Source organism: Tachysurus fulvidraco, chromosome 4 (assembly GCF_022655615.1).
Source record: "Tachysurus fulvidraco isolate hzauxx_2018 chromosome 4, HZAU_PFXX_2.0, whole genome shotgun sequence".
NCBI classification, from domain to species: Eukaryota; Metazoa; Chordata; class Actinopteri; order Siluriformes; family Bagridae; genus Tachysurus; species Tachysurus fulvidraco.
The window spans coordinates 30,482,282-30,553,815 of record NC_062521.1 but is presented as its reverse complement, the minus strand read 5'-3'; the positions used below and the strand labels follow the sequence as shown (position 1 = coordinate 30,553,815).

Sequence of the window (71,534 nt, the reverse complement as noted above, 5' to 3'; positions counted from 1 at the left end):
GTAAGCTGATCACACAGAATGGAGCTCATTGTAGAATTTTTACTTTATAAGCATTCAAGTCAATTTGACCTAGAAAAAACAGGTTTTATTATTTACTGACATTATAAATGGTCAAAATGGTTTCAAAACAATCTCCTGGCTTTCAAAGAGACAATGCCAAGAGATAGATTCATTTCAATCGCAACCAAGCCATACAAATTTGGGATAAAGTTCTGGATGGCCACGGATTTGGAGACCAAATATGTCTGCAATGCATCTCCTTACTTGGGAAAGTACCCCAGTCGCCCAGGGTCCAGCTTGTGCCGTGAAGCACAAGTGATTTGCTACTGCACTGGGCATTCCAATGTCCTCCTCTACTCACACATTGCCACCTTTTGTCGTCTGGCTCTGACAGGGCTTCCCAGTACCACAGTGCATCTTCTGTGGAGGCATGTTGGGTTCTTGTTCCGTCTCAAAATTCACTTTTGGTGTTATAATTCATTGATGGCCAATGAAAATTAAATTACATCATTATATTCTGTATGTGTAAGAACATGTAAAAAGCCATGGTCCATAACTTCACTCAGCTTATGACATTTGTCTACAAACATACGTTGGAGACTGAAGTGTTAGCAAGTTTTCATTTTATTCATGTATTAGCAACTTTTCATTCTTTCCCAAGTAAGGGATGTCTCATACACACTCCTCTTCATGTATCATACACACTCTTACTGTTCCAAGCACACTCCTCATGTCTCATACACACTCCTCTACTAGGCAAAGGCATATCAAAGTGTATCAAAAGGCATAATGAAATGCAATGCCCAATTTGTGTGTGTGTGTGTGTGTGTGTGTGTGTGTGTGTGTGTGTGTGTGTGTGTGTGTGTGCATGTGTGCGTGTGTGTCTGTGGTGTGTGAGTGTGTGTTTTGGGTGCGTGTGTTAGTGGACATTTTATGTGTGCATTTTTGTGTCTGTATGTATGTTCATTGCGCTGAAAAGGGTAAAAATGTGACCTATTGCCCCACTAAATGTGTGTATGAGGACAAGATTAATTTTAATTGCAAAGTTCATAATTTGGAACAATCCTCGTAAATTTCAGGCAAATATGTGGAAGGAAACCCAAGTTATAACACATTAAACTTTCCAGATGAGTCAAATAGACCCCAGGTCTGCACAAGGGTTGTATAAATATGATATGTACTATGGCAATGACAAACCTTAGCACACAATTTTTTAATATAAATTAAACAAACTATTTTGTATAGATAGGCCTTGAAGTTTTCCGTCACAGACAAAGGTTTGGCCTTCCTCGGATCTGAGCTACTCTGAGTGAACAAATGCAAATGAGCCAGAGCTCACAGGTGATGGGGCCGTTTGCACAACAAAAGCAGGGCTGAAGAACTGAAAATCTCAACATGAGGGAATCACACCTTGGGACCTGCACCAGAAAATAAAAAATCCAGTATTTCTAGTGCTAAGCAGGGATGCCCAGACTTCCCTCTCCCCAGACACTTCCTCCAGCTCTTTCGGGGGAATACCGAGGCGTTCTCAGGCCAGCCGAGAGTCCCTCCAGCGTGTCATAGGTCTTCCCCGGGGCCTCCTCCCGGTTGGACATGCCCGGAACACCTCCCCAGGGAGGCGCCCGAGCCACCTCAGCTGACTCCTCTCGATGTGGAGGAGCAGCGGCTCTACTCTGAGCTCAGTACCACTACTCTACTCTAAGCTCCTCCCGAGTGACTGAGCTCCTCACCCTATCTCAGCCACCCTGCGGAGGAAACTAATTTCGGCCGCCTGTATCCGGGATCTCGTCCTTTCGGTCATGAGACAAAGCTCATGACCATAGGTGAGGGTAGGAACGTAGATCGACCGGTAAATAGAGAGCTTCACCTTGTGGCTCAGCTCTTTCTTCAGCACAACAAATCGGTATATCAACCGCATTACTGCAGAAGATACACCAATCCGCCTGTCGATCTCCCGCTCCATCCTTCCCTCACTTGTAAACGAGACCCCAAGATACTTAAACTCCTCCACTTGAGGCAGGAGCTCTCCACAAACCTGAAGAGGGCAAGCCACCCTTTTCCGACTGAGAACCATGGCCTCGACTTGGAGGTGCTGATTCTTATCCCCGCCGCTTCACACTCGGCTGCAAACCGTCCCAGTGCACGCTGAAGGTCCTGATTTGAGGAAGCCAGCAGGACAACATCATCCGGTCTCCAAACCGGACTCCCTCCGGCCCCATACTGCACCTATAAATCCTGTCCATATAAGTAATGAACAGGACCGGTGACAAAGGGCAGCCCTGCCAGAGTCCAACATGCACTGGGAACAAGTCTGATTTACTGCCGGCAACGCGAACCAAACTCCTGCTCCGGTCATATAGAAACCGGACAGCCCTTAACAGAGGGCCCCGGACCCCATACTCCCAGAGCACCCAACCACAGGTCACCACGAGGGACACAGTCAAAAGCCTTCTCCAGATCCACAAAGCACATGTGAACTGGTTGGGCAAACTTCCATGAACCCTCCAGCAACCTGGCGAGGGTATAGAGATGGTCCAGTGTTCCACGACCGGGACGAAAATTCCTCCTGAATCCGAGGTTCGACTATCGGCCGAATTCTCCTCTCCAGTACCCTGGCATAGACCGGGGAGGCTGAGGAGTGTGATCCCCCTATAGTTGGAACACACCCTCCGGTCCCCCTTCTTAAACAGAGGGACCACCACCCCAGTCTGCCAGTCCAGAGGCACTGTCCCCAACCTCCACGTGATGTTGCAGAGGCGTGTCAACCAAGAGAGCCCCACAACATCCAGAGACTTGAGGTACTCAGGGCAGATCTCATCCACCCCCGGTGCCTTGCCTCTGAGGAGCTTCTCAACTACCTCAGTAACCTCAGCTTGGGGAATCGACGAGGGAATCAAGCTTCCCCCTCCTGAGGCGCCGGACGGTCTGCCACAATTTCTTCAAAGCCAACCGATAGTCCTTCTCCATGGTCTCACCAAATTCCCCGTGTTTTTGCCTCTGTAACCCCCCGGGCTGAAGCTCGCTTGGCCCTTCGGTACCTATCAGCTGCCTCTGGAGTCCCCCGAGCCAACCAGGCTTGATAGGACTCCTTCTTCAGCTTGACAGCATCCCTTACTTTAGGGGTCCACCACCGGGTTTGGGATTTCCACCACGACAGGCACCGGAGACCTTACGGCCACAGCTCCGAGCGGCCGCGTCGACAATGGAGGTGGAGAACATGGTCCACTCGGACTCAATGTCTCCAACCTTCCTCGGGATCTGGTTGAAGCTCTGCCGGAGGTGGGAGTTGAAGATCTCTCTGACCGGAGACTCTGTCAAACGTTCCCAGCAGACCCTCACAGTACATTTGGGTCTGCCAAGTCTGTCCAAATTCCTCCCCCTGCCATCGGATCCAACTCACCACCAAGTGGTGATCAGTTGACAGCTCCGCCCCTTTCTTTACCCGAGTGTCCAAGACATACGGCCGGAGGTCAGATGAAACAACCACAAAGTTGATCATCGACTTCCAACCTAGGGTGTCCTGGTGCCATGTGTACTGATGGACACCCTTATGCTTGAACATGGTGTTCGTTATGTACAAACTGTGACTAGCACAGAAGTCCAATAACAGAACACCACTCGGGTTCAGGTCGGGGGGGCGTTCCTCCCAATCACGCCCCTCCAGGTGTCACTGTCACTGCCCACGTGAGCGTTGAAGTCCCCCAGTAGAACGACGGAGTCCCCGGTCGGAGCACTTTCTAGCACCCCTTCCAGACACGCCAAGAAGGTCAGGTACTCTACACTGCCATTTGGCCCGTAAGCACAAATAACCATGAGAGACCTATCCCCAACCCGAAGGCGCAGGGAACCGACCCTCTCGTTCACCGGGGTGAACTCCAACACATGGTTGCTGAGCTGGGGGGCTATGAGCAAGCCCACACCAGCCTGCCGCCTCTCACCATGAGCAACTCCAGAGTAGTAGAGAGTCCAGCCTCACTCAAGGAGTTGTATTCCAGAGCCCAAGAGGTGGAGGTGAGCCCAACTATGTCTAGTCGGTATCTCTCAACCTCCCGCACCAGCTCAGGCTCCTCCCCCCCCAGCGAGGTGACATTCCATGTCCCTAGTGCCAGATTCCGTGTTCGGGGATTGGGTCACTGAGGCCCCTGCCTTCAACTGCCACCCAATACACATTGCACCAGCCCCTTACGGTTTCTCCTGCAGGTGGTGGGCCCACAGGAGATCGGCTCCAAGTCGCTCTTTCGGGCTGAGCCTGGCCGGGCCCCGTGGGGCAAGACCCGGCCACCAGGCGCTCGCATGCGAGCCCCAACCCCGGGCCTGGCTCTAGGGCAGGGCCCCGGTTGCGCCTTACCGGGCGACGTCACGGACTTTGATTTAACTTTTCTCATAAGGGGTTTTTTGAACCGCTCTTTGTCTGGCCTGTCACCCAGGACCTGTTTGCCTTGGGAGACCCTACCAGGGGCAAAAAGCCCCAGACAACATAGCTCCTAGGATCATTCAGGCACGCAAACCCCTCCACCACAATAAGGTGGCGGTTCAAGGAGGAAAAAAAAATAACAAACACATCAGAAAATCATGGCAACTACACCAGATATGCAATTGACTACTGTAACCGAACATGGCACAATCAGTTAGACATAGCAGGGTGTCTAACCAATTTAGAACATGCACTGTCAAGAAACCTGTGTGCTGACCCATTGCCCTGGACTGTCATGACCTAACCCTGTCTGTTTCCAGCAAACTACTGGTCAAATACCGCTGGGGAACATCACCAAGTCCATGTGCACTGAGATTTACTCCAATCAAGGTAACACATCAGCTATTCATCCAGGGGAAAATGGCACTGCCAGAAGAGAAGACTGGTACTGAGTCTGCGGCAAGAAAACTTATCTATCTCTCTCTCTCTCTCTCTCTCTCTCTCTCTCTCTCTCTCTCTCTATATATATATATATATATATATATATATATATATATATATATATATATTTATATATATATTTTTTTTTTTTAATTTATTAGCCACAGCTTACAACATAGTTATGCATAAGTAAAGTACACATATATGATTATAGCCTGAATGTTTTAGCTTTGCCATTTTTTTTTACTAGTATAATGCTTAAACCTTATAACCCAGCCGTTTGTTTTCTTTTTAGTAAATTGTATGTCCATTTTGTGATTCAAAAGGGTGGAAATGTAATAGAAAATGTTGTGAATAAAAAAATTAACATTGAACAATCGGTAATAATACACTTACACACTCTAAAACTAGGAACAGTAAAGATAACAAAGGGGAACTGAACTGTTTCCAGTTGCACACTTAGTAGAAGAAACAAGAACATTGCAGGCTGCGGGTGTGTGGAAATAATGGAGAATAACAGCATGACTGTTGCAATGCTTGTGCAAGGACAAAACTGTTGCACTGCTTGTGCAATCGACAACCGACAAACATTTACACACGCACAGTGTAAGACACACATTTACACACTCACACACACAGACACACACACACACACAAACCTTTTGTCTACCTCAATGTATAAATAGTCAACATCCAACTAATTCACTCTGTTCAGACTTAGGTTGGGACAGACTGACTTCACACTTGCAAGTGTATTGAATAAAGAAGTTTGATATTCCACAGGATTCTGCTGTGTTCTTCTCTGCAACTTAGGAAAAGTACACTTGAACCATTATCTCTGATTAGTAGAATAGAATTTCCACCACAATATATTTAACCATGAGCATGTTAGAGAACAGCTGACGTGTGCTTGGCGTCAAATGTGTTATTTTATATTACAATGTATTATTTCTGTTTTATGTAGAACGGACTAATTCTCTGTGCAGTTGTCCTTATTTCACACTCTGTATCTCCACTGTGCAGGTATGGTAAAATATGTTGTTCCCTTTCGAGGGAACTCTATGTGCGTCAGTGCTGACACTATGGGAATGCTTCTTTGAGGAAGTTATGTCTGAAGCTCTGAAGCTCATTTAATGGCTCAGAAAGGACACGTGACGGGGTAATTACTCGCCAGTAAGTCCATATAAGGGCATCTACGTCACGCTGCTCCAGCTTTCTTTGTCTTCAGGAAGCACTGTGTGTATGTGTGTTGTTTGTCTGTCTGTCAAGTGCAGGGAAAGAAAAAAAATAGGGAAAGACTAGGCAAAATGTTGCAGTCTAAGCACTTTAAGAGATGCGTGCATCCGTGCCCCCGCTTTATCGCGGGGGGCGACACGCATTCTCTTTGTGTTGTGTGTTTGGGAGAGGAGCATGCCCAGTCGGCTCTCGAGGGAGCCGGCTGAGTGCATTGTGAGGGATTCCCTCTCCGCACGCTCCGATCCCCCATGGCTGTATTTTCAGCTTCGGCTGCGCCTCATGGTTCGGGTCCTGCGTCTGCTGAGGCAATGCAGTGGCTTCAATCATGAGGTTCCCAGGTTGACTTAGCGGAGGTGGAGCAAGAGACGGGTGTTCCCCTTTCTCTTGCCCTCTCCCCTGACTCCGATCGCTCGGTTTCGCGTTCGGGAGCTCGTGCTGCAATTTCTCCCAACCCGGAAGAGAGCATGCTGCATTCCGCGTCCGGCTCTGCGGAGCTTGATATCGAAGGGGGAGGCTTTCCACCTCAGAACGGCCGACGCAATTAGTGGACAATAACTCAGGCTGTTGAGAAGCTGTATTTAGATTGCCCTGAAGAGTTAATTGGTGTCGTCCATTCTAAGCTGGACGACCGCTTTCTCACTTTAGGCCATCAGCCACCTGCACGCAGGCGTCTGCAATTTCCTCCAGACCTCCATACTGAGGTATCGAGGTCTTGGAAAAATCCCTTTTCGGCGTGTGTATTTTCTCCAGCCATGTCAGACTATTCAGCCATTATGGGGCTTGAAGACCATGAGTATGGAATGATGCCGAGGGTTGAAGAGACGCTGGCCAGTTATCTCTCCCCTGCATCGCCCGCATGGAGAAAACCTGCCCTTCCATCCAAGCCATGTAGGACCACTTCGGCCATTTTGGGTAAGGCCTATGAGGCAGCGGGCCAAGCGGGTGCGGCGCTGCACACCATGGAGTTCTTGCAGGCCTACCAGGCTGATCTGCTAGCAGAGCTGGATGGTGGTAAAGGGCTGGGACCTCAGGCGGTGTCCGAGCTCTGCCGCGCCACTGATCTCGCGCTCTGTGCCACGAAGAAGATCGCCCACTCTATAGGCCGTACTATGGCTGCGCTGGTTGCCATGGAGAGGCACTTGTGGGCATAAGGGAGAAGGATAAGCCCTTTCTCCTGGACGCCACAGTTTCACCTCGGGGTTTGTTCGGCGACGCAGTTAGTACTGTCGACGACAGGCACCAGGAGGTGAAACGCCAGTCAGCGGCGTTCAGGGAGTTTTTCCCTCGCCGCGGGGAGCAGCCTGGGCCATCATCTAGCCACCCCACCCCTTCTAGCTCACTCAGGGCAGTGAGAAGAGCTAGTGTGGTGGCCCGTGCCCCCCCCCGTCTAAAACTAGAACTTAGGTCTGTCCTCTCAGTCAAGCGGGCCATGAAGGAGTTCTGATGCCCGAGGGCAGGGGCTCCTGGGAGCGCCCTATTCAGAGACGCTCCCCCTACTGCCAGCCCTGCCACCTTTGTCGTTTCGGGGGGCAGTGGGGCCTGTGTCGGCTCCACTTTCTTGTGTGGGTCTTCCCAGATACACGCCTGCCGGTGCTCTGTTTCAGGGTGCCCGGGAGGTCTGCACGAGTTTGACGCCACTGTCAGGCAGCCTGGCAGCGTGGAAACTTCTGCCAGGGGTGACTAAGTGGGTCCTGAATACTGTAGAAAGGGGGTACAGGATCCAGTTTTCCTCCCGTCCTCCATGTTTCCAGGGTGTGTTGCCCACAAATGTGGTCGAGCACCAGGTGGTGTTCCTCCGGGAGGAACTCCTCTCACTTCTGGAGAAAGGGGCCATAGAGCATGTTCCCCTCCCAGAGCGGGACTCTGGCTTTTACAGCCGATATTTTGTTGTTCCCAAGAAGGACAAGGGGCTGCGTCCGATTCTGGAACTCCAGGCTCTGAACTGTACTCTGAAGACTTACAAGTTCAAGATGCTCATGCTCAAGATGATCATGTCCCAGATCAGATCCGAGGACTGGTTTGTCACGATCGACCTCAAGGATGCTTATTTCCACATAATCATTCTGCCGGAGCACAGGAAGTTCCTCAGGTTCACTTTCGGGGGTGAAACGTACCAGTATCATGTTCTTCCTTTTCGCCTAGCCCTTTCACCACGCACATTCACGAAGTGCATGGATGCTGCCCTGGCACCATTGCATCTCCAGGGCATCCTGTACTGAACTACCTGGACGACTGGCTCATTCTGGCCCAGTCAGAGGCTATGGCAGCCAGGCATCGAGATGCTGTGCTTACCCACATGAGGTCCTTAGGACTCAGGCTGAACCCAGGAAAGTGTGTGCTCTCTCCTTCTCAGAGAACCACCTTTCTGGGGGTGGTTTGGGACTCCACCACGATGCGGGCACATCTGTCTCCCACTCGGGTGGCCTCCATCTTGTCAGCAGTGAAAGCTATTCGGCTCGGCCGCAGCCTTTCTGTTGCCGAGGCACAGAGGGTGCTCGGACTCATGTCAGCAGCAGCCAACATTATTCCTTTGGGTCTGCTTCACATGAGGCCATTCCAGCTCTGGCTCAAGGGGGCGGGCTTTTATCCTCGCAGGCATCCCCTCAGGGTTATACGGGTTATGCGCCGTGGGCTTCGTACCCTCCTTATGTGGAAAAGATCAGGTTGGCGCGGCAGATTTTGCTCTGGGCAGAGACCAGATTTCTTTCACTGAGAGCGTTTTTTATCCCAGGGCGCGTAAATCGGGAGGCAGACTTTTTGTCGAGGCAGGTGCTGAGGCCCAGGGAGTGGCGTCTTCACCCGAACGTGGTGGAGCGAATCTGGCAGATTTTCGCCCGGCCGGAAGTGGATTTGTTCGCCTCAGAGGAGTCGACCCACTGTCCGCTGTGGTTCTCCCTCTCTCACCCGGTCCCGTTGGGCCTGGATGCCCTGGTATGGACGTGGCCGAGGCTCTGTCTGTATGCCTTTCCCCCGGTAGCTCTGCTCCCGCAAGTCCTAGCCAGAGTGCGCCACGACCGGGTCAACCTTTTCCTAGTTGCCCCTCGTTGGCCCTCTTGAATTTGGTTCATGGACCTAGTCTCCCTCCTGAACGGCACTCCATGGGAGGTCCCGTCAGGAGGGATCTCCTCTCTCAGGCGCAGGGGGCAATTCTTCACCCCCGCCCCGAGATGTGGAAGCTTTGGGTCTGGACTGTATGCTCTGAAGTGGAGGCTTTTTCGCCTCTGGTGTGACGAGCACTCTCAGGATCCAGTTCACTGCCTGGTTGGTACAGTGCTGGAGTTCCTGCAGTCTTGCTTTTCTCGGGCCTGTCCGCGTCTACTCTAAAGGTGTACGTGGCATCAGGCGGCTGAGGTCTTCCTCTAGCACTAGGTTTACTGGATTTTAAATTTTTCGGTGCGGGTCCCGAGGTGTGATTCCCCCCGTTAAGATTTTCACAGTTCTTCAGCCCTGCTTTTGTTGTGCAAACGACCCCATCACCTGTGAGGCCTGGCTCATTTGCATTTGTTCACTCAGAGTAGCTCAGATCCAAGGCAGGGCAAACCTCTGTCTGTGACAGAAACCTTCACGGCCTATCTATACAAAATAATCTGTTTAATTTATATAAAAAAAATTTGTGCTAAGGTTTGTCATTGCCATAGTACATATCATATTTATATAACCCTTGTGCAGACCTGGGGTCTATTTGACTCATCTGGAAAGTTTAATGTGTCATAATTTGGGTTTCCTTCCACATATTTGCCTGAAATTTACCAGGATTGTTCCAAATTATGAACTTTGCAAGTAAAATTAATCTTGTTCTCCCGGGTCAATTTGACCTGGCCACATTTAGTGGGGCAATAGGTCACACTTTTGCCCTTTTCAGCGCAATGAACATACATACAGACACAAAAAAGCACACATAAAATGTCCACTAACACACACACCCAAAACACACACTCACACACCACACACACACACACACACACAAATTGGGCATTGCATCTCATTAGGCCTCCAGAAAAAAAAAAAATACACATTTGTGCAACACCTTCTAACAGACAAATTTGCTGCGATCTTCGACATCTGGACATGCTTCAACAAGAACTGTGCTGAGACAGGCCTCCAGTCTTCAGCGTCACCTTATACCGGAGATCAGGATAGGGGACGGCAAAAGCGGTGTGCGAAAGCGGGTGTCCGTGCTAGGCTAATAACAAACCCTGTAATGGTGGTTGAGGCAGTATCTGTTAAGCACATTATTGAGAAGAAAAAAGTGGAGATACCTGGCATTGATTAACAAATCAATTCAAATTATTAGAATAGCATATAAAACAATCCAGTATAATAATTTCAGAAAATAAGTAAGTAATTAAATATTTTTAAAGATTAAGTGATATTTATCCCTAACATCTATCCCTAATGAGCAAGTCAAAGCCTATGGAAAAAAGAAAAATAAAGAAAAATCTCCCTGAGATGAAATGAGGAAGAAACCTTCAGAGGAACCAGACTAAAAAGGGGAACCTCATACTCATTTTGGTGAATTGTGCAGAAAATAAAGTCAATTTAAATTTCAATTTGTCCTTTCTACGACAGTTTGTAGTTGCGTGAAGTATTTTCTTTATTTAAAGAGGCGAGTCAATTTAGAACCAGTTCTCATTTACAATGATGAACTGACCAAGAGGAAGCATAAAAACTAATACAGTACACATAAACACACCTATAAACTACTGGGTCAGAACAAAATCTGAGTGCACCAAAGAACCAACACTTATTTCTTCCTGCTGAAGTCTTCAAATGATAATAATCAAAAAATACCCATTTACAGACATAATATGATCAGCTTTATTATAGATATTAATATCATGCAAAATAAACATATTTATGCACATGCAAGAATGAAATATATATACACATTCTGTCGATTATTTTCTTTATAGTATGCAGCCTGCATGCAGCTTGAAATTCAATAAATATATAAATAAATATTTAAATAAATAATAGATTCCAACAATAAAAGACATTACTTTACACATAATCTGTTTTTAAAAGAGTCCATTTCTTGTTGCATATTGGACGTTGTAGGACCGTCTTCTGCTGTAGCGCCTCCTTAAACCAGCACAGCAGCCACAGAGCAGACACTGAGAGTTAAAAAAAGAGAGACAAGGGGGAGTAGAGGAGAGATTCTGATTAGATATTTATGCTTATTTTTATTGTTGTAAAATAACATCTTTAATCAAAATAAACAAATAATCTTAGTCAGATTCTGCAACAAATTATTGACATATATTGACAAAAATAAGAATATTTATATTCCATGTCAAAGAGCATCCTAAATTTATATGGTTTCAAGCGATTTTGGTGACACTTACACAGAGTAAAATCCAGCAGGGTATGAGAATAATGACTATACTGCAGGGGATAATGATGCCCAGGATCCATGCAGAATTTCCACCAGTGGTGGTGTTCTGTGCTTGGACTGTGGGCCTCAGGACTACGTGGACAGGGGGGTCTGTTTGGGCAGCAGCAGTAGTGAGGGTTGACAGACCGCTAATGTTGAGTACTGCATATAGAAATCCACTTGGTGTCCACTTGGTGTCACCTTCCACAAAGACGTATTCTGAATTAGCCAAAATTTCTGTACCATTAAATCTGGAGGAAAAGAGAGATGAAAAATATAAATTCAGTGTTTTTCCTACCCTTGAAGAACACATGACAGATAATCATTTCATTGTAGAGCCCAAGAATGTGTTTTTAAAGGCAGGTCTTTGGAAAAAAAATATATATATATATATATATATATGTATATATATATACATATATATACATATATATATATATATATGTATATATCGTATATATACATATATATATATATATATGTATATATACGTATATATACATATATATATATATATATATATATATATATATATATATATATATATATATATATATATCAATCAAATGACTGCATTGTCATTGTCAAATGGTGCCCTGAAATGTCAAGTATTCACCTGGAGATAAACATCAACGTGTTCACTTAGGAAGGCTGCAGTTATTCAGCAATATATCAGGTGCTCAGGGTTCCCTGGACTGTGCTGTTAGTTAAATGGGCTACTTTATATTTTTAATACACTGAGAAACAATTTAAGATCTCAAGTACTATTTGTTTCTCGCCTCTGGTGTACAGTTTAAGATTTCTGTTTGTATTGTGTAAGAACATTCTAAGTTATCCTTTTATTTTTATTTGTTTGTGTAGTAAAATATAAAATGTGAATTCTTATGACCTCAGCCAAGAAATACAAAGCTTAAGACCAGTCCAGCCTGTTTGCTGATAACCTGACTAATTATGTTGGCTTTGTAGAAGCCAACATTCTGATTTCCGTTATAAGTTTATTACTATTATTATTATTATTATTATTATTATTATTAGACAAAAATGTATTTAAAAAAATGAGACCTAGGGCGTTCAAGCCACATGCACCAAATTCAGATATGTCGTAGACCCTGGTCTGAAGTTTGTTGCTGCTATTGTTCTAATTCCGCCATTCCCGGTTCGGAAGCTCAAAGTGGCCTTTTTTCCCATAGACTTCCATTATAAACTTTTGAGGTTTATAACTCGGCAAGTTTTCGAGCAACTTACACCGAACTCGGAAAGGTTCTTTAGGACCTTACTCCGGACAAAGTTTTTATTCCGGAGTTCCGACGGAATTTTCAGTTTTCCCGTAGTCGACGATCGAAAATCCCATAGACTTGAATAGGGAATTCTGAAAAGTCCTCTAAGGTCTCACACACACAATACATCCAACATTAAGAATTGCATGTACTGTTCTATGCAGTATAATAAGTAGATACCCATAATGACTGCAGTATTGACATGAAATGTCCAAACCCTCAGTAGCCACTTTTTGCCAAAAGTATTGGCACCCCACCGGGTATTCTGGTAACGTCACTCGACACCATGTGACATCACGTGTAGCCCCACCACTAAAACAAGCGAAATCAAAAATTTGCACAACATGGACATGTGACATATCAAAACACTCAGCACAATGAGGGGAACTGCCCCATGGGTATTCTGTCCACTCGCCTCCAAAATGCACCGGCCTTTGCAAATACTTGCACCGTCAAAGCCAACATCAAAGTTTGTTGCAACAAACTTTACAAATCTAGTTCTAGTTGTCTTCTACATTTTTTAGTTTGCCTGCAATTTAACAATAAATCTACAGTTATATCCAACATGTCTCTGAATCTTTCTATAATATTAAGTCAGTTCATATTTTAAATCAATTATTTCTACTAATACTTTCCTGGTGCTTGTATCCTAAGAAGAAGCAGCTTTAATGTATCATGTATATATGAACAGGGTCAGCCAGTATACAGCATCCCTGGAACAGTCTGGGGTAACGGTTGCAGCTTGGTAGGACTGGGGCTTGTCTACAATCTTCCATCCGGAACCCATTGCCTTACCAACTGCTCTAATCGGTGACCATCTGCACATGATCTTGATTCATTTCACCATTCATCAACCAATGATGAAAAATTGGCTCATATTACTCAATCTTTCAAAACCTTCCAGTTTACTATAATGGCTCCAGCATAGAGATATTTTATTTTATTCCTTAAAGATAATGTACTTTTATTTTATTCCTTAAAGATAATGTTTGAATTTTGAATCAGTTTTGTGAAGCAGCACTCAAGATGAGATGGAAAATGAAGACACTTACGTGTAGTTTGCTTGTGGGAAGACAAATACAGGAGCATTTTTGACATTCAGAATATTGTTCAGCTAAAAAAGAGGGATAAAAAAGTGGTCTTAGTATTTTATTTTATTTATTTATTTATTTATTTGTTTGTTTGTTTGTTTGTTTGTTTTAGAGTGTAAAATAATTTGGGGACGAAGAGAAATTGCTAACACATACCAAGCTATTGATGGTGTTTTGGATTAAAGAATATGTTCCATTCCTCAGCTGAGTGTCCTTGGAGATTGTCACATTGCTGATTTTGAATCCAAAGCTTATAATGTATGAGTTGTTGTCAATTTCTGAAAGGTAGATAATGAACAGAATTATGTTCAACACATTACAGTTAATATATTTTAATTCTAATTTAGGGAGATTAATAAACTAGACTCACTCTGATAGGTGACATCCTGTATGCTCACAGGATCACTCAGTTTTTGTGTTACAAGATCTCGTGCTCTTCTGATCTTTGTATCCAGCAGAGCATTAGCAGCATTGAGAACATCAGCCTCACTAGGTACTTTGGTCAAATTCTTAAAAACTAGACGAATATATATCAGAACATTCCCCAATCTGAAATCAGAAAGCAAATATAACTTGTAAAGTACATGAAGAAAAAAGTAGAACATAAAGAACAGTTATACACTCATTAAGTAAGTAATAGCTGATGAAACTGGATCGTTTAGAACAGAATAACAACGTGGGTAACTAATTATAATTGAATGAGGGGGCATTTAACACATTTTGTTAGAACAAATGACTTTTGAAATTATATTTCAGGACACTTACACAGGTGAAATATCATTCAGGAAAGATGCTGGTGTTTTAGTTTCTCCAACTTGGCAGTTGTACAACATGTCTCCTATAACCTGGGTTCCTGAAATCCTGTTAACAGTAGAAATATATTCAGACATCAGAATATAATTTGGTTTACATTTCAAAATACAGAAAGTATTTTCTGTACAGAACACCACTGTGAACTCACGTGAAGAAAGAACTCTGTGGGTTGAATGTTTCTGCACCAGCTTCATTTAGAAGTGTGTTTAACTGGATAAGGAAAGATAATTTATCAGTATGAATGTGAGACATTAAATCATTTCACTAATACACAATGTGCTTATTATATTGTATTAAAATTAAATTTCAACACAAGAATTTAACAGTTGATACATTTAACTATCTTACTGACAACAGGAGGTCATCATAATCCTATATTTATCCCAGCACAGCCGATGCTAATTGCCTTCATTTATGTCCCTAATAATACATAACGTGGTGTAGGGGTCTTTCAGCACATAAGAAAGGTACTAAACCTTGGCACATAACTCTAACCCTAAACCTAACCCTCCCTTTTGCCCTGAAACAGCACACTGGCAGGTGCTAATCCAGGGTATAGATCTGTGCAAGGAAGAGGACCGGGCATGGAGCTTTTTACCACTTTATCCATAACCCACTGTGACACACCCTGTCACAGTGGTCTGAGAGAGGTGTTAGCCGCTTGCTGTGCTCGCCTTGTATATATCCCTGAAACAGCAAGCTGGCAGGGCTAACCCAGGAGGCCGCAACACGTAAGGAGCATGGGTGGTCACGGCTGAACCGCAAATCACATGAGGTGGTGGGGTAGACAGCATTGGACCTCCTTGGAAACCTTATCCATTTACATTTACATTTACAGCATTTGGCAGACGCCCTTATCCAGAGCGACGTACATAAGTGCTTAAATCTCTAACATTGAATACATTAATGCTGGTTCACTAGGTTACATACTTAAGATACCATGAGTTTAAAACATTTGTTCAAAGTCACAATGAAAAAGTGTCAAAGTTGCAAAATATAAGGAAAGAAATGCTAGTTGAAGTGTTTCCTGAAGTGTTTCCTGAATAAGTAGGTCTTCAATCCCTTGGTGTTAGGATTCCTTTTGACCACAGATGAGCTTCTTGCATGTCAGCCTGGTACACTTGCAAATCTGCTATTGTGTGCAGCACCACGCCAGCTTATCCAACTAGATTGTATGCCTTCCCTAAATGGCAGACTAGAATAAACATGCAGCATATGGGTCTTTCCACAGCCTCAACACCACAATGTAGAGGTTTGTGAAAATGGGAGATGCCTGCATAGAGGTGGAAGCGAAAGCAATTGTCAAGCTCAGAGTGGACAATGCTAACCTTTCATAGGACCAATCTTAGCTAAGCTTAGTAACAACATGTGTGCTCGGTTCCAGGAGATAATCGAACACCAGAGCATGTGGTGGCAATTTGACTGCTTCTTTCTCCTTATTGCTTACATCGACCTCCTCAGATTCTGATGCAGATAATACTTATAATTCCATATTTGATTCATGAGAAATCAACCAAGTGAGCTCACTAAGCCGAAGCAGAAGAATTAAAGCCAGGTGCTTGGCTGGAGTACCGGCAAACAAGTGTGGATAGAGCATAGCAACAATGTGTGATAATAGTCCTTCTTTAAGGTAGGGAGAAATTGCAAACTAGCTCACGAGATCAAAGCAAAGACATAGGAGTCTGTGGAGAGGGCGAGAAATAGGGCTAACCCATCTCTCATACATATTCTGGTAAATTAACAAGCAACCTCCATGATTGCAGCAAACGCACTGCCTGGACAAACACAGAACTCCAGCCTGGAATGCAGCAAGTGCAAAAAGCGATCACTAATCATGCCATAAAGCCTGATCCCTTGAGAGCCGATCGCTCATTTTGTGATCAGGAAAAAAAAAGACCCTTGTTTTTTTATCTTCTTTTGCACTAGTTCTTATACAATTAGACAGATAATAGACACCAACATACACAGAGCACTTCCTAAAGATGTGCTGGAGTAATGTGACATAAATACCCTTATATGGACTTGCGCCTAAACACTTAATTAAGTGTCCTTCTGATGCCATAAAATTGCTGTCTGTGAACACAGAGCTTCGGACACCACTTCCTCAAAGTAGTGTTCCCATAGTGTCAGCCCTGACAAAGCATCACGTTCACTCAAAAGGGAACTAATGATCAATTGATGATCCAAAAAAGATCAGGAACCTCTGTAGAATATCATTAAGCACATATTGATGTACACTCACAACATTGTTGATGATGCTCTCCACTTGGTTGTAGGTATCATTCACTAATTCAGGGTTCTGTGACATGCTGATGTTACTGATCTGGAATGTGAATTTTACCCCATAGCAGGTGTCTGAAGTTTCTGTGGAACAAATCAGATGACTTTGAAATACAGATAAAGAAGTCATAGAGATGAAAGAATAATTTGTGTAGTACGTATTTGTGTTATCAGTAAAACAAACATACTCTCATAGGTGAAGTTCAGCACTTTTACAGAGTCAGTGAGGTTTGTGAGTCGAGTACTCAGAAGAGTCTGGATTACACTGAGGACCAAACTCTCACTGGGAACAGGAGAGGAGGAATTGAAGACCATCGTGGTCTGAACCACAGCTGAACCAGATCTGATGAAATAAAACATTATGGTGATTATTTTTTACCGTCAGACTGCTGATTTAATTCTCTGTAAAATTCAAATTTTCGAAAGAATATAATTAATTATATATAAATGAACAGACTTTACAAACAGAGGGTAAGAACACACTGACTGAATGTAAACTTCTGAAATTAATATCAGGACACTTACATAGGTGTGCTTTGTGCTTTAAGCTCATTCAGGAAAGATGCTGGTGTTATAGTGTCTCCATCTTGGAAGTGGTATGTCATGTCACCATTAACCAGGTTTCCCGAACTCCTGTTAGCAGTAGAAGATAAAAGTCACAATACAATTGACTGTACAATAAGAATTAACACACTGTTCTTTGAGAGTGGAAAGAACACTGCTGTGATCTTACGTGAAGAGAGAACTCTGGGGTTCGAACGGTTCGGCATCAGGTTCATTTAGAAGTGTGTTTAACTGTAGAAAGAAAGATAATTAATCAGGTTTATGTTTGACAAAAGAACCGATGAATTTTTTTCATATTTGTTTTCAACAGAATATACAGACATGATCTATCCATCCCTTCATTCACTAAACTGTTTGATCCAGCACTAGAGTGAGCAGAGAACAACACCTCCCTGTCTCTTTCAAGAACATACATTTTAAACACAGAAAAGTTAGAGTCACTACCTGTACTTCTCCCACTGACCACAGGAGTCACTGTTACCTGAGTTCTGAACTGCTTTGCATCCCTGAGGGAATTCACTGCATTTATGTCCCTACATATGGAATAAGTTTGATGTCTGCCATTGCAAAGTCTTTCTACTATTTCTGCGAGACATATCTGATCCTTTTCAATTCCCCCATTGCAATCCTCTATTCAATGATTGTTTATGATTGTGCTGTTAGTTCCCTTATCCCTAATGCTTCTCTGAGGAAGTTGTGTCTGAAGCTCTGTGCGCACACACGCCATTTAATGGCTCGGAAAGGACACGTGACGGAGTAATTACTCGCCAGTAAGTCCATATAAGGGCATCTACGTCACGCTGCTCCAGCTTTCTTTGTCTTCAGGAAGCGCTCTGTGTATGTGTGTTGTTTGTCTGTCTGTCAAGTGCAGGGAAAGAAAAAAAATAGGGAAAGACTAGGCAAAATGTTGCAGTCTAAGCACTTTAAGAGATGCATGCATCCGTGCCCCCGCTTTCTCACGGCGGGCAACGCGCATTCTCTTTGTGTGGTGTGTTTGGGAGAGGAGCATGCCCACGAGGGAGCCGGCTGCGTGCATCGTGAGGGATTCCCTCTCCGCACGCTCTGATCCTGTCTGGCTGTATTTTGAGCTCGGGCTGCGCCTCGTGGTTCGGGTCCTGCGTCTGCCAAGGCAGCGCGGCGGCTTCAATCATGGGGTTCCCAGGTTGAGTTAGCGGAGGCATAGCAAGAGACGGGTGTTCCCCTTTCTCTTGCCCTCTCCCCTGACTCCAATTGCTCGGTTTCGTGTTTTCGCTGCTTTCCCCGTCCGGCTCTGAGGAGCTCGAGGTCGAAGGGCAGGGGCTTTCCACCTCAGAACGACCGACCCAATCAGTCGCGTTCGAGGAGCTCCTCGAGGTAATAACTCAGGCTGTTAAGAAGCTGTATTTAGATTGGCCTGAAGAGGTAGTTGGTGTTGTCCATTCTAAGCTGGACGACCGCTTTCTCACTTCAGGCCGTCAGCCACCTGCACGCAGGCGTCTGCCATTTCTTCCAGACCTCCATACTGAGGTATCGAGGTCTTGGAAAAATCCCTTTTCGGCGTGTGTATTTTCCAGCCATGTCAGACTATTCAGCCATTATGGGGCTTGAAGACCATGAGTATAGAACGATGCCGAGGGTTGAAGAGACGCTGGCCAGTTATCTCTCCCCTGCATCGCCCGCATGGAGAAAACCTGCCCTTCCATCCAAGCCATGTAGGACCACTTCGGCAATTGTGGGTAAGGCCTATGAGGCAGCGGGTCAAGCGGGTGCGGCACTGCACACCATGGCGGTCTTGCAGGCCTACCAGGCTGATCTGCTAGTAGAGCTGGATGGCGGTGAAGGGCTGGGACCTCAGGCGGTGTCCGAGCTCTGCCGTGCCACTGATCTTGCGCCACAGAACTTGTGGAAGATGTGGAAGCTTTGGGTCTGGTTCCTGAGCGGGACCAGCTCCTAGACGCAGGCTTCTCAACTGAGGTGACAGAGACTCTGCTGAATGCTAGGGCTCCCTCCACTAGGAAACTGTATGCTCTGAAGTGGAGGCTTTTTCGCCTCTGGTGTGATGAGCACTCTCAGGATCCAGTTCACTGCCTGTCCCCATCTACTCTAAAGGTGTACGTGGCCGCAGTTGCCGCGAACCACAAACCTGTCCTTGGGGCCTCCTTGGGTAGGCACCCTTTGGTCTCTCGCTTTCTGCGTGGTGTCAGGTGGCTGAGGCCTTCCTCTAGGCCACGCCTTCCTTCCTGGGACCTCTCTGTGGTCCTGGAGGGGCTGCTGGAAGCCCCCTTTGAGCCCTTGGAGTCAGCCTCTGAGAGGTTTCTGACCCTGAAGTCGGCTCTGCTTCTTGCCTTGGCCTCTCTCAGGAGAGTCGGGGATTTGCAGGCTCTGTCGATCGCCCCCGTCTGCCTAGAGTTTGCCCCTGGCATGTCCAAGGCTATCCTGCACCCCAGGCCAGGATATGTCCCTAAGGTGCCCAGGATGGTGGGATGTCCAATCATCCTACAGGCCTACTGTCCCCCACCCCATGAGTCGGCGGAACAGGAGAGTCTGCACTTGCTTTGCCTGGTAAGGGCCCTGAGGACTTACGTCCACCGCTCTAGCTTGTGGCGTAACCCCGCCCTTTTTGTCTGTTTTGGGGCCCGGAATAGGGGTAATCCGGTTTCCAAACAGCGCCTGGCGCACTGGGTGGTGGAGGCCATTACTCAGGCCTATGAGCTGCGTGGTCATGCCTCACCTCTTGGCATCAGGGCCCACTCCACTAGGGGTATCGCCTCATCCAGTGCCTTGGACAGGGGTGTACCCATTGAAGATATTTCTGCTGTGGCAGGATGGTCCTCTCTGTACACCTTTATCAGATTCTATGACCTGGACTTGGACCCCACTCCAGGGTTCCAGGTTCTGTGGGGCCTATGATGTGCTGTTCCCAGTCTGCTCGTGCTCTCTCACAGCCTCTGGCACAGTCATCGACCGGTGCGTGGCGGCGTGGGTATTGGCATTCCCATAGCGTCAGCACTGATGCAGCGTTCGAGTTCCCTCGAAAGGGAACTACACCAGGTTACGTATCTAACCCGTTTCCCTGAGAATGGAACAAGACGCTGCGTTGCTGGCCACGCCCGGGCATCCGTTCGTGCTTCCTTCAGACAAGGAGAGCTGGAGCAGCGTGACATAGATGCCCTTATATGGACTTACTGGTGAGTAATTAATCCATTACATGTCCTTTCTGAGCCATTAAATGGCGTGTGTGCACGCAGAGCTTCAGACACAACTTCCTCAAAGAAGCATTCCCATAGCGTCAGCACTGATGCAGCGTCTCGTTCTCTTCTCAGGAAACCGGGTTACATACGTAACCTGGTGTAGTTATGTGTGCTGTATGTTTCTTTTCCACCTCCTACTGGAGTTTTAAGGTACTGCACTATATTTTGCTGTTTGCTTCCGGTTTCTTTCAGTGAACGCAGTCGAGAAGAACGTGCACGCAGTTCCTATCAGCTATTGATTCTATTGTTCATACCTTGGAAATATATGTCTGTAAGTTCTAAAATTTATACTAAATAGTGTTTTTGAGTGTTATGGAGAGTAAAGTAAATTGTAGATTAAGATTATGATTCGCGTTATTGGTAACGTGTCTTGTTTTAGCATACTAGACTGCTAATTTCTCTTCATAAGTGTATGTGCATAATCTCATTAGAATATAATTTTGAATGTAATTTTTTGAAGTGTACATTACTTAAAATAATGTTAAAAAGGAACTATGTGCAGAATCAAACTGTAATGTTAAGCTGAATGTGTACATAAATGTTCATACATATTTTTTCTTTTTGTTGAAGTTTTACATAAACGAATTGAGAAGAACAATCACCAGTAAACTTACTAAAGTTATGAAGACTGATTTCTGGAGTTCTTTTCTGAAAGTGTACGCTATCTGTTAAGCCTTTGCTCAAGCTACGCAATCGGTCAGAACAGAATAATGATCCTGTTGCAGATTTCTGCACAGTTTTAACTATTGTATCTACATTTGCTGTATTTTGACCTTTCCCTGATTTACCCCACTGTGAGTCTGTACTTCCTCAGATAACCCTGGGTTGATCTGTTGACTTTTAGACTAACTATTAAACTGTTTTTATTCATCTGAACAACTGGATCCAACGTCATCTCTGGATATTTGTGAGAATATCATTAAGCACATAGTGATGTACACTCACAACATTGTTGATGATGCTCTCCACTTGGTTGTAGGTATCATTCACTAATTCAGGGTTCTGTGACATGCTGATGTTACTGATCTGGAATGTGAATTTTACCGCATAGCAGGTGTCTGACATTTCTGTGGAACAAATCAGATGACTTTGAAATACAGATAAAGACATCATAGAGCTGAAATAATAATTTGTGTAGTATGTATTTTTGTTATCAATAAAACAAACATACTCTCATAGGTGAAGTTCAGCACTTTTACAGAGTCAGTGAGGTTTGTGAGTCGAGCTCTCAGATGAGTCTGGATTACACTGAGGACCAAACTCTCACTGGGAACAGGAGAGGAGGAATTGAAGAACATCATGGTCTGAACCACAGCTGAACCAGATCTGATGAAATAAAGCATTATGGTGATTATTTTTTACAGTCAGTCTGCTGATTAAATTCTCTGTAAAATTCAAATGTTTGTAAGAATATTATTAATTATATATAAACGAACAGACTTTACAAACAGAGGGTAAGAACAAACTGACTGAATGTAAACTTCTGAAATTAATATCAGGACACTTACATATGTGTGCTTTGTGCTTTAAGCTCATTCAGAAAAGATGCTGGTGTTATAGTGTCTCCATCTTGGAAGTGGTATGTCATGTCACCATTAACCTGGTTTCCTGAACTCCTGTTAGCAGTAGAAGACAAAAGTCACAATACAATTGACTGTACAATAAGAATTAACACACTGTTCTTTGAGAGTGGAAAGAACACTGCTGTGATCTTACGTGAAGAGAGAGCTCTGGGGTTTGAACGGTTCGGCAGCAGGTTCATTTAGAAGTGTGTTTAACTGTAGAAAGAAAAATAATTTATGTTTTTATGTTTGATGAAAGAAGAGATTTTTTTCCCTGTTTGATTTCAAGTGAATATACAGACATGATCTATCCATCCCTTCATTCACTAAACTGTTTGATCCAGCACTAGAGTGAGCAGAGAGAACAACACCTCCCTGTCTCTTTCAACAACATACATTTTAAACACAGAAAGGTTAAAGTCACTACCTGTACTTCTCCCACTGACCACAGGAGTCACTGTTACCTGAGATCTGAACTGCTTTGCATCCCTGAGGGAATTCACTTCATTTATATCCCTACAAATAGAATATGTTTGATGTCTGCCATTGCCAATGTAGCGTCTGGTACAGGTCATTTAGATATCATGTCCAAGGCACCCTAAACCTCGGCATATAATCTTCAATCAACCGATAAGCAACCTACTTTACACACACACAACGGGCTCCAGAATGACTTTAGCCTACACAAAGACCAGATAACCCCATGTGGCTTCTCTGATTGAACTCATAGGGGCCCTCAACCAGAACACACACACACACACTCACACACACACACACACACACACACACACACACACACACACACACACACACACACACACGCACACACAAAACACAATGAGACATTCCTTTTACTAATAAAACAAGTAGATAAAATACTCTAAAATTCTTATTCTTATAACCTTGTTGTAATGTGTTTCTTCTTTAAGGCCTGCCTGACTTAAAATTATTTGCTCCTTACTTTCCTGACAAGGGTGTATTTTATTCATGTGTCAGAACACAACACTGTATTAACATCAGTTACACTTTGATTACTGATCTGTGTATGTAATGTACCGCTGTCTTCATACCGCCATTCCCTTTCATGTTTAGTATCCAAATGACCACAAAATTATCGGTTACTCATTTTTCAAACAATGGTGTAATTTATTTGAGCACGAAAGGTGCCATACCGTCTTAATACACCTTGGATAAAACTTTAAAGTCATCTAAAAGTTTGATAGCTAAACCACGCCCACAGACACCTGAAACAAAGGGAGTTTTTCCCTCCGAAATCTCAGGCCGTAGTATTGGCCATCTCCCCCAAAGATGGGTGGAGTTCGCGATCTTTAAATTGTCACAAACACCATTAATCCGTGTTCAGACTTTCGGAACAGCTTAGAGACGACTCCATCTTCCTTCAAAGAAGTTTTGGCAAGCTCCACTCTCCAGAACCTCCAGGAAGAACGTCTGACCCCATTCTGTCTGAGATTTCTCCGTTACATCCAGATTCTTGTGCCGCCAACCAATGCAAGTAACCGTTTCCTCTACCAATCAATTTAGATGTGTAATTTTGATTATGAACATTGTATTGTGTCTTGAGATGAATTTACGTTTCTGTGACGATTTCCCAGTTAGGGTGTGATTAATTTTGAATCTAAGCTTGCCATTCCTTTCCTTCCTTTCTCTAATTTCTTCTTTCCAGTCTCTTCCTCCCTTTCCCCAATTTTAATTTCCTTTGTGTTATTTTATTTTCATCTTTGTTTTCCCTATTTCCTTTGTATTGTTTGTGTAGTTAGTTTTATGCTGTGTTTGTCTCATTCATTAAATGCCATATTTTTGTGCCACAAGTGATTGTCTCTGAGTATCGCTCACAAACTTAAGGTACCTGCTAAATCTGGTCAGAACTACATGCTCTATTAAGTTAATTGAATTCAAATTACGGTGTATAGTAAAAGGGGAGTGAACCTTCCTTGGCCAGGAAGATACCACCTTCATAGAATTAATAAAGGTTACATGGCCTGTTCGGCGGACGAACAGACCAAATAAGTGTAACATTAATTCCATTAGCGTTAATTTCAACTTAGGTTAAAATATTTAGGAGTCACTATAACACGTTATAATTACTTATAAATGTTTACCTTGCTTCGCGAGCCAAAATCACTACACCAAGTCTTTCTACTATTTCTGTGAGACATATCTGACCCTTTTAAATTCCCCCATTGCAGTCCTCTATTCAATTATTGTTTATGATCCTGTTGCAGATTTCTGCACAGTTTTAACTATTGTATCTACATTTTGCTGTATTTTGACCTTTCCCTGATTTACCCCACTGTGAGTCTGTACTTCCTCAGATAACCCTGGGTTGATCTGTTGACTTTTAGACTAACTATTAAACTGTTTTTATTCATTTGAGCAACTGGATCCAAAGTCATCTCTGGATATTTGTGAGAATATCATTAAGCACATAGTGATGTACACTCACAACATTGTTGATGATGCTCTCCACTTGGTTGTAGGTATCATTCACTAATTCAGGGATCTGTGACATGCTGATGTTACTGATCTGTAGTGTGAATTTTACCTCATAGCGGAAGTCTGAAATTTCTGTGGAACAAATCAGATGACTTTGAAATGCTGATAAAGAAGTCATAGAGATGAAAGAATAATTTGTGTGGTACGTATTTGTGTTATCATTAAAACAAACATACTCTCATAGATGAAGTTCAGCACTTTTACTGAGTCAGTGAGGTTTGTGTGTCGAGCACTCAGAAGAGTCTGGATTACACTGAGGACCAAACTCTCACTGGGAACAGGAGAGGAGGAATTGAAGACCATCGTGGTCTGAACCACAGCTGAACCAGATCTGATGAAATAAAGCATTATGGTGATTATTTTTTACAGTTAGACTGCTGATTTAATTCTCTGTAAAATTCAAATGTTTGTAAGAATATTATTAATTATATATAAATGAACAGACTTTACAAACAGAAGGTAAGAACACACTGACTGAATGTAAACTTCTGAAATTAATATCAGGACACTTACATAGGTGTGCTTTGTGCTTTAAGCTCATTCAGGAAAGATGCTGGTGTTATAGTGTCTCCATCTTGGAAGTGGTATGTCATGTCACCATTAACCTCATTTCCTGAACTCCTGTTAGCAGTAGAAGACAAAAGTCACAATACAATTGACTGTACAATAAGAACTAACACACTGTTCTTTGAGAGTGGAAAGAACACTGCTGTGATCTTACATGAAGAGAGAGCCCTGGGGTTTGAACGGTTCGGCAGCAGGTTCATTTAGAAGTGTGTTTAACTGTAGAAAGAGAAATAATTAATCAGTTTTTATGTTTGATGAAAGAACATTCCTTTGTATTATTTCTGTAACCATTTATTGTTTTAGATGATTTTTTATCCCTTCATTCCCTAAACTGCTTGATCCAGCACCAGAGTGAGCAGAGAGACCAACACCTCCCTGTCTCTTTCAACATCATACAACCCCTGGCAAAAGGTATGGAATCACTCCTCTCAGAAGATGTGCATTCAAATGTTTAATCGTGTAGAAAAAAAAACAAGCACATAAATGCCACAAAACAATTTTCACTCAACAATCCAAACTTCTGGCTGTATAAAACACTTAAAAAAAAAAAAAAAAAAAGATAAATATAGCGTTCAGCGTCAGTTCAGGCAGACCACATATTCAAGCTCGGCTATCAGCTGATGTCAAATTTTCTAACCCTGCCCATCAGCTGATCTGATTCCTAAACACTCTATTGCTCCCTTTCAAACAGGGTGACTTATTTAAATGCTTTTTTCAGTCTGTCTGCTTTGCTGTTTCCTCTGCATTGCTGCAACTTTGATTTAAACTCGGCAGCTATTTGGAGTTTAATCCGCAAGCTATCTTCTTTTGTGGGGCCTGCTTCCTCTGCTTTGCTGCTGCAATTCAAACCTGGCGGCTAATTAGAGTTTAAAAAGCAAGCTATCTATTTTTGTGTTTGAGATATGGAACTATAAGAGGTCATGATTACTATTACTATACTCGAGCCGAAAGGGAAGTTTGAAGATGCTTTTGAACTTACAGTAAATCGATTTGGCGCGAATGTTCGTGTATAATGGTGCGTTTGTTGAGCCAGAAGCGACCTTAGGGCTGGCGTGTTGTACAGTCTGTTATGATATGCTACGTTAGGCTAAGCAAGTTACGCTATGCTGGGTTTTATTTTTGTATGTTACGCTATATTATAAGATAAGGTTATGCTATGCTTTGCTATGCACGTCATGATGGGTCATGCCATGGTTGCTTTGCTAGTCTAGATTACCTCATGCTAGGTAATACTATGCCTCGATATGCCTTGCTATGCCAGCTCGTTATGTTATGGGGCTGTTTCCTCTGCATTGCTGTTGCTGCGATTTTAACTCGGCAGCTATTAGAGTTTAAACCACAAGCTATCTCCTTTTGTGTTCGCGATATGGAACTATAAGAGGTCGTGACTACAATTAGTATATTCGAACCGAAGGGGAAGTTTGAAGATGCTTTGAACTTACGGTAAATTGATACGGCATGAATGTTCGTGTATAATGGTGCGTTTGTTGAGCTGGAAGCAACCTTAGGGCAGTCTGTTATGCTACGCTATGCTTTGCTATGCTATGTATGTTATGATAGGCTAGGTTATAATGTATGTTACGCTATGTTATTATATACGGTTATGCTGTGCTTCTGCATTGCTCGTCACGATGGGTCATGCCACGCTTGCTATACTAGGCTAGATTACCTCATGCTAGGTAATGCTATGCCTTGATATGCCTTGCTATGCCAGCTCGTTATGTTATGTAAGGTTATGTTATGCTATGCTAGGAAGGCTACACCTTGCTAGGCTATGTTGCGTTATTTTATGTTAGGTTTGCTTTGCTAGGCTATGTTGTTATGTTATGCCATGCCTTGCTGGGCCAGGTTAGGTTACGTTGCCTATGCCCTGCTAGGTTATGTTTGGTTACTTTATGCTATGCCTCGCTAGGCTATGTTAGGTTACGTTATGCTATGCCCTACTAAGCCATGTTAGGTTACGTTATGCTATGCCCTGCTAAGCTATGTTATGCTATGCCCTGCTAAGCTATGTTAGGTTACGTTATGCTATGCCCTGGTAAGTTAAGTTAGGTTACGTTATGCCATGCCCTGCTAAGTTAAGTTAGGTTACGTTATGCTATGCCCTGCTAAGCTATGTTAGGTTACGTTATGCTATGCCCTGCTAGGCTATGTTACGTTACGTTATGTTATGCTTGCTTTGCAAGGCCATGTAGTTACATTACGCTATGTTAGGCTGTTATGATGCGTTATGCTATGCCTCGTTAGGCTGTGTTATTATGCGTTGTGCTGTGCCTTGCTGGGCTATGTTGCGTTGTGTTGTGCTTCGCCTTGCTAGACCATGTTAGGTTACGTTGCACTATGTTGTACCTCACTAGGCTGTTGTGATGCGTTGTGCTGTGCCTCACTAGGCTGTTATGATACGTTAGGCCATGCCTGCTAGGCGTTTTTGTCACGTTGTGCTGTGCCTTGCTGGGCGTTATGTTGTGTTGTGCTATGCATCCCTAGGCTGTTATGCCGTGTCTCGATGTACATTATAGCTAATACTTACAGTAGTACTTTTATTAAATGTATTGTAGCTTTATTGTTATTTCAATATGTGCTTTTATTTACTTTTATCTCTTTTAGGATGACTATTACCATCTGTCTGGGGACTACAGGTGAAAAATAGTCATCTGGCTAACTCTGGCATATTGACAGAAATGTTTATTAATATGCATTGTCCCTGTAATAAATAAATAAATAGATAGGCGTTTGTTACATTATGCTATGCCTCCCTAGGCTGTAATGGCATGTTATGCCATGCCTTGCTAGGCATTATGTTATATTATGCTATGCCTCGCTGGGCTGTGGTTGTTTTGCGTTGCGCTGTGTTTATGCCTTGTTGACTGTTGCAATGCATGGTGATGTGCCTCGCTGGGCTGTAGTGATACGTTAAGCGGTGCCTTGCTAGGCGTTATGTTGCGTTGTGCTGTGCCCTGCTGAGCTGTTTTGCGTTACGTTATGTGATGCCTTGCTGGGCTGTGTTGTGTTGTGTTGTGCTGTGCCTTACTGGGCTGTGTTGCATTGCGTTATGCTGGGTTATGCCTCGCTAGGCTGTTGTGATACGTTGGGCTGTGCCTCGCTGGGCTGTTGTGATACGTTGGGCTGTGCCTCGCTGGGCTGTTGTGATAAATTATGCCATGTCTTGCTATTCGTTATGTTACGTTATGCGATGCCTCCATAGGCTATGTTCTGTTATGCTATGCCCTGCTAGGCGGGTATGATCAGTTATGCCATGACTTGCTAGACGTTAAGATATGGCTAGGCGTTATGATGCGTTACGTTAGGACTCGCTAGGCTGTTATGATACGTTATGCAGGAAATATTTACTGACAAATGGTCTAACTTCTTAACTTGACAATGGTTAACTGCTAGCCAGCAATGAAAATGAAAAGCTTCAGATTAAATTCAGATTAAACTCTCCTCCTTGTAGAAGCTCTGCAGCAGTGTCCAGCAAAAGAAAGATAGTGACCTGGTGGATTGATAATTGATGGCTACTGGCTCTGCATGTATTGTGTTTCTGTTCTTAAAAGAAAAGTAATGTTCCAAAGCTGGGAAAGGCACTGAGAAGCATCCTAACCGCTGCTTCTTCAATTATTTAATAGCTGGACCTATCCGAGGTTTTCGCAGGAGTGTCTTGGTTGCCTACTCATTTGTTTGCCTATAATAATTTGATTTCTGTTAAAGAATCGATTCTTTGTTGGAAAAGGAAGTTAAGAATGGATTTCTTGTTGGGCCTTTTGGAAGTCTCCTTTCTCGGGTTGTTGGAGGGATCCTAGAGGGATGGCTACTCGGGGGATATTCAGGGAGGAGGCACTGGTTTCTCGTGTTCTGTTTGTGATTGAGCTAGCTCTGCTGCTGCTAGCTCTCCTCTGCTGCTGCTAGCTCTCCTCCTCTGCTGCTATCTCTCCTCTGATGCCGTCCCTAAAGGTAGCTGAACCAGGAGTGGAACGTTAAAGATTCTGGTTGCACCTTGGAAAATTGGGATGGCATTTCTTTCTTTTTTTTTTCCTCTCATCATGATGTTCTGGATTCTTCTGCAGCCTTGAATCGTATACAGATGCTGCGCCTTCCATTTGTTTTTTTTTTTTTTTTTTTTTGTTTTTTTTTGGGGGGGAGGGGGGGGGGGTTCATGGTCAGTGATTGCTAGTAAATGGCAAAGGAACTGCTTTCTGTGCCTGATAATAACATGTCCTCTGCTCTGTTGGTATTTTACTAATAAGATTGGCTAGTAAAAAGCTTGCTTTAATCCTCTGCTGGCTTTTCAGTTAGCAGGAAGAGCCAGGGAGGATTGCCTGGTATGGTCTGTTTGGGGCGGATTATGTCTTGCTGCTTTCCCAGTTAAATGGAAGATTGTCCCCAGAAGCTGCTGCAGTTCCCTGACTAGCTTTCATGGAGCTCATGAAAAGGATGGGGAATTCAGAACAGAGCCATACCGCCAAATGTAATTTTATAAGCTCGCAAATAAAAAATTCAATGTCAAAGAATTGTCTTTATTTTGACTCAAGTGGTCCAGCTTTGTCTTATTGCAGTTGCCAGATCAGCTTTGCAGGTTGGAGCCTTGTCCTGGACCATTTTCTTTAATTACCAAACAGAAGTTCCAGCATCATCACCCTGCCCAATGCAGATTCGTGATTCATCACTGAATATAAGTCTCATCCAGTCATCCACAGTCCAAGATTGTCTTTCTTTAGCCCACTGTCTTTAACCTTGTTTATTTCTGTTTAGATGTTAATGATGGTTTTCATTTGGCTTTTCTGTACAGTATGTAAATCCCTTTTCTTTTAGGCGATTACTTACAGTCTGGTCAGAGACATTGACTCCACTTTCTGGCCCATTTATTCCTCAATTGTTTTGTTGTGCATTTTCTGTTTTCAAGGCATATTGCTTTACGTTTTCTGTCTTGGCGCTTTGATGTCTTTCTTGGTCTACCAGTACGCTTCCCTTTTACAACCTTTCCATTTGATTTGTACTTGGTCCAGATTTTAGACACAGCTGACTGGGAACAACCAACATCTTTTGCAACATTCCGTGAAGAATTACCTTCTTCGAGAAGTTTGATAATCTTCTCCTTTGAGTCATGTCAATCATCTTGGTTCAACACATCACTAATGTGTGCAAGCACTCTTTTTTTAACTGCAGACTAATTAGCAGTTGTAATCAGATACAGGTGTTTGTTTTAGAAATGCAAAGTGCATGGTGATTCCATATAATTTTCCTCAGATTTGTGTGATTCCTTATTTTTTCCCTCTGTTTGATCTGTTAAAACAGTTGTAATTGACTATAGTTATCTTTCTTTGTTTTATTTTTAAAGTGTTTTATACAGCCAGAAGTTTGGATTGTTGAGTGAAAATTGTTTTGTGGCATTTATGTGCTTGTTTTTTTTTCTACACAATTAAACATTTAAATGAACATCATCTGAGAAGGGTGATTCCATACTTTTTGCCAGGGGTTGTACATTTTAAACACAGAAAGGTTAGAGTCACTACCTGTACTTCTCCCACTGACCACAGGAGTCACTGTTACCTGAGTTCTGAACTGCTTTGCATCCCTGAGGGAATTCACTTCATTTATTTCCCTACATATGGAATATGTTTGATGTCTGCCATTGCAAAGTCTTTCTACTATTTCTGTGAGACATATCTGACCCTTTTAAATTCCCCCATTGCAGTCCTCTATTTGATTATTTTTTATGATCCTGTTGCAGATGTCTAGGCTGTTTTAACTTTGCTGTTGTACCCATCCATCCATCCATCCATTTTCTACCGCTTATCCGGGGCCGGGTCACGGGGGCAGCAGCCTAAGCAGGGATGCCCAGACTTCCCTCTCCCCAGACACTTCCTCCAGCTCTTCCGGGGGAATACCGAGGCGTTCCCAGGCCAGCCGAGAGACATAGTCCCTCCAGCGTGTCCTAGGTCTTCCCCGGGGCCTCCTCCCGGTTGGACATGCCCGGAACACCTCCCCAGGGAGGCGTCCAGGAGGCATCCGAAACAGATGCCCGAGCCACCTCAGCTGACCCCTCTCAATGTGGAGGAGCAGCGGCTCTACTCTGAGCTCCTCCCGAATGACTGAGCTCCTCACCCTATCTCTAAGGGTGCGCCCAGCCACTCTGCGGAGGAAACTCATTTCGGCCGCCTGTATCCGGGATCTTGTCCTTTCGGTCATGACCCAAAGCTCATGGCCATAGGTGAGGGTAGGAACGTAGATCGACTGGTAAATAGAGAGCTTCGCCTTGCGGCTCAGCTCTCTCTTCACCACAACAGATCGGTATATCGACCGCATCACTGCGGAAGATACACCGATCCGCCTGTCGATCTCCCGCTCCATCCTTCCCTCACTCGTGAACAGGACCCCAAGATACTTAAACTCCTCCACTTGAGGCAGGAACTCTCCACCAACCTGAAGAGGGCAAGCCACCCTTTTCCGGCTGAGAACCATGGCCTCGGACTTGGAGGTGCTGATTCTCATCCCCGCCGCTTCACACTCGGCTGCAAACCGTCCCAGTGCATGCTGAAGGTCCTGATTTGAAGAAGCCAACAGGACAACATCATCTGCAAAGAGCAGAGACGAAATCCTGTGGTCCCCAAACCTGACTCCCTCTGGCCCCCGACTGCGCCTAGAAATCCTGTCCATATAAATAATGAACAGGACCGGTGACAAAGGGCAGCCCTGCCGGAGTCCAACATGCACCGGGAACAAATCTGACTTACACCCGGCAATGCGAACCAAACTCCTGCTCCGGTCATATAGGGACCGGACAGCCCTTAACAGAGGGCCCCGGACCCCATACTCCCAGAGCACCCCCCACAGGCCATCACGAGGGACACAGTCAAATGCCTTCTCCAGATCCACAAAACACATGTGGACTGGTTGGGCAAACTCCCATGAACCCTCCAGCAACCTGGTGAAGGTATAGAGATGGTCCAGTGTTCCACGACCAGGACGAAACCCGCATTGTTCCTCCTGAATCCAAGGTTCGACTATCGGCCGAATTCTCCTCTCCAGTACCCTGGCATAGACTTTTCCGGGGAGGCTGAGGAGTGTGATCCCCCTATAGTTGGAACACACCCTCCGGTCCCCTTCTTAAACAGAGGGACCACCACCCCAGTCTGCCAGTCCAGAGGCACTGTCCCCAACCGCCACGCGATGTTGCAGAGGCGTGTCAACCAAGACAGCCCCACAACATCCAGAGACTTAAGGTACTCAGGGCGGATCTCATCCACCCCCGGTGCCTTGCCACTGAGGAGCTTCTCAACTACCTCAGTGACCTCAGCTTGGGGGATCGACGAGTCCACTACCGAGCCCTCCGCCTCCGCTTCCTCAATGGAAGACATGTTGGCGGGGTTGAGGAGATCCTCGGAGTACTCCTTCCACCGTCTGAGGATGTCACCAGTCGAAGTCAGCAGATTCCCACTCCCACTGTAAACAGTGTGAGCAGGGCACTGCTTCCCCCTCCTGAGACGCCGGACGGTTTGCCAGAATTTCTTCGAGGCCAACCGATAGTCCTTCTCCATGGCCTCACCGAACTCCTCCCAGACCCGAGTTTTTGCCTCTGCAACCACCCGGGCTGAAGCTCGCTTGGCCCTCCGGTAACTATCAGCTGCCTCCGGAGTCCCCCGAGCCAACCAGGCTCGATAGGACTCCTTCTTCAGCTTGACGGCATCCCTTACATCCGGGGTCCACCACCGGGTTCGTGGATTGCCGCCACGACAGGCACCGGAGACCTTACGGCCACAGCTCCGTGCGGCTGCATCAACAATGGAGGTGGAGAACATGGTCCACTCGGTCTCAATGTCTCCAACCTCCCTCGGGATCTGGTTGAAGCTCTGCCGGAGGTGAGAGTTGAAGATCTCTCTGACAGGAGACTCTGCCAAACGTTCCCAACAGACCCTCACAGTACGTTTGGGTCTGCCAAGTCTGTCCAACTTCCTCCCCTGCCATCGGACCCAACTCACCACCAGGTGGTGATCAGTTGACAGCTCCGCCCCTCTCTTTACCCGAGTGTCCAAGACATACGGCCGGAGGTCAGATGAAACAACCACAAAGTCGATCATCGACTTCCGACCTAGGGTGTCCTGGTGCCATGTGTACTGATGGACTGTTGTATTTCGACCTTTCCCTGATTTCTCCCACTGTGAGTCTGTACTTCCTCAGATAACCCTGTGTTGATCTGTTGACCTTTACACTAACTATTAAACTGTTTTTATTCATCTGTGCAAATGGATCCAACGTCATCTCTGGATATTTGTGAGAAATCATTAAGCACATAGTGATGTACACTCACAACATTGTTGATGATGCTCTCCACTTGGTTGTAGGTATCATTCATTAATTCAGGGTTCTGTGACATGATGATGTTACTGATCTGGAATGTGAATTTTACCGGATAGCAGGTGTCTGGCATTTCTGTGGAATAAATCAGGTGACTTTGAAATACAGACAAAGAAGTCATAGAGATGAAAGAATAATTTGTGTAGTATGTATTTGTGTTATCAGTAAAACAAACATACTCTCATAGGTGAAGTTCAGCACTTTTACAGAGTCAGCGAGGTTTATGAGTCGAGCACTCAGAAGAGTCTGGATTACACTGAGGACCAAACTCTCACTGGGAACAGGAGAGGAGGAATTGAAGAACATCGTGGTCTGAACCACAGCTGAACCAGATCTGATGAAATAAAGCATTATGGTGATTATTTTTACAGTCAGACTGCTGATGTAATTCTCTGTTTAAGTCAAATGTTCGAAAGAATATTATTAATTATATATAAATGAACAGACTTTACAAACAGAGGGTAAGAACACAGTGACTGAATGTAAACTTCTGAAATTAATATCAGGACACTTACATAGGTGTGCTTTGTGTTTTAAGCTCATTCAGGAAAGATGCTTGTGTTATAGTGTCTCCATCTTGGAAGTGGTATATCATGTCACCATTAACCTGGTTTCCCGAACTCCTGTTAGCAGTAGAAGACAAGTCACAATACAATTGACTGTACAATAAGAATTAACACACTGTCCTGTGGGCCCACCACCTGCAGGAGAAACCGTAAGGGGCCGGTGCAATGTGGATTGGGTGGCAGTCGAAAGCGGGGGCCTCGGCGACCCAATACCCAGACACCCTGGCACTAGGGACATGGAATGTCACCTTGCTGGGGGGAAGGAGCCTGAGCTGGTGCGGGAGGTTGAGAGATACCGACTAGATATAGTTGGGCTCACCTCCACACACAGCTTGGGCTCTGGAATCCAACTCCTTGAGAGAGGCTGGACTCTCTACTACTCTGGAGTTGCCCATTGTGAGAGGCGGCAGGCTGGTGTGGGCTTGCTCATAGCCTCCCAGCTCAGCAACCATGTGTTGGAGTTCACCCCGCTGAACAAGAGGGTCGTTTTCCTGCGCTTTCGGGTCGGAGATAGTTCTCTCATGGTTATTTGTGCTTATGGGCCAAATGGCAGTGTAGAGTACCCGACCTTCTTGGCGTGTCTGGAAAGGGTGCTGGAAAGTGCTCAGACCGGGGACTCCATCGTTCTTCTGGGGGACTTCAACGCTCACGTGGGCAGTGACAGTGACACCTGGAGGGGCGTGATTGGGAGGAACGGCCCCCCGACCTGAACCCGGGTGGTGTTCTGTTATTGGACTTCTGTGCTAGTCACAGTTTGTCCATAACGAACACCATGTTCAAGCATAAGGGTGTCCATCAGTACACATGGCACCAGGACACCCTAGGTCGGTAGTTGATGATCGACTTTGTGGTTGTTTCATCTGACCTCCGGCCGTATGTCTTGGACACTCGGGTAAAGAGAGGGGCGGAGCTGTCAACTGATCACCACCTGGTGGTGAGTTGGATCCGATGGCGGGGGAGAAAGTTGGACAGACTTGGCAGACCCAAACATACTGTGAGGGTCTGCTGGGAACGTTTGACAGAGTCTCCGGTCAGAGAGATCTTCAACTCCCACCTCCGGCAGAGCTTCAAAAAGATCCCGAGGGAGGATGGAGACATTGAGTCCGAGTGGACCATGTTCTCCACCTCCATTGTCGACGCGGCCGCTCGGAGCTGTGGCCGTAAGGTCTCCGGTGCCTGTCGTGGTGGCAATCACCGAACCCGGTGGTGGACCCCGGAAGTAAGGGATGCCGTCAAGCTGAAGAAGGAGTCCTATCGAGCCGAGTTGGCTCAGGGGACTCCGGAGGCAGCTGATAGGTACCGAAGGGCCAAGTGAGCTTCAGCCCGGGTGGTTATGGAGGCAAAAACTTGGGTCTGGGAGGAGTTCGGTGAGGCAATGGAGAAGGACTATCGGTTGGCCTCGAAGAAATTCTGTCAAACCGTCCGGCGCCTCAAAAGGGGGAAGCAGTGCTTTGCTCACACTGTTTACAGTGGGAGTGGGAATCTGCTGACTTCGACTAGGGACATCCTCGGACGGTGGAAAGAATACTTTGAGGTTCTCCTCAACCCCACCGACATGTCTTCCACTGAGGAAGCAGAGGGCGGGGGCTCAGTTGTGGACTCGTCGATTCCCCAAGCTGAGGTCACTGAGGTAGTTGAGAAGCTCCTCAGTGGCAAGGCACCAGGGGTGGATGAGATCCGCCCTGAGTACCTCAAGTCTCTGGATGTTGTTGGGCTGTCTTGGTTGACACGCCTCTGCAACATCGCGTGGAGGTTGGGGACAGTGCCTCTGGACTGGCAGACTGGGGTGGTGGTCCCTCTGTTTAAGAAGGGGGACTGGAGGGTGTGTTCCAACTATAGGGGGATCACACTCCTGAGCCTTCCCAGAAAAGTCTATGCCAGGGTACTGGAGAGGAGAATTTGGCCGATAGTCGAACCTCGGATTCAGTAGGAACAATGCGGGTTTCCTCCCGGTCGTGGAACACTGGACCATATCTATACCCTCGCCAGGTTGCTGGAGGGTTCATGGGAGGTTGCCCAACCAGTTCACATGTTTTTTGTGGATCTGGAGAAGGCTTTCGACTGTGTCCCACGTGGTGACCTGTGGTTGGGTGCTCTGGGAGTATGGGGCCCGGGGCCCTCTGTTAAGGGCTGTCCGGTCCCTATATGACCGGAGCAGGAGTTTGGTTCGCATTGCCGGCAGTAAGTCAGACTTGTTCCCGGTGCATGTTGGACTCCGGCAGGGCTGCCCTTTGTCACCGGTCCTGTTCATTACTTACATGGACAGGATTTCTAGGCGCAGTATGGGGCCGGAGGGAGTCCGATTTGGGGACCACAGGATTTCGTCTCTGCTTTTTGCAGATGATGTTGTCCTGCTGGCTTCCTCAAACCAGGACCTTCAGCGTGCACTGGGACGAGTGTGAAGCGGCGGGAATGAGAATCAGCACCTCCAAGTCCGAGGCCATGGTTCTCAGTCGGAAAAGGGTGGCTTGCCCCCTTCAGGTTGGTGGAAAGCTCCTGCCTCAAGTGGAGGAGTTTAAGTATCTTGGGGTCTCGTTTATGAGTGAGGGTAGGATGGAGCGGGAGATCGACAGGCGGATTGGTGTATCTTCTGCAGTGATGCGGTCGATATATGGATCTCTTGTGGTGAAGAAAGAGCTGATCCACAAGGTGAAGCTGTCTATTTACCGGTCGATCTATGTTCCTACCCTCACCTATGGTCATGAGGTTGGGGTCATGACCGAAAGGACGAGATTCCGGATACAGGCGGCCGAAATGAGTTTCCTCCGCAGGGTGGCTGGGCGCTCCCTTAGAGATAGGGTGAGGAGCTTGGTCACTCAGGAGGAGCTCAGAGTAGAGCCACTGTTCCTCCACATCGAGAGGAGTCAGCTGAGGTGGCTCGGCCATCTATTTCGGATGCCTCCTGGACACCTCCCTGGGGAGGTGTTCCAGGCATGTCCAACCGGGAGGAGGCCCCGGGGAAGACCTAGGACACGCTGGAGGGACTATGTCTCTCGGCTGGCCTGGGAACGCCTCGGTATTCCCCCGGAAGAGCTGGAGGAAGTGTCTGGGGAGAGGGAAATCTGGGCATCCATGCTTAGACTGCTGCCCCCGCGACCCGGCCCCGGATAAGCGGTAGAAGAAGAAGAAGAAGACACTGTTCTTTGTGAGTGGAAAGAACACTGCTGTGATCTTACATGAAGAGAGAGCTCTGGGGTTCGAACGGTTTGGCAGCAGGTTCATTTAGAAGTGTGTTTAACTGTAGAAAGAGAAATAACTAATCAGTTTTTATGTTTGACAAAAGAACCGATGAATTTTTTTCATGTTTGTTTTCAACTGAATATACAGACATGATCTATCCATCCCTTCATTCCCTAAAGTGAGCAGAGAGACCAACACCTCCCTGTCTCTTTAAACATCATACATTTTAAACACAGAAAGGTTAGAGTCACTACCTGTACTTCTCCCACTGACCACAGGAGTCACTGTTACCTGAGATCTGAACTGCTTTGCATCCCTGGGGGAATTCACTTCATTTATGTCCCTACATATAGAATATGTTTGATGTCTGCCATTGCAAATGTAGTGTCTGGTACAGGTCATTTAGATTTCATGTCAAAGGCACCCTAAACTTCAGCATCTGATCTTCAATCAACCCGATGAGCAACCTATTTTACACACACAACTGGCTCCAGAATGACTGGAACCTACACAAAGACCAGATAACCCCATGCCGCTTCTCTGATTAAACTCATAGGGGCCCTTAACCAGAACACACACACACACAAACACACACACACACAACACAATGAGACATTCCTTTTACTAATAAAACAAGTAGATAAGATACTCTAAGATTCTTATTCTTATAACCATGTTGTAATGTGTTTCTTCTTTAAGGCTTGCCTGACTTAAAATTATTTGCTCCTTACTTTCCTAACAGGGTATCTTACTCATATCTTATACTCATACTCATATCTACTCATTACATGTATCTTACTCATGTGTCAGAACACAACACTGTATTAAAATCAGTTACACTTTGATTACTGATCCGTGTATGTAATGTACCGCTGCCTTCATACCGTCATTCCCTTTCATGTTTAGTATCCAAATGACCACAAAATTATCGGTTACTCATTTTTTCAAACAATGTTGTAATTTATTTGAGCACGAAAGGCCCCATACCGTCTTAATACACCTTGGATAAAACTTTAAAGTCATCTAAAAGTTTGATAGCTAAACCACGCCCACAGACACCTGAAACAAAGGGAGTTTTTCCCTCCGAAATCTCAGGCCGTAGTATTGGCCATCTCCCCCAAAGATGGGTGGAGTTCGCGATCTTTAAATTGTCACAAACACCATTAATCCGTGTTCAGACTTTCGGAACAGCTTAGAGACGACTCCATCTTCCTTCAAAGAAGTTCTGGCAAGCTCCACTCTCCAGAACCTCCAAGAAGAACGTCTGACCCCATTCTGACTGAGATTTCTCCGTTACATCCAGATTCTTGTGCCGCCAACCAATGCAAGTAACCGTTTCCTCTACCAATCAATTTAGATGTGTAATTTTGATTATGAACCTTGTATTGTGTCTTGAGATGAATTTACGTTTCTGTGACGATTTCCCAGTTAGGGTGTGATTAATTTTGAATCTAAGCTTGCCATTCCTTTCCTTCCTTTCTCTAATTTCTTCTTTCCAGTCTCTTCCTCCCTTTCCCCAATTTTAATTTCCTTTGTGTTATTTTATTTTCATCTTTGTTTTCCCAATTTCCTTTGTTTTATTTGTGTAGTTAGGTTTATGTTGTGTTTGTCTCATTCATTAAATGCCATATTTTTGTGCCACAAGTGATTGTCTCTGAGTATCGCTCACAAACTTATGGTGCCTGCAACATCTGGTCAGAACTACATGCTCTATTAAGTTAATTTAATTCAAATTACGGTGTAAAGTAAAAGAGGAATGAACCTTCCTTGGTCACGAAGATACCTCCTTCATAGAATTAATAAAGGTTACACGGCCTGTTCGGCGGACGAACAGACCAAATAAGTGTAACATTAATTCCATTAGTGTTAATTTCAACTTAGGTTAAAATATTTAGGAGTCACTATAACACGTTATAATTACTTATAAATGTTTACCTTGCTTCGCGAGCCCCCATTCCCCTATTACAGTCCTCTATTCAATTATTGTTTATGATCCTGTTGCAGATTTCTGCACAGTTTTAACTATTGTATCTACATTTTGCTGTATTTTGACCTTTCCCTGATTCACCCCACTGTGAGTCTGTACTTCCTCAGAGAACCCTGGGTTGATCTGTTGACTTTTAGACTAACTATTAAACTGTTTTTATTCATTTGAGCAACTGGATCCAACGTCATCTCTGGATATTTGTGAGAATATCATTAAGCAAATATTGATGTGCACTCACAACATTGTTGATGATGCTCTCCACTTGGTTGTAGGTATCATTCACTAATTCAGGATTCTGTGACATGCTGATGTTACTGATCTGGAGTGTGAGTTTTACCCCATAGCGGAAATCTGACATTTCTGTGGAACAAATCAGATGACTTTGAAATGTTGATAAAGAAGTCATAGAGATGAAATAATAATTTGTGTAGTACGTATTTGTGTCATCATTAAAACAAACATACTCTCATAGGTGAAGTTCAGCACTTTTACAGAGTCACTGAGGTTTGTGAGTCGAGCACTCAGAAGAGTCTGGATTACACTGAGGACCAAACTCTCACTGGGAACAGGAGAGGAGGAATTGAAGACCATCGTGGTCTGAACCACAGCTGAACCAGATCTGATGAAATAAAGCATTATGGTGATTATTTTTTACAGTCAGTCTGCTGATTTAATTCTCTGTTAAAGTCAAATGTTAGAAAGAATGTTATTAATTATATATAAATGAACAGACTTTACATACAGAGTGTAAGAACACACTGACTGAATGTAAACATCTGAAATTAACATCAGGACACTTACATAGGTGTGCTTTGTGCTTTAAGCTCATTCAGGAAAGATGCTGGTGTTATAGTGTCTCCACCTTGGAAGTGGTATGTCATGTCACCATTAACCTGCTTTCCTGAGCTCCTGTTAGCAGTAGAAGACAAAAGTCACAATACAATTGACTGTACAATAAGAATTAACACACTGTTCTTTGAGAGTGGAAAGAACACTGCTGTGATCTTACGTGAAGAGAGAGCTCTGGGGTTCAAACGGTTCGGCAGCAGGTTCATTTAGAAGTGTGTTTAACTGTAGAAAGAGAAATAATTAATCACTTTGAAAGAAACATGAAAGAACATTCCTTTGTATTGTTTCAGGTAACAATTTATTGTTTTAGATGATTTTTTCCCTTTTTGTTTTCAACTGAATATACAGACATGATCTATACATCCCTTCATTCCCTAAACTGCTTGATCCAGCACCAGAGTGAGCAAAGAGACCAACACCTCCATGTCTCTTTCAACATCATACATTTTAAACACAGAAAGGTTACAGTCACTACCTGTACTTCTCCCACTGACCACAGGTGTCACTGTTACCTGAGTTCTGAACTGCTTTGCATCCCTGAGGGAATTCACTTCATTTATGTCCCTACATATGGAATGTTTGATGTCTGCCATTGCAAAGTCTTTCTACTATTTCTGTGAGACATATCCGACCCTTTTAAATTCCCCCATTGCAGTCCTCTATTCGATTATTGTTTATGATCCTGTTGCAGATTTCTGCACAGTTTTAACTATTGTATCTACATTTTGCTGTACTTCCTCAGATAACCCTGGGTTGATCTGTTGACTTTTAGACTAACTGTCTTGTCTTGTTAAACTGTTTTTATTCATCTGAGCAACTGGATCCAACGCCATCTCTGGATATTTGTGAGAATATCATTAAGCACATAGTGATGTACACTCACAACATTGTTGATGATGCTCTCCACTTGGTTGTAGGTATCATTCACTAATTCAGGGTTCTGTGACATGCTGATGTTACTGACATTGAATCTGAATTTTACCCCATAGCGGAAGTCTGACATTTCTGTGGAACAAATCAGATTACATTGAAATACAGATAAAGAAATCATAGAGATGAAAGAATAATTTGTGTAGTATGTATTTGTGTTATCAGTAAAACAAACATACTCTCATAGGTGAAGTTCAGCACTTTTACAGAGTCAGTGAGGTTTGTGAGTCGAGCACTCAGAAGAGTCTGGATTACACTGAGGACCAAACTCTCACTGGGAACAGGAGAGGAGGAATTGAAGAACATCATGGTCTGAACCACAGCTGAACAAGATCTGATGAAAAAAAGCATTATGGTGATTATTTTTTACAGTCAGTCTGCTGATTTAATTCTCTGTAAAATTCAAATGTTCGAAAGAATATTATTAATTATATATAAATGATCAGACTTCACAAACAGAGGGTAAGAACACACTGACTGAATGTAAACTTCTGAAATTAATATCAGGACACTTACATAGGTGTGCTTTGTGCTTTAAGCTCATTCAGGAAAGATGCTGGTGTTATAGTGTCTCCATCTTGGAAGTGGTATGTCATGTCACCATTAACCTGGTTTCCTGAACTCCTGTTAGCAATAGAAGACAAAAGTCACAATACAATTGACTGTACAATAAGAATTAACACACTGTTCTTTGAGAGTGGAAAGAACACTGCTGTGATCTTACGTGAAGAGAGAGCTCTGGGGTTCGAACGGTTCGGCAGCAGGTTCATTTAAAAGTGTATTTAACTGTAGAAAGGGAAATAATTAATCACTTTTTATGTTTGATGAAAAAACATTCCTTTGTATTGTTTCTGTAACCATTTATTGTTTTAGATGATTTTTTTCCCTGTTTGTTTTCAACAGAATATACAGACATGATCTATCCATCCCTTCATTCCCTAAACTGCTTGATCCAGCACCAGAGTGAGCAAAGAGACCAACACCTCCCTGTCTCTTTCAACATCATACATTTTAAACACAGAAAGGTTAGAGTCACTACCTGTCCTTCTCCCACTGACCACAGGTGTCACTGTTACCTGAGTTCTGAACTGCTTTGCATCCCTGAGGGAATTCACTTCATTTATGTCCCTACATATGGAATATGTTTGATGTCTGCCATTGCAAAGTGTTTCTACTATTTCTGTGAGACATATCCGACCCTTTTAAATTCCCCCATTGCAGTCCTCTATTCGATTATTGTTTATGATCCTGTTGCAGATTTCTGCACAGTTTTAACTATTGTATCTACATTTTGCTGTACTTCCTCAGATAACCCTGGGTTGATCTGTTGACTTTTAGACTAACTGTCTTGTCTTGTTAAACTGTTTTTATTCATCTGAGCAACTGGATCCAACGCCATCTCTGGATATTTGTGAGAATATCATTAAGCACATAGTGATGTACACTCACAACATTGTTGATGATGCTCTCCACTTGGTTGTAGGTATCATTCACTAATTCAGGGTTCTGTGACATGCTGATGTTACTGACATTGAATCTGAATTTTACCACATAGCAGAAATCTGACATTTCTGTGGAACAAATCAGATGACTTTGAAATGTTGATAAAGAAGTCATAGAGATGAAATAATAATTTGTGTAGTACGTATTTGTGTCATCATTAAAACAAACATACTCTCATAGGTGAAGTTCAGCACTTTTACAGAGTCACTGAGGTTTGTGAGTCGAGCACTCAGAAGAGTCTGGATTACACTGAGGACCAAACTCTCACTGGGAACAGGAGAGGAGGAATTGAAGACCATCGTGGTCTGAACCACAGCTGAACCAGATCTGATGAAATAAAGCATTATGGTGATTATTTTTACAGTCAGACTGCTGATTTAATTCTCTGTTAAAGTCAAATGTCTGAATAAAAAAAATCATATTAATTTATAACAATTACATAATAAATAAAAATAGAGATAAAATATATATTAAATAGTATGTGGCAGAAATTTCAAGGTCATATTAGTGTTTAGGATTTCAATGAATGGAAACTAACATTAAGTATATATTAATGGAGTTTCTATTGATTGAAAACAAACTCTAATTTGACCTTTAAATTAAATAGTAACTTCATATCCTTTTGCCATTCAAATATATCTAATATTGTAACAATTTACTGTATAGAATCATTACCACACATAACATATTTGTCTGATTTGTTTGATTGGGTTAATTTTGTCTGCTTTTAGAACTTGTGTAACATTCTGGTGATGTTTTGTAAAATATTTATGCAGAAATATAGAAATTTCCAAAGGGGTCACAAACTTTTGAGTAAATATACCTATTGAAAGTACATCAACATACATTACTGTGGGAGCTGCTTGTGTAGTTGGTTCTTTAATGGTTGTAGCATTTGTATTGGATAAAATGACCATGGTTTCTTCTTTAGCTGTTGTGAGTTGTTTTGTAGTTGTTTTCTCATTTGTAGGTTCTGTAGTTATTATAGATTGTATTGTGTACTCAATCCCAGAATTCAGCTCTGTTGCCAGTGCTGTAGATGATGGTACAGATGTAGTAGTGGTTGTTTCTTTTGTAGTTGTTCTTTCTTGAATTGCACTTATGTGATCAGTAGTCAGTGTAGATTTAGTTATATTTGCAGTTGTTGAGTTTCCATTTTGTATTGTCGCATTGGCAAATTCTGCTGTTATTGTAGTGTATTGTACAGTTGTAGCTTTCGTTCTTTTTTCTGTAGTTGTTGGATTTTCAAATGTATTAACTTTAAAAGGAACACTTGTATAGTTTTCTGCAGAAGCTTCTGTGGTTATTGTAGCCTGTCTTGTAGATAAATTATTAGTTGTCAGTTTTGATGTTGCAGATGATGATACATTTGAGGCTTTGGTGATTTCCTCTAATTTTGGCCCCTGAAATGTTGTTGGTTCTGTGGTTGATGTTGTTTGTGTTCTGCTCTCTGTAGTGGTAAATTCTTTTTTAGGGGCTGTGGTCGATTGTACAGTTGTATGTAATCTCGTGTCATCTGTTGGTGTTATTTCTTTAATTATTCTCGTTGTATTAGTGGTAGTTTCCTCTGTTAATGTGGGCTCTAGAATGTTACTTGATAGAGTGGTAGTAGTTGTCACTGTATTTGATTCTGTTGTTATTGGTGCTGTGCTAGTTGTAGCTTGTGTAGTGTATACATTTGTACTGGTAGATGATGCTGTTCTTGGGAAAGTTGTGGATGTCAATGTTGTAACAGTGGTTGTTTGTGAAATTGTACTTGTTGGAGTGCTAGTAGATGACAGTCCAGTTGATTCTGATGTTGTTGGTGGTTTGGTTGTTGTAGCTTGTGTTGTGTATAAGGTTGTGGTCAAAAATTCTTTTATTGGTGTTGTAGAAGCAGATGTTTCTGAAATTGTATTTTTTTGGGTGTTAAAAGATGTCAGTGCAGCTGTTTCTGTTATTATTGGTGCTGTGGCTGTTGTACCTTGTGTTGTGTATATATGTTTACTGGTATATCTTGCTGGGAGTGTTGTTGATGGCATAGTTATAACAGTGGTTGTTTCTTTTGTAGTAGTTGTTTCAGGATTTGTACTTGTCAGGGTACTAGTAGTTGTTAATGCAGTGGGTGGTATTGTAGTTGTTGACACTTGTCTTGTGTACAAAGTTGCGGTAGTAAATACTGTTGGTGGTGTTATAGTTAATGGCACAGTGATATCAGTTGTTGTTTCAGAAATTTTACTTGTTGTTGTGTTAGTCAATGTCACTCTAGTTGTTTCTGCTGTTGTTGTTTCTGTGGTTGTTGTAGATTGTGTTGTGTATAATGTGGAGTCAAAACTTGTTCTTGGTGTTGTATGGGATAATACAGTTAAAGCAGTTTTTGGTGTGTTGGTAGATGTCACTCTGGTTGTTTCTGGTGTTGTTGGTCTTGTCGATGTTATAGCTTGTGTTGTATATAAAATTCTCGTGTAATATTCTGTTGTTAGTGTTGTAGTAGATGGCACAGTTGTAGCAGTGGTTGTTTCTGAAATTGTAATTTTTGGGGTGGTAGTAGTTGTCATTCCAGTTGTTACTGTTGTTGTTGTTCCTGGGGTTGTTGTAGATTGTGTTGTGTATAACGTGGTGTCAAAATCTGTTCTTTGTGTTGTATTGGATGGTACAGTTCTAGGAGTGCTTGTTCCTGAAATTGTATTTGTTGGGGTGGTTGTAGGTTTCATTTCAGTTGTTTCTGCTGTGGTTGTTGCTGTAGTCCTTGTATCTTGTGTTGTGTGCAAAGCTGTGGTGATAAATTCTGTCGTTTGTTTTGTATTGTATGGCACAGTTGTAGCAATGGTTGTTTCATAAATTGTAATTGTTGGTGTTTTAGTTGATGTCAATCCATTCATTTCTGCTGTTTTTGGTTTTGTGGTTGTATAAGCTTGCGTTGTGTACAAAGATGTTGTGTTAAATTCTTTTGTTGAATTACTGATTTGTACAGTTTTAGAAGTTGTTGTTTCAGAAATTGTACTTGTCGGAGTGCTAGTAGTTGCCATTCCAGTTGTTTTTGATATTGCTGTTGCTGTGTTTGTTGTAGATTGTGTTGTGTACAAAGTTGTTGCGTTAAATATTGTTGTTGATCTACTGGGTGGTAGATTGGTAGCAGTGGTTGTTTCTGTTATCATACTGGTTGGGGTGTTATTCATTGTTACTCCAGTTGTTTCTGCTGATATTGTTCTTGTGATTGTTGTTGATTGTGTTCTGTATGAAGATGTGGTGGTAAATTCTGTTGTTGGTGTTGTAGTGAATGACACAGTTGTAGCAGCAGTTGTTTGATAAATTGTTCTTGTTGGGGTGCAAGTAGTTGTGACTCCAGTTGTTTCTGGTTTTGTTGGTGTTGTTATAGCTTCTGGTGTGTACAAAGTTGTGGTGGTAAATACTGTTGTTGGTGTTGTATTGGATGGCACATTTGTATCAGTGGTTGTTTCAAAAATTTGACTTGTTGGGGTGTTATTAGTTGTAACTCTAGTTGTTTCTGGTGTTGTTGCTGTGGATGTTGTAGCTTGTCTTGTGTACAATGATGTGGTGGTAAATCCTGCTGTTGATGTACTGGATGGGACAGATGTAGCAGTGTTTTTTTCAGAAATTGTACTTGTGGTGTTACTTGATGTCACTCCAGTTGTTTCTGGTGTTGTTGATGGTGTGGTTGTTGTAGCTTGTGTTGTGTACAATGTTGGGGTGGTGTATTCTTTTGTTGGTGTTGTAGTGAATGGCACAGTTGTAGCAGAGATTTTTTCAGAAATTGTACTTGTGGTGTTAGTTGACATCACTCCAGTTGTTTCTGCACTTGTTGTTGCTGTCTTTGTTGAAGCTTGTGTTGTGTACACAGATATAGTTGAAAATTTTGTTGTTGGTGTTGTAGTGGATGTTAAATTTGTAGTATTGGTTGTCCCATAAATTGTAATTGTTGGGGTGATGGTAGTTGTCACTCCAGTTGTTTCTGCTGTTGTTGGTGGTGTCATTCTAGATTGTGTTGTGTACAAAGATGTGGTGGTAGTCGTGATGTTAGTCGATGTCATTCTAGTTGTTTCTGCTGTTGTTGTTGCTGTGGATGTTGTAGTTTGTCTTGTGGAAAAAGATGTGTTAAATTCTGTTTTTGGTGTTGTAGTGAATGGCACAGTTGTAACAGAGGTAGTTTCAGAAATTGTACTTGGTAGGGTGCTAGTAATTGTCACTCCAGTTGTTTCTGCTGTTGTTGATGGTGTGGTTGTTGTAGCTTGTTTTGTGTACAATGTTGGGGTGGTGTATTCTTTTGTTGGTGTTGTAGTGAATGGCACAGTTGTAGCAGAGACTTTTTCAGAAATAGTACTTGTGGTGTTAGTTGACTTCACTCCAGTTGTTTCTGCACTTTTTGTTGCTGTCGTTGTTGAAGCTTGTGTTGTTGGTGTTGTAGTGAATGTTAAATGTGTAGTATTGGTTGTATCATAAATTAAACTTCTTGGTGTGGTGGTAGTTGTCACTCCAGTCGTTCCTGCTGTTGTTGTTGTTGTCCTTGTAAATTGTGTTGTGTATAAAGATGTGTTGTTAAATTCTGTTTTTGGTGTTGTATTGAATGGCACAGTTGTTGCAGAGCTTGTTTTAGAAATAGTACTTGTGGTGTTAGTTGATGTCAGTCCAGTTGTTTCTGCAGTTGTTGAAGCTTGTTTTGTGTACACAGATATAGTTGAAAATTCTGTTGTTGGTGTTGTAGTGGATGTTAAATTTGTAATATTGATTCGGTTGGTGGCAGTTGTCACTACACTTGTTTCAGGTGGTGTTGTTGCTGTGGATGTTGTAGCTTGTCTTGTGTACAACGATGTGGTGGTAAATCCTGCTGTTGAAGTACTGGATGGGACAGATGTAGCAGTGTTTTTTTCAGAAATTGTACTTGTGGTGTTAGTTGATGTCACTCCAGATGTTTCTACAGTTGTTCTTGCTGTGGTTGTAGCTTTTGTTGTGTACAAAGATATGTTCGGAAATTCTGTTGGTTGTGTTTTAGTGGATGTTAAATTTGTAGTATTGGTTGTCCCATAAATTGTACTTGGTAGGGTGCTAGTAATTGTCACTCCAGTTGTTTCTGCTGTTGTTGTTGCTGTGGATGTTGTAGTTTGTCTTGTGGAAAAAGATGTGTTAAATTCTGTTTTTGGTGTTGTAGTGAATGGCACAGTTGTAACAGAGGCTGATTCAGAAATTGTACTTGGTAGGGTGCTAGTAGTTGTTTCTGGTGTTGTTGATGGTGTGGTTGTTGTAGCTTGTGTTGTGTACAATGTTGGGGTGGTGTATTCTTTTGTTAGTGTTGTAGTGAATGGCACAGTTGTAGCAGAGATTTTTTCAGAAATAGTACTTGTGGTGTTAGTTGACATCACTCCAGTTGTTTCTGCACTTGTTCTTGCTGTCTTTGTTGAAGCTTGTGTTGTGTACACAGATATAGTTGAAAATTTTGTTGTTGGTGTTGAAGTGGATGTTAAATATGTAATATTGATTGTATTATAAATTGTACTTGTTCGGTTGGTGGCAGTTGTCACTACACTTGTTTCAGGTGTTGTTGCTGTGGATGTTGTAGCTTGTCTTGTGTACAACGAGGTGGTGGTAAATCCTGCTGTTGAAGTACTGGATGGGACAGATGTAGCAGTGTTTTTTTCAGAAATTGTACTTGGGGTGTTAGTTGATGTCACTCCAGTTATTGTTGCTTTTGTTGTGTACAAAGATATGGTTGAAAATTCTGTTGGTTGTGTTTTAGTGGATGTTAAATTTGTAGTATTGGTTGTCCCATAAATTGTACTTGTTGAGGTGATGGTAGTTGTCACTCCAGTTGTTTCTGCTGTTGTTGGTGGTGTCATTCTAGATTGTGTTGTGTACAAAGATGTGGTGGTAGTCGTGATGTTAGTCGATGTCAGTCCAGTTGTTTCTGCTCTTGTTGTTGCTGTGGATGTTAAAGCTTGTGTTGTGTACAAAGATGTGGTGGTATATCCTATTGTTGATATACTGGATGGGGCAGTTGTAACAGAGGTTGTTTCAGAAATTGTACTTCGTAGGTTGTTAGTAATTGTCACTCCAGTTGTTTTGGGTGTTGTTGATGGTGTGGTTGTTGTAGATTGTGTTGTGTACAATGTTGGGGTGGTGTATTCTTTTGTTGGTGTTGTAGTGAATGGCACAGTTGCAGCAGAGGTTTTTTCAGAAATAGTACTTGTGGTGTTAGTTGACATCACTCCAGTTGTTTCTGCACTTCTTGTTGCTGTCGTTCTTAAAGCTTGTGTTGTTGGTGTTGTAGTGAATGTTAAATTTGTAGTATTGGTTGTATCATAAATTAAACTTGTTGGTGTGGTGGTAGTTGTCACTCCAGTCGTTCCTGCTGTTGTTGTTGGTGTCCTTGTAAATTGTGTTGTGTATAAAGATGTGGTGTTAAATTCTGTTTTTGGTGTTGTATTGAATGGCACAGTTGTTGCAGAGCTTGTTTCAGAAATAGTACTTGTGGTGTTAGTTGATGTCAGTCCAGTTGTTTCTGCAGTTGTTGTTGAAGCTTGTGTTGTGTACACAGATATAGTTGAAAATTCTGTTGTTGGTGTTGTAGTGGATGTTAAATTTGTAATATTGGTTATCTTATAAATTGAACTTGTTGGGGTGATGGTAGTTGTCTCTCTAGTTGTTTCTGTTGTTGCTGTGGATGTTGTAGCTTGTGTTGTGTTCATAGATGTGGTGCCTGGTGTTGTACTTGATGGTACAGTTGTGGCAATTGCTGTTGCAGAATTTGCACCTCGGGTGGTAGTCGACGTCACACCAGTTGATTCCAGTGTTGTTCTTGCTGTGGTTCTTGTTGCCTGTGTTGTGTACAAAGTTGTGGTAAACTCTGTTGTTGGTGTTGTAGCGAATAGCACAGTTGTTGCAGTGGTTGTTTCAGAAATTGTACTTGTTGGGGTGTTAGTCAATGTCACTCCAGTTGTTTCTGCAGTTGTTGTTGCTGTCATTGTTGAAGCTTGTTTTGTGTTCAAATATGTGGTGGTAAATCCTGTTGTTGATGTATTGGATGGGGCAGTTGTAGCAGTGAATGTTTGATAAATTGTACTTGGTATGGTGCTATTAATTGTTGCTCCAGTTGTTTTTGCTGTTGTTGTTGGTGTGGTTGTTGTAGATTGTATTGTGTACAAAGTTGTGATGTCAGATTCTGTTTTCTGTGTTGTAGTGGATTGCATAGTTGTAGTATTTGTTGTGTCGAAAATAGCACTTGTTGGGGTGGTTATAGTTGTCACTGCAGTTGTTTCTGCTGTTGTTGTTGCTGTGGATATTGAAGCTTGTGTTGTGTACAAAGATGTGGTGGTATATCCTATTGTTGATGTACTGAATGGCACAGTTGTAGCAGTGGTGGTTTCAGAAATTGTACTTGGTAGGGTGCTAGTAATTGTCACTCCAGTTGTTTTGGTTGTTGTTGATGGTGTGGTTGTTGTAGATTGTGTTGTGTACAATGTTGGGGTGGTGTATTCTTTTGTTGGTGTTGTAGTGAATGGCACAGTTGCAGCAGAGGTTTTTTCAGAAATAGTACTTGTGGTGGTAGTTGTCACTCCAGTCGTTCCTGCTGTTGTTGTTGGTGTCTTTGTAAATTGTGTTGTGTATAAAGATGTGGTGTTAAATTCTGTTTTTGGTGTTGTATTGAATGGCACAGTTGTTGCAGAGCTTGTTTCAGAAATAGTACTTGTGGTGTTAGTTGATGCCAGTCCAGTTGTTTCTGCAGTTATTGTTGAAGCTCGTGTTGTGTACACAGATATAGTTGAAAATTCTGTTGTTGGTGTTGTAGTGGATGTTAAATTTGTAATATTGGTTGTATCATAAATTGTACTTGTTGGGGTGATTGTAGTTGTCACTCCAATTGTTTCTGTTGTTGTAGCTTGTGTTGTGTTCATAGATATGGTGGTTGGTGTTGTAGTGGATGGTACAGTTGTAGCAATTGTTTTTTCAGAATTTGTACTTGGGGTGGTAGTCGATGTCACTCCAGTGGTTTTATGTGTTGTTGTTGCTGTGGTTCTTGTTGCCGGTGTTGTGTACAATGTTGTGGTGGTAAACTCTGTTGTTGGTGTTGTAGCAAATGTCACAAATGTCCCTCCAGTTGTTTCTGCTGTTGTTGCTGTCGTTGTTGAAGCTTGTTTTGTGTTCAAATATGTGGTGGTAAATCCTGTTGTTGATGTATTGGATGGGGCAGTTGTAGCAGTGAATGTTTGAGAAGTTGTACTTGGTATGGTGCTATTAATTGTTGCTCCAGTTGTTTTTGCTGTTGTTGTTGGTGTGGTTGTTGTAGATTGTGTTGTGTACAAAGTTGTGATGTCAGATTCTGTTGTTGATGTTGTAGTAAATTGCACAGTTGTAGCAGTGTTTTTTTCAAAAATTGCACTTGTGGTGCTAGTAGTTGTCATTGGTGGTGTTGTTGCTGTGGTTGTTGTAGCTTGTGTTGTGTATAAAGCTGTGGTGTCAAATTCTGTTTTCTGTGTTGTAGTGGATGGCATAGTTGTAGTTTTTTTTGTTTCCAAAATAGTACTTGTTGGGGTGGATATAGTTGTCAATGCAATTGTTTCTGCTGTTGTTATTGGTGTGGTTGTTGCAGCTTGTGTTGTGTACAATTTTGTGCTAGTAAATTCTGTTGTTGGTGGTGTAGTGAATGGCACAGTTGTTGTCACTCCAGTTGTTTCTGGTTTTGTTGCTGTGGTGGTTGTAGCTTGTGGTGTGTACACAGATATGATTGAAAGTTCTGTTGTTGGTGTTGTAGTGGATGTTAAAGTTGTAGTATTGATTGTTTCTAAAATTGTACTTGGTGGCATGGTAGTTGATGTCACTCCATTAGTTTCTGCTGTTGTTTTTGATGAGGTTATTGTAAATTCTGTTTTTGGTGTTGTAGTGGATGGCACAGTTGTAGCATTGGTTGTTTCAGAAATTGTACTTGTGGTGCTAGTAGTTGTCACTCCAGTTGTTACTGGTGGTGTTGTTGCTGTGGTTGTTGTAGCTTGTGTTGTGTATAAAGCTGTGGTATCAAATTCTGTTTTCTGTGTTGTAGTGGATGGCATAGTTGTAGTTTTTTTTGTTTCCAAAATAGTACTTGTTAGGGTGGTTATAGTTGTCAATGCAATTGTTTCTGCTGTTGTTATTGGTGTGGTTGTTGCAGCTTGTGTTGTGTACAATTTTGTGCTAGTAAATTCTGTTGTTGGTGGTGTAGTGAATGGCACAGTTGTTGCAGTGGTTGTTTCTAAAATAGTACTTGTTGGGCTGGTTATAGTTGTCAATGCAATTGTTTCTAGTGTTGTTGGTGTGGTTGTTGTAGCTTGTGTTGTGTATAAAGTTGTGGTGTTGAATTCTGTTGTTGGTGTTGTACTGGATGGCACAATTGTAGTGGTGTTTGTTTTAGAATTTGTACTTGTTGGCATGTTAGTTGTTGTCACTCCAGTTGTTTCTTGTGTTGTTGTTTCTGTGGTTGTTGTAGCTTGTGTTGTGTACAAAGATATGGTTGAATGTTCTACTGTTGGTGTTGTAGTGAATGGCACAGTTGTTGTCACTCCAGTTGTTTCTGGTTTTGTTGCTGTGGTGGTTGTAGCTTGTGGTGTGTACACAGATATGATTGAAAGTTCTGTTGTTGGTGTTGTAGTGGATGTTAAAGTTGTAGTATTGATTGTTTCTAAAATTGTACTTGGTGGCATGGTAGTTGATGTCACTCCATTTGTTTCTGGTGTTGTTTTTGATGAGGTTATTGTAAATTCTGTTTTTGGTGTTGTAGTGGATGGCACAGTTGTAGCATTGGTTGTTTCAGAAATTTTACTTGTTGGGGTGGTAGTTATTGTCAATCCAGTTGTTTTTAGTGATGTTGTAGCTTGTTTTGTGTACAACATTGTCATTGCAATTTCTGTTGTTGGTAATATAGTTGTTTCTTCTGTAGTAGCTGTTTCCTGAATTGTACTTGTTTGAGTGTTAGTAGTTGTCATGCTAGTTGTTTCTGCTGTGCTTGTTGCAGCTTTTGTTATATACAAAGTTGTGGGGAAAAATTCTATTGTTGATGTTATAGTAGAGTTCAATGTTGTAGCAGTGATCATTTCTTCTCTAGTTGTTGTTTCCTGAACTGTACTTTTTGGGGTAACAGTAGATGTCACTCCAGTTGTTTCTGATGTTGATGCTGTGCTTGTTGTAGCTAGTGTCATGTATAACGTTGTGGTTTCAAAATCGATTGTTGGTGTTGTAGTGAATGGTGCAGTTGTAGTAGTGGTTGTTTCTTCTGTAGTCATTCTTTCAGGATTTGTACTTTTTGGGGTGTTAATAGTTGAAGCAGTTATAATTGTTGTTTCTTCTTTTATTGGTTTCATGGTTGTAGTCTGTGTTGTGTATTCAGTGGTCAGTCTTTTTTCTGTTGTCATTTCTTCTGTAATTCTTGTTTCCTCATCTTTTGTTGTTGGAAATATATTATTCGAAGACAGAATTGTTTCTGTAATTGTTGTTTCCTTGCTTGTTGTATCTTGCATTGTCATATTTGTATTTGTAAATCCTGTTGATGTAGTGGATGGTACATTTTTAGGGCTTGTTTTATCCTCTGTAGTTGTTGAATCCTGAATTGTACTTGTTGGAGCATTATTCAGTATAGATGTAGTTGTTTCTGCTGTTGTTTGTGCTTGTGCTGTATATGCACTGAGTCCCAGCCATAGACATACTGTTACAAGTGTAGAATATAATTATTAAATCTACTGAAATAGTTTGTCATGTTTGTAATTTTGCTTAATTATAAAATAAATTGATTAATATCTTACATTCTGTCATTCAATGGATCATGTGACAGTTAATGCATTAAGTAAATTTGAGACATAGTTTTCAATATAATTACTGTTTTATGTCCTACACATATGTCCTATTTTTTAAAAAATACATTTATGACAAATATGATTTATTGTATAAAAAAATCTATTACATTATAATAATATCTTCAGGCACTTTTTGTATTTATTTTGTAAATATTTAAAAGACACACATTCAATTTTAAAATATCAGGTTTACTTACGTATAGTGAGATGAGCAAAACTGATCTTGTCATATTTAGAAAAATCAAACCTGTTGATATTGTTGACAAAAATCAGAGCTTTTGTTGTATTATGTGTGTCAAATAGTATTTAGCAACTAAAATATAAATAATTAATAATAATTAAATCATGAAATGTAGTACAATAAAAATATTAATTATAAATCTATTCGGCCATTTTTTTTTTACATTTACTGTTACAAGTCTGTTATCATGAACCAAATAACAATGAATGAAATAAATAAAAAAGAGCTACATTACCTTGTTTTATTCTTGAAACTCATGACTGTCAAATTTCAACACTGAAAATTTATCCCTGTAACTCTGTCAGTAATAGCCTTAATGACAACCGAGTCTGTCATGACAAATGGTTCACCCGAAGTGTAAGCAGGCTTTATTAGGAGTGGTTAGAGGTGTAGCTCAACAGGCGTCTTCACCTTTTCATGACAAAAGTGGGTGTTAATGGGTGTGTTTCATAATGCAGAGATTATTATCAGAAATACAATTTAGTAAATCTGTTAATCACATGAATCAGGAAATTTACTACAGTATCAGTGACCTTCATAAATCAAATTTACGCATTTTAATTGTTGTACTTTGGCTGCTGTTCAGAGCCACAGCACTGGATCATGCGATCTGCATATCTGATGTAGAACAGCTTTTTTCTGGATTCCTCCCATTTCATCCGGGTTTGGGACCAGCATTAGATGCACTGTAAAAGTTCAATTTTCTGCTAGAACAGCTGTTAGAAATGTGCATTATTGGACTATCTACTGTATTATTTATTCTGTCAAGATCTGATTGTATAATTTTTATAAAAAATTAAAATAAAGTTTACATTGTATATTTATGAAATACATTCAGGTTAATTAATGTTTTGTTTCTGTTGTGTTCTGTGTTAGTGTGTTGTTAATCCACTATGATCTACACTTCATTCATAAGCATTTGTTCACAATTAGGGATCTGATTATTACAAGCTAATACAATGACAACATAAACCATTAAAAGCAATAATTATGCAAATTATTGACCCTTACACAATTCTTTTTTAAATATTTTGAAAGATTTCTCAGATCATATTTTATAGATTTATTGTGTTTGATTTGATTAAATTAGAAAATTATACAAAAAATGTAAAAAACAAACAAACTGCAGCCTCTTGACATAAAACCCTTTGTTACACCCAAGCGTATCTCCCCTTGTGCTGCGTCACATTTTACATAAGAATACTCACAATACAAAGGTCAAACAATTGCATTTTATTTGAAAAATGAGTCACTGGTAGTGGAATGTTGTTAGAGTGTTCCATGACCCAGTGTTTTGTTTGTAGATTCAAACAATCAATCCTTTTTGTCATTTGTTGTAAACAAATGACAAACATTGTCATTTCCAGAGAAGACCAGGAGACTTGGATATCCTTGTGCAGTAGTCTTTATTGTAGATACATGATGAAACGAGTCTGCAAGTCAGAGCATACTGGCATGGGCGCTGCAGTCATCAAGTCTGACTTTAAGTTGTAATACATTGTCTATATACACATTTTAGGGGGCAGTCCCATCAGATAGAGACAAAACACTCGGGTGACAATCAAAGCATGAAAGGATGTAACAGCCCCCACACCAGATCCTGGACTTTCACCCTTAATCCCATTAACATAACAGTCTTTCTCAGACCCCTTCATTATCATAGAAACGAGTTCACCTCTAATGCTTGGCATTACTTCTTGACTCAGACCTTGAAACCCATTGCCACCTTAAACAATGGGACAAATGAATGAATAAAACAATGACGTAAAATTATTTTCCCACACATTGAGAACATATTTCTGAGATATTCATGTTTGTAATTGACCAATTTATTTATTTTTTATTATTTTATTTTTTTTGTCAATTTAAGATGTAATAGTAATAATAAAGCAGGTGTAATCAAAAATTAGGATGCAGGCAGGTCAGAATTGTAGTGATAAATATTGTAGATAGCTAGAACCTTTTCTAAGACCTTGGAAATAAAGTGTTGGCTGGATATATCATGTTGTGGTGTCACCAGTGCTATATGGCAACTAAAAAAAGGTCATCTTTATATGAATAAATTTTAGTTTTTATATAAAACTATCATTGTTAAGTCATATTTTATAAGTGCAGGAGTATCAGATGCAATTGCAGTTTAACATTTATTTAGAGATGCAGGCAGACAAATTTAATACATGAGTCAAAAACAAGAAGCAGGCAGACGATCAACAAATGGTGCAGCTTATAAAGACAAACAAGGGAGACAATATGAGAGGACATGGGTGGAGAAAAGACATGAATCAAAAATAAATATATGTGGTAAACAGTAAATGACAACAATGAAAGCACATGCAGTAGCACTACAGGCTGCTCTGTGCACTGAGCTGCTTTTGCTTTATTTCCAAGATCTTCATTTTATTATTCAGTTTGATAACCTTAACGATATTCTGATAACAGCAGTTTTGTCCATCCTAGATTCAGTAGGGTTTAATCAGAATATATCAGGAGGGACTTATTATGGTGATCACAATCTAAATCTCATTCTAACATATTGATTAAATGCAGAAAATATAAGAAGCTGTCTCAAACTGTTACCTCATCTCATTTAAAATGTGTCTGAGACATCATATATACAATTTGCTACATTACTCTGTCAAACATACGCAGTCTTACCTCACAAAACTATCCACAGAAGTCCCACCTATCCCCAGGTAGTCTATGTGAGGCCATCTTCAGCAGTGAAATTTTCCAAGCAATGAGCAAGAATAGAAGTACGGAATCAAGATGGATCAGGCAATTCCAGTGAGAATAAGCAGTCTTGGACACTGGGAGCTCGGGAGTAGCATGTGTAGCTTAGCAAATAGAAAGGGAATATTATGTATTATTTTGATCATATAATCATTAATGGCAATGAACATGCAGGAACTCCAGCAAGACAAAAAGGGAGGGACAGGTGGTGACACAATGAGGGCTTCCTGTGACTTCCTGTGTTACAATTGTTTGCCACTTGCCGGTCGCATTTGTTTGCTTGGCTGAGTATTTTAATTCAATTTTGAGTTATCTTGAGTTCATACTTTAACCTCTTACCTGTCGCCCCCCCATTTTCATGATTTTCGCCTAGATGACATACTGTAATGATACACAAGCCACAGGCTAGGGTAAGAAAAACCAAAGAGATCTTTATTGAAGTCCGTGAGCAGATGTATCGAATTCAATACTGTACGAAGCACTATGACGTTTGCAGAAAGCGTAAACACGCGCACACACACACACACGCTGGGGAGAACACAGGAGGAAGAAAGACAGGATCCTAGACAGGAGTAGGTGGATACGGGGAGAATAATCCGGTAGCACCGAAGGCGAGGGAGAAGGAAGGAGAGCCGATAGCTGTGAAGCAACCGGGAGTCTGGAGCTTGAATGACTGCGGGGGAAAAATCACGTTAGCTCATACGAGACCAGACAATAACTGAATGACTGAGAGTGGTTTATATAGGGTGTGCGTTGATTGAAGAATGTGGATCAGGTGGTGCTAATTAGTACTCAGGGGAATGTGAGTGCTGGTGAGTGAGAGAAGGACCTGGTGACTCCGTGACACATACCCACATAAAAAGGGGTACAGCTCCCACATACTTTGACACACAGAGGTGAGCTTGGTCTCATTGGAAAGAAGAGAGTCTCTAGTTTCTGACACAGTTTCTAGTTTTTTATTTCCGTCCGAGTTGTTTACCTGATAAACTGATTACATACATTGCTGTATTTAATGATGGTTGGTAAACAACAACTGAGGGTCATAGCCACATGTCTTGTCTTTCACCAAAAAAAAAATGAAGTCAAAAGACTCAAAAATGAATTTTATATGAATATTTTTCTACGGACATGTCCGTCCGTTCAGGTCTTTCTTGTTTATTTTTTTTACTGTATAACTTTGTATAAAAGGACTGCATGCTTAGTTCAAAAGTCCTATAACAAAGAGACCCTCTGCCTAGATATGCGCACGCTCATTGCACAGCCCGCCCTCACCAGATGTATCATGTTGCATCTCGTTGGAATCGTCTCCTTATTGGCTAAAGAGCTATCATGCTCGCGAAACACTACTGGACGGAGCAAATGTCAGTCAAAGGGAGGGTCACCCACATAGCATGGAGAGACCTCATTGGCTTCTTAGCTGCCTATCTCGGCCGCACAGGCACTGGTTGGCTCATGCGAGGGCTTGTTTGATTCGTCAGATCCTCGACTACAAATCTGACGTGTTTTGAAAGTTTGGTATGCGTCCAATGAGATGTAGGAGTCGAACAAAGGGCGGAAGAGAAGCGGTGTGTTCAGTTTCCGGTCAAACACATAATTCTTGTGAAGCGAGCAAAGCGTTTTGGATTAAAAGGATTACATTTTCAAGTTTCTTGGACTCTTGGCGATTTTTACAAGCATTTGTTTTGGAAAATACATTAACATTAGTGACAATGTGAAGAAAGGGAAATTTAAAGACCAGCGTTAAAGGTGAGTAAACAGATCAAACTAGCGCCACCTAGTTCAAATTTTCTATCAAATGTTTAAATTACTATAAATCATATTATGCTTTGTGTGTGCTCTTAATAAAAACCTGAGAGTCTAAACTTTCAAACAGTATATAATTTAACCGTGTATTTGGAGGATTTAATGCTTATAAGTTACAATGAAGTTACAATGAAGTTGATGCAGTCTCGCCTCCTAGCGGTAGTGGCTCGGTAACGAGACGTAGACATGTAACAGGTTAACTCCTTACTTTTTACAAAGGGTGAAAACATTGGCAATAGCAATAGAATCTTAAAAGTAGAATAATCGCTCAAAATACTTTTTGATATCACTAACATTTTATTTGTTTTCCTAGCGTCCGCTTCTAGCTGGTTAGCATCATTAGCCTGTTAGCCCGGTTACCGAAAGTACACCTTCTTACACCAATTATCTCTGTTGTACTTGCTTTATAACACCATGTCACTTGTGTCTTTGCCTTTGAGTGCAATTGAGGACATGTTCGAGCTGCACCCAGTGGAACTGGAGCTGGAGGCCATGGAGAAGCAGATCTGTGGCTTCCTGGTCGGTCACTCACATATCCCAGGTAAATTCCAGGCATGAAAATACTACTCCCTCCACCCTGTGTTTCTCTGTCCAGGCCCAGTGCACCCAGGAAGCGGCCTGCCAAATGCCCTGAGTCTCCTGAGACTTGCTCATTGGGGATAAATACATACACATTGTGAACTAAATATATTTAATATTAATCTTGAATTTTGTATTATATTAATCGTTATATTATTCTTGGGGCACGGCGCCTTAGTGGTTAGCACGTTCACCTCACACCTACAGGGTTGGGGGTTGGATTCCCGCCTCCGCCTCGTGTGTGTTGAGTTTGCATGTTCTCCCTGTGCCTCAGGGGTTTCCTCCGGATACTCCTGTTTCCTCCCCCGGTCCAAAGACATGCATTGGTATCTCTGGAAAATTGTCCATAGTGTGTGATTGCGTGAGTGAATGAGAGTGTATATGTGTGTGTGTGTGTGTGTGTGTGTGTGTGTGTGTGCCCTACGATGGGTTGGCACTCCGTCCAGGGTGTATCCTGCCTCGATACCCGATGACGCCTGAGATAGACACAGGCTCCCCACGACACGAGGTTGTTCGGATAAGCGGTAGAAAATGAATGTCATATTATTCTTTATATTAACCTTTTGTTCTATGTTTATGTTCTGTAAAGCTGCTTTGAGACAATGTCAATTGTAAAAAGTGCTAAAGAAATAAACGTGAATTGAACATAAATTCTCCAGACATTCCACAGTCAGCAAAACTGAGTGAACACATGGGATGTGACAACATTCAAACCTCCCAGTTCACCAAACACTATGATCATTAATCCTCTGTTAAAGATTTTAATTATCTGTTAATCCATTTGCTCCTTATAATAATAATAATAATAATAATAATAATAATAATCTACTCTTCTAATCTAATGTTTGACTAAACAAATGTGTTTTTAGCCTGGATTTAAACCCTGAGACAGGTCATTTGTTATTTAATTCACTTTGATTTTATTTGTATAACAATGGACATTGTCTTAAAGTAGCTTTACAGTATATAAGAAATATTTATTTGTGTTTTCCCCTAATGAGCAAGCCTGAGGTGATGGTGACAAGGAAAAACTCCCTGAGATGTTATGAGGAAGAAACCTTCAGAAGAGCCAGACTCAAAAGGGAACATTATACTCAATTGGGTGACACCAGAGAGTGTGATTAGGAATTATTATAAACACCAAGTTGTTTATAAAAACCTAAGGTGGAGGAAAGATGTTTTTTGTATTATGGGTGATATGATTTTCAAAAGAAAATTTGGTGTCTAATACATCCAGCTCTTTCACTGCTGAGCTAGCAGTAACAGTAAATCACTCTAAATGTAGGTAAAAGAAAGGATTTGTGTACCGTTTTTTTTAGACGAATAAGTAGTATAACCTCTCTGATCAAACTTAAATCAAAGCTAGCTATATATCGGGGGGGGGGGGGGGGTTTGGGGGGCACAAGTGATGATCCAGACCACTCAGTAAAATATGGCAGCCAGAAAACAACCTCTTTGCTTAGAGTTATTTATATGAAACTCTCACCTACTTTACCCTTATTACATATGATACCACAGTGATACTCAGCATTACAATGTGACAAATCATTGAACAACATATTTTAGGGAATTCCAACTGTAAAACAAAACCAGACTTATCTGGGGTAGATGTCCAGTTTTAAAAAGGCCAGCAACACTGATGACATAAGCAAAAAGATTCTTGCAAGGAATTGAGGAGTTTATCCTTATTCTGTTGAGTCTTCTGAGTGCTTTGCAACATCTCCATCGCCCTCTCCTCAAATAAGGTAGCTGCATCCATCCAATCACCGTTTTAATCCATTGTCCGTATTACGCTTTAACACTAGGTTTACTTGTAATGGGATGGACACAAAAGGCCCTTCTATGAATACAAAATGAACTCAATTACAAGTTTGCATATATTAACAGTACACAACAAACAGTGCCAGAAATATAACAGTCTTTCACATAAAGTCAAAACATTGCAGTAGATATACTCACAATGGCAATAGAAACAACAGTTTCCCATCAAGAGGCCAAAACACTGATGCTGGCCTACAAAGCCAAAAATGGACCAGCTCCCTCTTACCTCAAAGCCCTCATCATTCCTCGCACTGCACCCCGCTACCTCCGATCTACCAGCACTGCTCGACTGCTTCCACCATCTCTCAGGGTAAGAGGCAAGTATACTACTAGACTCTTCTCTGTTCTGCACCGAGGTGGTGGAATTAAATTCCCCTAGAGGTCCGGACAGCTGAGTCACTGGCTATTTTCAAGCGGCGATTGAAGACCTACTTATTCAGGAAACACTTCAACTAGCACTTCTTTCCTTATCTTTTGCATTAAAAAAAAAAAAACCTTTGACACTTTTTCATTGTAACTTTGAACAAATGTTTTAAACTCATGGTATCTTAAGTATGTAACCTAGTGAACCAGCATTAATGTATTCAATTTTAGAGATTTAAGCACTTATGTACGTCACTCTGGATAAGGGCGTCTGCCAAATGCTGTAAATGTAAATGTAAATGTAACTGAAACCAGCACAAACCCTGGTAGCCCACAAACAGGTGGAAGCCATTTTCTTTTCTTCTTCTAGTCTACTACCTTATATACCTTCAACACCCTCAAGGTTGCCCACTATAGGTAAGGAATGGAACATCTAGTAGCAGTCTAGACCTGTTACAGTAGTATTCCTGTCTTATCAATGTTTAATAATATCATCAATTCTTTTATATCTTCAACAGAATCAGTTAATTTAGACAATTTAGATATTTTTATCTGGTTTTCATGTGATATATAACTGGGAATCATCAGCATAACAATGGAAAGAAATCACATGCCAAAGGGAAGCATGTATATACTGAGAAAAGCAAATGTGTCAGACGGCCAACACACACTTTTAGATTTGCCTGACCCATGGAGTTCATTCCATTTGCATATCTTGCCCAGTTACATGGAGCGATTGGCTAATCGACTGTTCTTATATTGCAGGGAGGTGAGGCATATGCCTTTCTTTTTCAATTTTAAGCTCCCAAAAGCACTCTGTAATGACTGAAATGCAATTTGAAGTTCTTGCACTGCCTGTGTTACGGACGGAGCAAGTGTATAAATAATAGTATCATCAGCATAAAAGTGTTTTTTGCTTGAATGTAATTACCCAGGTCATTTATCACTAGATTTGCTAAACCTGTGAAATTCTGCGTAAAATCCCTGGACCTCACACCTACCAGCACCCCTACAGCTCCATTGTTCTCCTGCTTTTGTTGTACAAACGCCCCCATCACCTGTGAGGCCTGGCTCATTTGCATTTGTTCACTCAGAGTAGCTCAGATCTAAGGCAGGCCAAACCTCTGTCTGTGACGGAAACCTTCACGGCCTATCTATACAAAATAGTCTGTTTATAAAAAAATTGTGTGCTAAGGTTTGTCATTGCCATAGTACATATCATATTTATTCAACCCTTGTGCAGACCTGGGTTCTATTTGACTCATTTGGAAAGTTTAATGTGTCATAACTTGGGTTTCCTTGCACATATTTGCCTGAAATTTATCAGGATTGTTCCAAATTATGAATTTTGCAAGTAAAATTAATCTTGTCCTCCCGGGTCAATTTGACCCGGCCACATTTAGTGGGGCAATAGGTCACACTTTTTCCCTTTTCAGCGCAATGAACATACATACAGACACAAAAATGCACACATAAAATGTCCACTAACACACGCACCCAAAACACACACTCACACACCACAGACACACACACACACACACACACACACACACACACACACACACAAATTGGGCATTGCATTTCATTATGCCTCCAGAAAAAAAACAAAAACAAAACAAGAACAAATGCAAATGCAAATCCAGAACAAATGCAAATGAGCCAGGCCTCACAGTTGATGGGGGTGTTTGCACAACAAAAGCAATCAATCAATCAAATAAATTTTATTTATAGAGCACCTTACAACAGCCAAAAGGAGCACAAGGTGCTTTCCAGTAAAACAACAATAAAAACAAAATAAATAGAATCAATAAGAACACAATGAACATAAAATAGCAGTTGAAACCGGGTCTACTCGCTAAAAGCTTGTATGAATAAATATGTCTTCAACTGCGATTTACAAACACTCAGCACAGTGATGGATCCTAAATGTGCTGGAAGTGCATTCCACAGCTTTGGTCTCTTGATGGCAAATGACCGGCCTCCAAACTTCTCATAATTGTATTTGGGAATGACCAGAGAGGTATGTCCAAAGGAGCGGAGAGATCTGGCTGGTTGGTAGGCCTTTATTAATTCTGTGAGGTAGGCTGGGGCCAGACCATTGATGGCCCTGAACACACAGAGAACCGCTAAACTCCACCCTAAACCGCACCGGAAGCCAGTGAAGCGAGTGAAGGACAGGGGTGATGTGTGAGCGTTTGGAGGTGTTGGAGAGAAGACGTGCTGCCGCGTTTTATACCATTTGAAGCCCATTGAGAAGTGATTGATTAAGTCCAGTGTAGAGAGCATTACAGTAGTCAATCCTTGAGCTGATGAAGGCATGTATAGCATTTTCAAGGTCAGCTTGATACAAGAATGATTTTACCTTGCTGAGTAGTCTTAGCTGGTAAAAGCTCACCTTCACTACTGCACTGATTTGCTTATCGAAGTGCATACTCTTGTCAATCATAACACCCAGGTTACGCATGGTAGGAGCAAACTGAGGTGTTAGAGAACCAAAACTAAGAGAACTGCTGAGTGAATCTGGGCTAAACAGGATGTACTCAGTCTTTTCTTCATTCAGATGAAGGAAGTTCTGGGAAAGCCACTGTTTGATATCCTGAAGGCAATTATGGAGCGGGTCCAAAGCAGACCGATTACTCAGAATCACAGGAAGATAGATCTGGTGGTCATCAGCATAGAAATGAAATTGAACGTTGTGATTGGAGATGAGTTGACCAAGTGGCAGCATATAGAGTGAGAACAGAGTAGGACCAAGAATAGATTCTTGAGGCACACCAGATGACAGAGGAGCAACCGAGGAAGAATAGTCATTAAGCAGTACTGAAAAGGTTCTGTTAGTGAGGTATGATGAGAACCAATTTAGCACCGCACCCTGCAGACCAACAACATGTTGGAGACAAGAGATGAAGATGGCATGATCCACGGTGTCAAATGCAGCGGTTAGGTCCAGTAATACCAAAACCACAGAGCTTTTACCATCCAGGGCTCCAAGAATGTCATTATGGACCCTCAATAGCGCTGATTCAGTGCTATGTCTTGACCTGAAACCGGACTGAAATGCATCACCAATGCCGTGCAGTTGAAGGTGAGACTGCAGCTGTGCGGAAACAAGCTTCTCCATCAACTTAGACAGAAATGACAGGTTAGATATAGGACGGAAATTGGAGAATATGGAGGGATCAAGGTTGGGTTTCTTGAGCAGTGGTCTCACAATAGCTTGTTTGAGAGCAGCGGGAACAGTACCCACCCTAAAACAGCTGTTTATGAAGGGGACAAGGATGGGACCTATGATGTCAACCGCCTCCTTCAAAATCCTGGCAGGAACAGCGTCTAGGGGGCAGGTGGTAGGCTTCAACTCGTGGACAGCTTTTTTCAGGTCCGCCAGAGTAACTGCATCAAAGTTCTCTAGCACACATTGCGCCGCACGAGTGGACATGGCAACAGCGGGGACTTGTGTAATAGTTTGCCTAACAAACAAAACCTTGTCAAAAAATGTTGCTTGAATGCGTTGCATATGTTTACAGATATGTCATTCAATGCGACAGACACCGGATTTATAACCGAATTGATAGTGCTGAATAAAATTCCAGGGCAGTGGCTATTGTTATTGATGAGAGCAGAAAGGTACTGTCCTTTAGCTTCCTTCAGTGGACTCTGATAGGTGGCAAGACTGTCTCTAAACATCTCCAGGGACACCTGCAGCCTATCCTTCTTCCATTTTCGCTCAGCCTGTCTACACCGGCGCCCGAGGGCCCGAGTTGTATCATTGAGCCAGGGGTCCAATGCACCATAGGTCGACTTAACCTTGTAGGGCGCAACAGAGTCCATAATCCGGGAGCAGGTGGTATGTAAGGAGGCGAGGAAACGGTCCGGGCAAAGAGGCGATGCCAATTCAGCAGTAGAGGCGAGGTCAGAAACAGAGAAAGCAGCAACAAAGTCATCGACTGTAGATGAGGTAATAATGCGACGGCGATGAGGGGCATTAGACGTTGGTGCAGGTGGAACAGCACAAATGTAAAACCGTATGAGAGAATGGTCAGAGATGGGAAAATCCATGACCTCAGAGGTTGACACAATCACCCCACGAGAGATAATAAGGTCAAGAGTGTGACCTAACCTATTGGTGGGACAGGAAATGGATTGAGCCAGATCTAATGAGTCTAAAAATGCCTTAAATTCATTAGCAGGTTTATCAGAGGGGCAGCAAACATGAATGTTAAAGTCACCACAGATTAGAATGTTGTCAAACTTCGCTAGAAACTCTGTCAGAATCTCTGAGAACTCAATTAAAAAATCTTTATTTAATTTGGGCGGCTGGTAGATTACTGCACATAAAATTGGACAGGGTAGTGTAAACACAAATACTTGTGAATCGAAACTGGAATACCCTCTAGTGGACAACTGGCAGCACTTCAGGGACTGTCTATGTATGGTGGCTATCCCCCCGCCCCTACCCGTTTGCCGCGGTGTGTTTAGGTAAAGGTAACCAGAGGGGAGGATTTCCGAAAAGGCACTGACGTCACCTGGGGGAAGCCAAGTTTCGGTGAGGAAAAACAGATCCAGATTGTGGGAGGAGATGACATCATTGAGGACAAATGTTTTGTTATTGAGCGATCTGGTGTTACAAAGTGCCATGCGGAACATGGACAAGTTGACAGGCAACGATGTCACACGAGGACTTGGACGGAGATTTCCTTGGACACAAGGATGGATGGGTGGATGTTTCAGCGCAGCCGGGACGAGGAAACGGAACGCAAGTGTTGGGGCCAACCAGCCAAAGCCATCAATAGCATTCCCGCGATCTTCTAACATTGTCACATCCTGGTTGATCTTGACCTCTCGGAGACGAAGAATCCAGGTGAGTCCTCAGCCTGACATGTAACCCGCCTCTCCGACCGCGTCTTCTGCCTGGTAGCAGACAGACAGGGCATCTCAGGAAAGGAGGAATATATGTCAACAGTGGCGGTGGTGGTTTAAAGGACTGGGTATTTAAGAGGTGATTCGTTGTACAACGCAGTTCCATCAGCATGGTGCGATCATACACAGTTAACGATGAGACAGTAGCAAAACCAAACATGAAAAAACAGAGGAGCAAGTGGCAGGCCAACCACAGCGGCGCCATCTTGGAGCAGGGCTGAAGAACTGTGAAAATCTCAACAAGGGGGAATCACACCTCGGGACCCGCACCAGAAAATAAAAAATCCAGTAAACCTACTGTTATATAAATAGAAAACAAAATAGGACCCAAAATAGACCCCTGGGTAACCCCTTTAGACATATTAAGAAAATCAGATTTTTGACCCTCTACGTGAACACACTGAGACCGATCCGACAAATAATTTCCAAACCATTTTACCGTCCCAGGTTCAAAACATGCACTTCTAACTTTGTTCAGTAGCAATTCATGATCCACTGAATCAAACGCCTTGGATACAATTGTTGAAATTTACAGTTTGTTATTGTTTTATGAATACAGCATAAAGCTGTTATTTTCTACATCCATCCATCCATCTATCTTCTACTGCTTATCCGGGGCCGGGTTGCGGGGGCAGCAGGCTAAGCAGGGATGCCCAGACTTCCCTCTCCCCAGACACTTCTTCCAGCTCTTCCGGGGGAATACCGAGGTGTTCCCCGGCCAGCTGAGAGACATAGACCCTCCAGCGAGTCCTAGGTCTTCCCTGGGGCCTCCTCCCGGTTGGACATGCCCAGAACACCTCCCCAGGGAGGCGTCCAGGAGGCATCCGAAACAGATGCCCGAGCCACCCGAGCCAAATAAAGCCTTTGAAATATTAAAAATTTAACACAATGCAGTGTAACTTCAAAATGTGCTTTATTAAAACTTTGAAAAAAAAGCCACTTTAATCACAAAATATTCTCAAAATTAATGGCTGATGCAAGTGGAAAGGCTAAAACTTAAGCTTCAGAATAAACTTTTGATTCACTGAATAAACAAAACATTAATATATTATATAAAAATTAAATGAGTGACTCTGAGAAATACTGAGTGAATATGAATTACTGAATCATTAGTAAATAAGAATTACTGAATGAAGAAAGAATTCAATAAAGAATGAAGTCAAAATGTAGGTATTCAAGAACGAACACCTGAAAAAATTGTGCGACTTTCACACTAAAAGCATGATTTCGTTGTGCGTGAAGTTTATGTGTAAGGTGTGTGTGGTATGTTAGTGAATGAGTGTGTTCACTTATATGAAGTCCCATTCAAAGACTGGCAACTCGAGTGTTGCATGATTTCTTTTTGTGAGCGACCTTCCCTGTCCGCTTTTATAGGACTTATCCACCCTTGGTGCCTTTTTCAGAATTTATGCCAAGTAAGCACCTGAAAAAATGCATACATTCAGAATTAGTGTTGGTAAATGTTTACATAAAGAGAATGTGAATAGAAATTAATATATGAATTAAAGCATCTAAACTCTGAATAAATTCCAATGTGGATGCAGCCTCAGCTTGGTACTCCACATTGAAAATGTAGAAAGTCGAAAACACAGCAGCAAGTCCAGACAGGAAACTTGGCTGGATGCCCTCACAGATTAATTGCCCCTCAAAACTAATCATCTATTTATGAATGCAGCTTCCTGGTTTTTCACGTAAAGCATTCCAAAGAAGAAACAATGTCAGGCAGTCACATAACATATTCATTTTCTATTGCAAGATTACAAATAAATGCAAGGGAAACTGAAATCATTTTACCTAGTCACTGTTCTTATAACAAAACAAATGCATTTCAAAATGCTGATTGTGGACTGGTCTGGACAGACACAGAAGTCAACATGTGTACATACGTATTGTGAAATTGTTGCTGCAATTTTTATGATTTACTTAACTCAATATTTTTGCTTAATAGTTGAAGGGTAAAAAAAAGGTAAAAAACTAAGCTATTTTTAATATTCTTTCATCATTTCTGTTCATCCATTAAATGTCCAGTCAAATCCAGGGTAAATGGAAACACAAACACACTAGCCTGACAGATGAGAACAAACCTCATTGGTTCTCACATCAAACAAGGATTAAGCTTAATTGCTCTATATATGCTCAACGTTTATACATGAATAAACAAAATCAAATGAATATGTTTACAATAACTTTATTAACTTTTTGAAGCATCAAAGTTTTTTTTTGTTTGTTTGTTTTTGTTTTTGGACTTTCAATTGATGAAAAAAAATTGATGAAAGTATTTTATTAATATATTCATTTGTTTTCCAAACATGAATAAAAGTCTTAAGCGCTTGGAACAACATGAGTGTGGATAAATGTAATGAGGAGTCGTAAAGCTGGTGATCTATTTGCAGCGTTTATTCAAAACTCGAAAACAGACAGCCAGGGTCAAACACGGCAAACACGATATCGTAGGACAGGCACAATCAGAAACGAAAGAACAGGCAGGAGGTCAGGGCAGGCAGCAAACAACCAGAGAATCAAACACAGAAACTCAAAAAAGTCAAAACCGGAACCAAGACAGACTGGAAACGCTCAGAATGACTGCTAATGCAAGTCAAGACTTGGCACTGAGGTCAAGTTCGTATTTATACACGCTGGCTGATAGGAAACAGGTGGCACAGCAATCAGTCTTCGTGATGGATGCTGGGAGGTGTAGTCCGGAAACAATTAATATTCCGGAGACGCTTCTCTACGTTGCCGGTCGGGAAGCGAGGCAGGTGCGCTGATCCTGACAGTAAAAAGAAAGCAGAATATTTATTTTGTGTGAACTGTCCCTTTCAGTTTTGTATGAAAGCATTTACCATGTTTGCTGAAATACAGAAAAAAAACACCCTTTGTGGCTTATGCAATAAAATAGACTATACATTCATACAGTTCTATACATACCAAGGAGTATCAGTCGAGGAGTTGCAGGTAGTTCAAGCGTCCTTTCTATATCAGCTGCAGTGGAAGATGCCTAAGACACAGTTGCAATGATTAGGACATAGAAAATACACTAAGAATAATGCCTTGTATGCATTTAATTTTTAAAAGAGCATTTCAGTTGTTAGGAAAATAATACCATGATAGAAAATAAACATCAACAACAAAACTTACATTTGCAAAAAGGATCAGCCCTTCCTGAGTCTCAGAGAAGTGAGCCATGAGAAGTTGGATGATGCAGAAGGAAAGCTCGAGGTCTGGCCACAGAGAAATGACAGCCCTGACATCTGCATAGGTGGGTTTGTTGCTGACTGCATGTCTTAAATGATAGTCTGAATGACTAAAGATGGAAGCAACAACTTACACTGTAATTTCAGATAAAAGAGAGCAAGATTCTTTAAAAATAAAGTCTCATCGATATTTTCTGGACTAACCTCCAAATTCTCACTATTTCCAACTATGGCAGTATATTCTTCTGTCATCATATCACTGTCAATAGCTTCAGTCACAAGTGATGTGGCAACAATGGATTCACTTAGGTTTACCTCTGTTGAGTGTTTATGTTTTCTTGATATGTGAGAGATAAAGGTGGATATCACTGAAAATGTTTTATCACACTGCTTAAAGGGGCATGTCACACCACCACCACACAATCATTGTGGTGTCTTTAAAGATGTGATTTCAAAGCTGCTAATTTTGCAAACTTCTTGTTACAGTCCTGGATGAAACTGTCATGAGCAACGAACCACCGCGGGAGCGTCGCCCTAAAGACGCGTCTCCGGAGTACTAGCGCACTTCCGCACTACACTCCCCATCAGCCACCTCGCCTCCTGATTACTCCACCACCTGTCTCTCATTCCCATTCACATAAATACCACGCTTCTACTCCATACCGGTGCGAGGTCTCGACTTGTGTTACTACAGTCATTCTGAGCGTTTTCTGTGTTCTGTTTTTCTGGTTATTACTCTGCTCTCTCTTCCTGACTCTTCTGACTGTTTGCCGCCTGCCCCGACCTTTTGCCTGTCCCCGATTCAGATTCTGCTCTCTCTTTGCTATTGTGTTTTGCCGGTTCTGACCCCCCGCCTGTTTGACTCCGATCTGTGTTTGTACTTAAATAAACTCTGCTGCAAATGGATCCCCAGCTGTACGCCTCCTCGTCATTACAGGAGACCTCGCCAATCGAGGATCCAGCAGCCGTCGCTCAGCTCGCCACTCAGATCACCGGCCAGGCCCAGCAGCTCGCCGGTCATCACCAGCAGCTGACACGCCTCACTCAGCTTACACAGGAGCTTGCCGCGGCTCTTCAAGGGCTACAAGGAGCCGCCGCCGCACCAACTCCCCCAACCCCAGCAGCGGCTCCCCAGGCCGTGCCGTATCCCGCTCCTGCTGTCACCGGACCCCGTCTCGCCTTCCCGGAGAAGTTTAGCGGCGAACCCGGAGGGTGCCGGGGCTTTCTGATGCAGTGCTCGCTGTTCGTTGCGCAGCAACCAACCCTGTACGCTACAGAAAACAGCCGTATAGCCTTCGTCTGCTCCCTGCTCACGGGTAAGGCCTTGGATTGGGCCACCGCGGTGTGGAGAGAGAACGCCTTCCCCTCGTTCGCGGCATTTCTCACCCAGTTTCGCACAGTCTTTGACACTCCGCCTCTGGGGAGAGCGCGGAGGAACGCCTGCTGGCCGTGTCACAGGGAGATCGCACCGCTGCGGAGTATGCCCTAACGTTTCGCACCCTCGCCGCCGAAGCAGGCTGGGAGGAACGCCCACTGCGACTGCTCTACCGCAAGGGTTTAAATCCTAACCTCCAAGCTGAACTGGCCTGTCGAGATGAGGGACGGAGCCTATCTGAGTTCGTGGATCTCTCCATCCAACTGGATAATCTCATGCGCTCCCAGCGAGCCCGAACCCCTCCGCGCACCGTCACACGCCCCGCGCGCACCGAATACCCATGCAGGTCGACTACACGTGCCTCACGCCGGAGGAACGAGAGCACCGCTTCCGCCTCTGCCTCTACTGCGGAGAACCGGGACACCGACTGCCAACCTGCCCAACCCGACCACCGCGACGACAGGATAACCCGGTGAGTTCACACTCCGTCACCCCCCGATCGTCGAACTGCGCGCAAATTAGTGTACGGCTCGAGATTCACGGGCAGAGTGTCGAAGCCCTTGCACTCGTTGACTCAGGTGCAGCTGGGAACTTCATGTCTTGGGATTTTGTTCATACTCACAACGTTCCGATAATTCCCTCTGTGTTTCCCTTAGAAGTGGAGGCGATAGACGGACGATCATTAAAAGAAGGACGCATCACACACCGCACCAAAAATCTCATCCTGCAGGTGGGGGACCAGCATCAAGAGCGTCTCTTCTTCCACCTCATCCACTCCCCCCGGCACGCTGTCATTCTCGGCCTACCATGGCTTCAACTCCACAACCCGACCATCTCCTGGACCGATCTGCACATCACCGGCTGGGGCAGCACTTGTGACACACACCGCCGGGACCCAATGGAGCCGTGCCAGCTTAACACCACAGGCACCGCGCCAATCACCTCCGACATCTCCAATCTCCCCGACGAG

At 42.6% G+C, this 71,534-nt stretch overlaps 3 protein-coding genes and 2 long non-coding RNA genes across 5 annotated transcripts; all 5 read right to left on the bottom strand.

Annotated features, from left to right (window-relative positions):
- Positions 1 to 11,412: 11,412 nt before the first annotated feature.
- Positions 11,413 to 17,541, bottom strand: LOC113646530. The gene is made up of 9 exons (XM_027152841.2): positions 17,452 to 17,541; positions 17,115 to 17,269; positions 16,889 to 17,010; positions 14,795 to 14,856; positions 14,599 to 14,694; positions 14,204 to 14,382; positions 13,990 to 14,111; positions 13,795 to 13,856; positions 11,413 to 11,716 (listed from the first exon to the last, which is right to left on the bottom strand). The coding sequence occupies exons 1-9, from the start codon at positions 17,529 to 17,531 to the stop codon at positions 11,413 to 11,415; spliced, it is 1,182 nt and encodes a 393-aa protein (XP_027008642.2). The 5' UTR covers positions 17,532 to 17,541.
- Positions 17,542 to 22,243: 4,702 nt separating this feature from the next.
- LOC125141040 lies at positions 22,244 to 39,799 on the bottom strand. Its single transcript, XR_007140382.1, has 3 exons — positions 39,687 to 39,799; positions 37,458 to 37,519; positions 22,244 to 22,336 (listed from the first exon to the last, which is right to left on the bottom strand). It is a non-coding gene; the product is annotated as an uncharacterized LOC125141040 (long non-coding RNA).
- A 2,799-nt stretch (positions 39,800 to 42,598) lies between these two features.
- LOC113646529 (mucin-2-like) lies at positions 42,599 to 48,561 on the bottom strand. Its single transcript, XM_047812599.1, has 4 exons — positions 48,504 to 48,561; positions 43,577 to 47,504; positions 42,903 to 43,057; positions 42,599 to 42,798 (listed from the first exon to the last, which is right to left on the bottom strand). The coding sequence occupies exons 1-4, from the start codon at positions 48,559 to 48,561 to the stop codon at positions 42,599 to 42,601; spliced, it is 4,341 nt and encodes a 1,446-aa protein (XP_047668555.1).
- Positions 48,562 to 49,360: 799 nt separating this feature from the next.
- LOC125141056 (mucin-2-like) lies at positions 49,361 to 52,337 on the bottom strand. The gene is made up of 2 exons (XM_047812598.1): positions 49,785 to 52,337; positions 49,361 to 49,539 (listed from the first exon to the last, which is right to left on the bottom strand). Exons 1-2 carry the CDS (start codon positions 52,123 to 52,125, stop codon positions 49,361 to 49,363), a joined length of 2,520 nt encoding a protein of 839 aa, XP_047668554.1. The 5' UTR covers positions 52,126 to 52,337.
- Positions 52,338 to 68,390: 16,053 nt separating this feature from the next.
- LOC125141042 lies at positions 68,391 to 69,584 on the bottom strand. The gene is made up of 3 exons (XR_007140385.1): positions 69,134 to 69,584; positions 68,924 to 68,993; positions 68,391 to 68,765 (listed from the first exon to the last, which is right to left on the bottom strand). It is a non-coding gene; the product is annotated as an uncharacterized LOC125141042 (long non-coding RNA).
- Between the last annotated feature and the right edge of the window lie 1,950 nt (positions 69,585 to 71,534).

Bases quoted from the DNA above. Each gene is read 5' to 3' on its own strand.
- LOC113646530 (XM_027152841.2), bottom strand. From the start codon at position 17,531: ATGACATACCACTTCCAAGATGGAGACACTATAACACCAGCATCTTTC. The intron at 17,270-17,451 runs GTAAGTGTCCTG...TTATTTCATCAG, and splicing joins AAAGCACAAAGCACACCTAT to ATCTGGTTCAGCTGTGGTTC. The intron at 14,383-14,598 runs GTAAGTGTCCTG...TTCTGATTTCAG, and splicing joins CTGAATGATATTTCACCTGT to ATTGGGGAATGTTCTGATAT.
- LOC113646529 (XM_047812599.1), bottom strand. From the start codon at position 48,561: ATGACACCACCAACAACAGCAGAAACAACTGGAGTGACAACTACCATC. The intron at 47,505-48,503 runs GTACAATTTATG...CAACATCCACAG, and splicing joins AACTACCATCACCTCAACAA to CAACAACACCACCTGAAACA. The intron at 43,058-43,576 runs GTATGTTGATGT...TTATTTCATCAG, and splicing joins CAAGCAGCTCCCACAGTAAT to ATCTGGTTCAGCTGTGGTTC.
- LOC125141056 (XM_047812598.1), bottom strand. From the start codon at position 52,125: ATGCCAACAAGTACAAATTCTAAAACAAACACCACTACAATTGTGCCA. The intron at 49,540-49,784 runs GTACAATTTATC...TACACAACACAG, and splicing joins AATTAATAGCACCATACCAA to GCAACAAGAACCACAGCAAG.